Source organism: Melopsittacus undulatus, chromosome Z, assembly GCF_012275295.1.
Source record: "Melopsittacus undulatus isolate bMelUnd1 chromosome Z, bMelUnd1.mat.Z, whole genome shotgun sequence".
Lineage (NCBI taxonomy): Eukaryota > Metazoa > Chordata > Aves > Psittaciformes > Psittaculidae > Melopsittacus > Melopsittacus undulatus.
This window is the reverse complement of record NC_047557.1, coordinates 26,913,125-26,982,607: the sequence shown is the minus strand read 5'-3', so window position 1 is coordinate 26,982,607 and position 69,483 is coordinate 26,913,125. Positions and strand designations below refer to the sequence as shown.

The 69,483-nt window shown below is 43.4% G+C and overlaps 4 protein-coding genes across 12 annotated transcripts; 2 read left to right on the top strand and 2 right to left on the bottom strand.

Annotated features, from left to right (window-relative positions):
* Positions 1–9,304: 9,304 nt before the first annotated feature.
* FOXD1 (forkhead box D1) lies at positions 9,305–12,634 on the bottom strand. The gene has a single exon (XM_034072612.1). The coding sequence runs from the start codon at positions 12,561–12,563 to the stop codon at positions 11,298–11,300; it is 1,266 nt and encodes a 421-aa protein (XP_033928503.1). The 5' UTR covers positions 12,564–12,634; the 3' UTR covers positions 9,305–11,297.
* A 7,608-nt stretch (positions 12,635–20,242) lies between these two features.
* BTF3 (basic transcription factor 3) lies at positions 20,243–28,116 on the top strand. Its single transcript, XM_005155029.2, has 6 exons — positions 20,243–20,388; positions 20,699–20,767; positions 23,587–23,700; positions 23,917–24,118; positions 27,167–27,223; positions 27,747–28,116. Exons 1-6 carry the CDS (start codon positions 20,248–20,250, stop codon positions 27,791–27,793), a joined length of 630 nt encoding a protein of 209 aa, XP_005155086.2. The 5' UTR covers positions 20,243–20,247; the 3' UTR covers positions 27,794–28,116.
* Positions 28,117–30,648: 2,532 nt separating this feature from the next.
* Positions 30,649–59,986, top strand: UTP15 (UTP15 small subunit processome component). 6 transcript variants are annotated; one of them, XM_031054140.2, is made up of 14 exons: positions 30,751–30,774; positions 31,245–31,319; positions 31,890–31,966; positions 51,721–51,813; positions 51,898–52,082; positions 52,721–52,899; positions 53,686–53,811; positions 54,316–54,451; positions 56,077–56,161; positions 57,454–57,603; positions 57,866–57,967; positions 58,164–58,297; positions 58,775–58,833; positions 59,334–59,986. In XM_031054140.2, the coding sequence occupies exons 1-14, from the start codon at positions 30,753–30,755 to the stop codon at positions 59,549–59,551; spliced, it is 1,641 nt and encodes a 546-aa protein (XP_030910000.2). In that variant the 5' UTR covers positions 30,751–30,752; the 3' UTR covers positions 59,552–59,986. The 6 variants fall into 6 exon arrangements, with proteins under 6 accessions (XP_030910002.2, XP_030910003.2, XP_030910001.2 ...); XM_031054142.2 differs by lacking the exon at positions 31,890–31,966 and having other exon boundaries at positions 30,649–30,785; XM_031054143.2 differs by lacking the exon at positions 31,890–31,966 and having other exon boundaries at positions 30,649–30,785; positions 31,245–31,341.
* ANKRA2 (ankyrin repeat family A member 2) lies at positions 39,760–50,770 on the bottom strand. Of its 4 annotated transcripts, XM_005155030.3 has the most exons (9): positions 50,713–50,770; positions 49,533–49,934; positions 47,330–47,488; positions 46,000–46,065; positions 44,540–44,637; positions 44,237–44,362; positions 43,775–43,841; positions 43,601–43,681; positions 39,760–42,560 (listed from the first exon to the last, which is right to left on the bottom strand). In XM_005155030.3, exons 2-9 carry the CDS (start codon positions 49,831–49,833, stop codon positions 42,505–42,507), a joined length of 954 nt encoding a protein of 317 aa, XP_005155087.1. In that variant the 5' UTR covers positions 49,834–49,934; positions 50,713–50,770; the 3' UTR covers positions 39,760–42,504. The 4 variants fall into 4 exon arrangements, with proteins under 4 accessions (XP_005155087.1, XP_030910006.1, XP_030910004.1 ...); XM_031054146.2 differs by having other exon boundaries at positions 43,601–43,841; positions 49,508–49,934; XM_031054144.2 differs by having other exon boundaries at positions 43,601–43,841.
* Positions 59,987–69,483: the final 9,497 nt, after the last annotated feature.

Sequence of the window (69,483 nt, the reverse complement as noted above, 5' to 3'; positions counted from 1 at the left end):
TTTCTCCCGAAAAGACCCATCGGTCCTTTTTTTTAAAAAAAAAAAGTAAATACAAAATAGTAAAATATAATCTGACCCCAACTTTACAGCCCTCAGCTGACACGTGGTGCACTGCAATCACCAAAAAACACGGGGTGAAATCCGCACTGCCAGCTCTCCTTGTACGGCACTGTACAAGGGCGCCGACAGGGCAGCAGCCCCCTCCCCAGGCCCTTGTTTACTGTCACAAGAGGGGTGCCCCCCTCCAGCTGACCGTTGTCTTTGGCACCGGCTGTCCTAGGCTCGTCGTTTGCCCAAGTCATGAGCGCGAGCAGTTTTCAGACACTTTTGGTCAAATCTACCCTGTACATTAAAGCATCTGGGTGTAGCGAGCTGGTGTTGATGAAAAGAGCTTTTTCTTCCAACTGTCCCCTTCAGCACCCATCTTTTATTCCCATTTATGAGGACAAAAATCCCTCTGTCGTGAGGGGAAGAAGCTGCGCCACAGATTTATGAGGTGCTCAGGCTGCCTAGCGCCCTGCTGGAGCTGTTCCCCTCCTCGGGAGCAGGGTGTGCCTCTTCAACCCCAGCTCCGAGCTGCTCTCGGGGGAATACAAACGTGCGTCTATTTATTTGGGTGCTCCGACCTGGAGGCCCAGGGCACCCCAGAGGGAGATTTCCAGCCTCCCTTCCTTCACCTCACTTGGATACTGCCGCTCCTGGTCCCCCTGCAGGCGGTGTTTTGGGGGCAGGAGTCCCCCTCATCAGATGACCTTTCCCCGCCGGTCCTCCGCCCGTTTTTTACCCCGCCGGTGCTTTCCGACCCCGCCTCAGCAACCAGGGCAGCAGGGCAAGGTGATGGCAGCATAGGCCGGCGAGCTGCAAAGCCGAGGCCGAACATAACTCAGCACTTGGGGAGGGAGACTTCGGCCTAGCGCCATTTTTCTAACTCCAGTTTTATAGCTGCTTTATCTCTTTCTCTCCTCTCCACCCCCCTCCCCCTTCTCTGTTTTCGAGATGGGGGCGGGGTGGTGGTGAAGGGAAGTAATTCTGCTGAACAGAAAAGCCAGGCCCGGGCAGAAGTTTCTTTTGACTGCTCAGGATGATCTATCTATCCAGGCCCTCTAATTAGAGGGGGATCCAGGGTGGCATTAGTTTCCAAACATTTTAATCGAGCTTTAAGCAAAGCTCTTTTCAATGGCAGGAGATAAATGTAGCAACTGTTACCGTCCCCGTGAATGGCCACCTCCCATGGCGGGCATTCAGCCTTCTTTTCACAAGCCCTAAGCAGTTTAGTCTATGGACCCAGCAACACTCCACATATCTTCTAATTAGTCTAATTAGAAAGGTGGATTGATAGATGCAAGGAAGACACAGTTAAGTTAGGAAGATGCTCAATGCTGCCAATCTGCTCGCAGGGAGCAACTTGTTCTCTGTGGGAAGAAAAATGAATAAACGAAAAAAAAAACAAAAAAAAACAACAACAAAACAAACAAACAAAAAAACAACAAAAGAAAACGAGAAAGTAAGGAGAAAAAAAAATAGAAAAGAAGGAAGGAAGGAAGAAAGGAAGGAGGGAGGGAGGGAGGGAAGGAAGGAAGGAAGGAAGGAAGGAAGGAAGGAAGGAAGGAAGGAAGGAAGGAAGGAAGGAGGGAGGGAGGGAGGGAGGAAGGAAGGAAGGAAGGAAGGAAGGAAGGAAGGAAGGAAGGAAGGAAGGAAGGAAGGAAGGAAGGAAGGAAGGAAGGAAGGAAGGAAGGAAGGAAGGAAGGAAGGAAGGAAGGAAGGAGGGAGGGAGGGAAGGAAGGAAGGAAGGAAGGAAAGAAGGAAGGAAGGAAGGAAGGAAGGAAGGAAGGAAGGAAGGAAGGAAGAAAGAAAGAAAGAAAGAAAGAAAGAAAGAAAGAAAGAAAGAAAGAAAGAAAGAAAGAAAGAAAGAAAGAAAGAAAGAAAGAAAGAAAGAAAGAAAGAAAGAAGGAAAGAAAGAGAAAAAAGAAAGAAAGAAAGAAAGAGAAGAAAGAAAGAAAGAAAGAAAGAAAGAAAGAAAGAAAGAAAGAAAGAAAGAAAGAAAGAAAGAAAGAAAGAAAGAAGGAAAGAAAGAAAGAAAGAAAGAAAGAAAGAAAGAAAGAAAGAAAGAAAGAAAGAAAGAAAGAAAGAAAGAAAGAAAGAAAGAAAGAAAGAAAGAAAGAAAAAGAGAAAGGAAGAGAGAAAGGAAGAAAGGAAGAAAGAAAGAAAGAAAAAGAGAAAGGAAGAGAGAAAGGAAGAAAGGAAGGAAGAAAGAAAGAAAGAAAGAAAAAGAGAAAGGAAGAGAGAAAGGAAGAAAGGAAGAGAGAAAGGAAGGAAGAGAGAAAGGAAGGAAGAGAGAAAGGAAGAGAGAAAGGAAGAGAGAAAGGAAGGAAGGAAGGAAGGAAGGAAGGAAGGAAGGAAGGAAGGAAGGAAGGAAGGAAGGAAGGAAGGAAGGAAGGAAGGAAGGAAGGAAGGAAGAGAGAAAGGAAGAAAGGAAGAAAGGAAGAGAGAAAGGAAGAGAGAAAGGAAGGAAGAGAGAAAGGAAGGAAGAGAGAAAGGAAGAGAGAAAGGAAGGAAGGAAGGAAGGAAGGAAGGAAGGAAGGAAGGAAGGAAGGAAGGAAGGAAGGAAGGAAGGAAGGAAGGAAGGAAGGAAGGAAGGAAGGAAGGAAGGAAGGAAGGAAGGAAGGAAGGAAGGAAGGAAGGAAGAGAGAAAGGAAGGAAGGAAGGAAGGAAGGAAGGAAGAGAGAAAGGAAGAAAGGAAGAGAGAAAGGAAGAGAGAAAGGAAGAAAGGAAGAGAGAAAGGAAGAGAGAAAGGAAGAAAGGAAGAGAGAAAGGAAGAGAGAAAGGAAGAAAGGAAGAGAGAAAGGAAGAGAGAAAGGAAGAAAGGAAGAGAGAAAGGAAGGAAGGAAGGAAGGAAGGAAGGAAGGAAGGAAGGAAGGAAGGAAGGAAGGAAGGAAGGAAGGAAGGAAGGAAGGAAGGAAGGAAGGAAGGAAGGAAGGAAGGAAGGAAGGAAGGAAGGGAATCCCGGAGACTGACACTAAGGACAAGTCCTGAGGAATACTACTGGCAGGATCTGCTGTTTCTTAATTGAGGGGACACATAAGTGAAGTGCCTTTCCTGGCCGGGTTTGGCTCTTTGCCGTTCCGGGCTGGAAGCGCCCCCCGCTGCACGGCCTCACTCTGGCCCCTCCAGATCGACCCTGGAGCGCGGGACCCCGCGGTCGCACACGCGTGGAGGGGAAGGAAGAGCAGAGGGAAGGCACCAAGAAGCCCCCTCTTTTCCCGGTCCCCACTTCTGCCCTTCGCCTCCCAGAAGGTCACCGGCGAAAGGAGTTGAGTCACGGGGGGACCCCGTCAAGGCTGCGTTTGTGCAGGGGTGCGTGATTGGGGTCTGGTAGGGGTGCAGGGGGGCAGCTGCGGGGCTGGAAAGGGTCTCCGCCCCACATTCCAGCCCACCACAGCCTCCTCGCAGAGAGGATGGTGCGGAGGGAAGCAGCGCGGGTGGCTTGAGGAAGGTTGAACCTTTAACTGGGCGATAAATCAGGGAGAGGAGCACGGAGCAGTGCGCGCAGGTGTCAAAACAGATTAAAGTGGGGGCGGCCGGCACGGCACGGCAGGCAGGACCTCCTCGCCCCCTCCCCCGCTAATCTCACCCTGTTAAGTCTCCTGCCAGCCGACGCGGGGGGCAGGTTCAGGCAAGGACGAGAGATCGCGGGTCCTTTCGGGCCACAGGGAGAAACGGCCGCCCATGGAGGGCATTCAGCCTTCCTTTCACTAGCCCGTGGGGTCCTTTCCTCGCCACGGCCCGGGCGAGCTTGCCCACCGGTGAGCTTTCCCCTTCGCTTTTTTTCAGCCAGGCCGGCAAAAAAAAAAAGCCCACAGGAGGAGCATGGCGGGGATAAAGGCTCCCACCACTCATTTCGGCAATGAGTGGCTGCAAACTGAGACCCACTCCTCCCATCCGCTCTCCTTGCTCCTTGCCCCCATACCTGCCTTTCCCCGCACTTGCTCTCTTTCTCACAGATTGGGATTATGGACCAAATTCTGAACTATTTCAAAGTCAATACTTCGCTCGGGAAAAAAGGAGTAGGGGCTGGAATTAAGACCCAGCCTGTCTAAGTCCCTAATCAAACTGCTGGCAAAAGGGGATTCGTAGACAAAAGGAAACAATGGAAGTCCCGTTAGATCATTTTTCTGGACATTGTTTATGGTCTGGAAGGGATCAATCGTTTCAAAATGTTACCAGTAAAAATGATCCTGTGTGGAATGTAGCTAATCCTTTTAGGTTCCTGTCAACTCTTTCCACTCAAGGAATCCGATTTTTCAAATCAAAGGTGCAGAACTCAGTTGCCGAGGGATTTATAGCGCTGGCACCGGGCTCCCCGCACGCCTCCCCTCCCCCAGCGCCCCACAGTGTCTCCAAAAGCCCCTCGTGGGTGCCGGAGGCAGGACGCGGCTGGGCCCTGGGTTGTCCGGGTCCGGGCGGGTTACCAATCCGGGGCGCCCCCTCAAAGGCAGCTACGGCCTGCTCTGCCGGCGTGCCGCAGCGTACTCAGGGCAGTCGAGGCAGGCCGTCAGCGTACCTGGGCCCGAAGAGGGCCAGGAGCCCCCGGTCCCTTCCGCTGGGCTTCCCGCAGCGCCCCCGGCTCTGTTCCTGCGCAGCGGCTGCGATTTGCGCCTCTCACACGGGCAAACCGTCCGGTCTCGCAGTCGGAGGCGCAGCAGCAGCTCCGGGGCTGGGCTCAAAGGTCTTGTGGGAACGCTGGGTCTGGCTTGCCGGTGTGTTAGCAAGTTGTTGCGGGCTTCCTCTGGGTGGGGAGGAGGTAGGAGGGAAAAGGAGTCTGTTTAAAAGCAGAGACATCCACATCACTTTTCGGTAGCTCCGCTCCTGCGCGTAGGTCTGCCTCACGGCTGGCGGCCGGCACCGGCGCTTCTCCCGAAAACCATATCCCGCTCAGCAGATATCTGAACACGCGGAGAAGAGACATCAGGAGTCGTGCTGAAAGCGATCTAAAGAGATCAATTTCCAAAAGAAGGGCCGCCCTTTGGCTTCTCGTACGGAAGCGGGAAGCAGAGGGGAGGAGGTCTGAGGTTAGGTGTTAGCGGGGCCGTTTGCTGCCGAGTGCTTGCGGGACGGTACGAGGACACACACCCGTGTGCTCTGCCCCACAAGCAGTGCCGTCTGCACGGACATCCAGGGGGCGGGGAGGATGTTTGATAGAAACCACCGAGCGGCCCCCGGCTGGATTTTGTGCAATCAGAGGCAGGCTGGACTCAATAGTATAAATTATTTTCCAGGATCCGTAATTTCCGACCCCATTCACATTCGGGAAAGCCACTCACCTGACATACCTGCCCCCCTCTCTCTGCGCTGGACAATTTTTTCTGTTCAATGGATCCTTTAACCGTGAATTATTGATCCGAAGAGACTGCCTTCTTTTACCCCTCCCTTTGTGCAGCCATATTACAGGTGGAATTATGTATACACATATATTAGAAAGCTATCAGTTTCGTCTATTGGTTGCTGAATGAGCAGAGGTGACAATGTTTATTTTACGAAAAGAAAACCAGACAAAGGCACCTCATTTATCTTGATTGTGTGTACTTAATGTATTTCGTGTATACAGGTCTGCATGTCCCCCGTAACGAAAGCTGAGAATCAAACCCACATCCACCGCGGTAGGAAGAGCCGTATTCTCGTGTTTTATCAGGACTTTACGAAGCGTGGGCATTTGACGAAGCTATCACTGTAGTGCTACAGATGCGCGGGTCTGCGGCAGCACCCTGTCCCGGCTACACGCGCCTGGACATGGGCACGCGTTTTGATGCGTGCAAATGGTTTCCTATTGTGCGAAAGGGAGAGAAATACCTTCGTATTTAACCGTGGATAAGACTTTCCTAGACTTTTTAACGAATTAATGCAACAACTGAAATCTGTATTTATCCTTTTGCTTCCAACATAAATTGTATAATTTATCATCTAAATATGGGGCCCCGCAGACTTCTGCATGCCGTTTTGCTCCATCAACGAAAGGGAAACTTAGAATCAATTCAACAGGTCTCTTGTGGTTTGGAGAAAGGGCAAGTTTAATTATTTTGATTTTTAAAAACCCACAACTTTCCCCGTGAAGTCAGCTCAGCTATATTATTCCTAAAATTGGCCTGACACTGCATTTTTGAAAAGTAAAAATTAAAAAGCCTTTCTCACAGTATAGTCCATACTTTTTTCCCTACGTTCTGGGCAAGCCGAGGCCTAGTGGAGAGTAGGTCTCTCCTCCGAGGGGCAAGCCGCAGCGGGAACACTGTCGCCCATTGCAGCGGCAGCCCGCGGAGCCGGAGCTCTGCACTGAAGGCACATCTCATTACAAAGCGCATCTTCCGCTGGGTTCCCACTGTGATCCCCGCCGAGACACCCCCGGGTGCCTCCCCGGTCCTACGGCCGGGCTTGGCGCAGAGCACGGCAGCTGCAGCTCTGTCCGGCTGTGCAGCCGCGCACATCCAGCAGTACCACCCGCACTGCCGCGGCCTCGCAGCCTTCGCCTCTCTCTCCTCGTCTGTGCCCGTCGGGAGCTGCTCCGAGAGCCGGGCCTGGCGGCGGAGAGGGGGCTGGGGGTCTGCGTGGCCGGCAGTTAGCAGCACCCCTCCGCGAGGGCACCGGCGGCGGGTCACGGCGCTCTTCTGCAAGAGGAAAACAAGAACAAGTGTTTTACCGATCTGGATCTCGCCTGCAGGTCTCCGCCTCCCCAAAAATCGATGGGGACCCATCTGCGCAGGGAGGCAACAAACACATTTGCAGCCGCAGTGTGGATCCGAAAGCAACTCGTTATCGTCTGGCGTGCTGTCTGCCCGCACGCACGTACGTACACACACTTGTGCACAAATCTCTTCTCCGTACCTCTGTCGTGCTTTGCAGTGCAGGAAGGGTCAGCGAGCGGAGACCCCACGGCGTCTGCTCGACGTGGCTCCCATGTTGAGGACTGCGGAGGTTGAAGGACTTGAGGAGAAGGGCAGAGAAGCTCTGCAATCACCTGCGGCAGGTCCCCGGCGGAGGGGGCGAGCGGACACCTACGTACTCGGGAGGCGCCCGGCGGCTGGCACACGGCGGCCAGTCGCCCCCGGTGTGTGCGGCCCGGCGACTGAGAGAGAGAAACTTCACTGAGGATGGGTAAGCCGCTGGTAATAAGCTGAAAAACGGATCTGCTTTGGTTAGCAAGTCCCAGAACAGAGAGCGTCTGGCCACGATCATAATTTCCATTATTTCTGTCAAATACAATATTATCAGAAACTACTGAAGTACTTACTGTAAGTAATGAGGGAAAGTATTACATACGTAGCGGAGCCTCCGGGCCGTGCCAAAAGACTATTAAATCAGATCCACTTTCCAACATACTCCCTGCACAGGCCTCGATCTCGGCAGGAGTGACAGTGCGCTCTGCCCTCGTCACCAGCAAGAGAAGGGCGCAGCCGAGCGCAGGTGAGGCCCTTGCCTCCCCTTTGCCCCTCCAGGCTCGAGGACAGAGCTGGCCCTGAATACCTGAAACCAGCGTTCAAGGATGGAGGGTGCACCGGCCGGCTCCCCGTTTCTCCCGGGGGTGCCTCTCGCTGCACCAGAAAAATAACCAGGAGCGAATGTGTGGCCCGAAGGAGCTGCAAGTAGGGAAGGTTTGGGAGGAGACCAGCTTCAGGCCCGGGGAGCCACTCACGGGGGCCCCAAGGCCCGGCCGGACCCCTGCGGTGCGCTGCCCGCCATAGCCTTCACCAGGGCTCGGGAGACCCGGCGCGATGTCAGGCCCCTCTGCACAAGGTAGTGGGAGCGCTCCGGCGGTAAGGGCATAACGTGCGGACGTGCAAACTAATCATCTTCGACACAGGGAGGGAAGGGGAAACTTCTTTTACAGGGGATGTGGGAAGAAACCTTACGCAGTCCTGCTTGGGACAAACGTTATACAAGATGTTTGAAAAGAAATATTTTTTTTAAACCTAATTAAAAATATATAAATCAAGCAACAGAAACAAAGAAATATGTGGAAGGAAACGTTTCTGGATGGAGACACTGTGTGTGGCATAAAAAGCGATTGAATTCATAAGGGCTTCATTAAATTCCCAATAGATAACATTTGGCTAAATCTATCCCTAGATTAAAACTCTGCATAATAGCACCATAAACTAAGAAGTTTCTTTTTGTGTGGTCCTTCTGGAGGAGCTGATTGAAACATTAGCCCCCTCATAGAGCAATCCCCTCCCAATTCAGTTCCAGCAATTCGTCTCTCAGCCCTTCGGGGATATGATGAGAAAAGGAGACGGGTTAATGAATCCACACTTTGTAGGTGGGAGGAGGAGAAGGAGACAACACCATCCTGTTTGTCCCACCAGATTGTTTATTAGGGCCTAGCCTATTTTGGAGGAATTGTTGGTCCGGGCTCCGTCCCTGCGAGGACTACACGTCCCCTCTGTTCGCCTGGAAAGCCCGGGAGGAGAAGGGGGGGAGAGGAGGTGGAGGCTGGAACGGTGGGGCACAGCTGTCCGTTTGCATGCGAATAGGTCTCAGTGGTCCGGCGGTGCTGCCAGCCCATCAAAGGGCTGCAGGACCGGTGCTCTTTCTAGTGGCACCTGCTCGAGGGCAGCGGCGCGGGTAATCGGGACCGCCGGGCCCTGGGGTCAGAGGCTGGGAGGCTTTCTCGCTAACTCGGAGAAATGAGCGCAATGGCCTTTCCTCAGCATCACAGACCCCTTCCCAGAGTCCTCACCTCAGCGCCTGAACAAAAAAACCCCAAACAAACAACAAAAGAAAAACCTACATCAGGTATCACAGTTAGCTCCTGCCAGGTTCCCCACCAGTTCCCAGGTGAAGGTCTGGGATGCAGACTACCGGCATAAAGCTCGGAAGGAACAAGTGGCCGAGTTTCCGGCATAAAACATGGAAGGAGCAGATTTCCTTGTCATATACTTTCGAGTACGGTTTTCCTCTGACGAGACCCGAGGGAAGGGCGGCGGGCAGGCTCAGACCCCGGGCAGGGCCGGCCTCCGCGCCTGGGAGGTCGCCGGCCTCCCCAGGGTTTGCTGCGAGGAAGCCAAGACAAACAAACACCGGGTCGCCGGAACCTGCTCTTCCCCCCTAACTGTACGGGGACGCCGCAAGGACTCATACGGCTTTTCGCCTCCGGACGCTGCTTCAGCAGCCAGACCGACGGCAAGCAGCACCCCTTCTAGGGAGGCCCGGCACCGCCGCGCTCACGGTTATAGCCGTCTCCTCCCTGCAAAGCCCCCCCCCCCCCCCCCCCCCCCCCCCCCCCCCCCCCCCTCCCTTTTGATTGATTTTAGTCGCATCTCCGAGGGGCTCCGAGGCCGAGCTCGGTACCCCACTCTATCCCGGCGCCGCAGCTCGGTGCATGCGGCCAGGTCCAGGGAAGCGAGTTAACCGGTCCCTAGCGAAGAGGATGCGCCCCACCCCAAGGGTAGGTTTGCGGTACCTCTCGGATCTTTTCCCCTTCACTTTTAGAAATTAATCTTGCCTTCACTTCCTTGTCCTCTAAGGGACCAGGGACAACCAAAGAGGCCCTCCAGCTGCAGACTGAAGATGGGCCTAGCAGAGATGTTGCGACCAGGCTTCCCAGTTACTGAAAACCAGTAATTCAACCCGGATTGCTACAAACTAAACAGAAAAGCATCACTTTTCTATCCGTGATAATATTTAAAATCAAGGCGACGAGGTTTTTCTGTACATAAAATCATGTAACCACACAATCCTCCCCTCCTCACTCCAAAGAGCACTAAAAGGCACCACTCTTTTTTTTTCCTTTTCGCTAAAATTCACATAATTTATCCTTGAATCTACTAAATTGGTATAAATATTCGTACCTGAAAAGCTCCGCCCTGATTTGAAAATTCGCTTTCCGAGTGCACAACAGGCCATCAACGCCTGCTCTTAAACCCTGCGACTCTCTCTTCATGCCTAAAATCCGAATATTTGAAGATGGCTTTTATGTTTAAAAATAATTTTAGACTATGAAATAGGTATCTATCGATCTTTTACAGATTAATACAACAGTTCACGCTCAGAAGAGCTGCCTTCATGGTTTGTTTCATACACTTACACATCCTTACATCGTGCATCTGATCAGCTTGTCACACGAGGATATCCCAACACTCATTTTATATTATGTGTATTGGAAAGTAGAAACCCATGTCCCTGTTATTATCACAGAAACATAAGCGTCTTGGTCAAATCCCTCTGAAGTTCAGTACAAGCCTCTTATTAGCAGTATTTTAATTTAGGCCCCTTGGAAACCAAACTGTGATGCAGTTGTGATTTAAAACACACCCAAAAGTATAAAAAACAGTTTTAAGCCGTCTTTCTAACCCATCACCCCATTGATGCCCTACGGAACCGGGCTTTACTGCCCCGAGAAAGATTTATTTCTATTTATTCTCTCTGCTGTCCATTATTTGTTTATTTATTTGTTTGTTTGTTTGTCTTTCATTCTCCGCTACAGTTAACAATGGTTTGACTACAAAGCTCGTATTCTGATTTGCTTTTTTGCGGTCAAATCCAGTCATAATAAATTGCAAGCTTTACAATTCCTTAGCTATTGTATTATTAATCCCCAAGAAAAATTTCCAATGTCCCAAAGAAGGGAGAAGTATTAAGAAGGGAAGGGTCCGAAGCCAATTGTTTGGCTGGGCTCCTTTGGTCTTTGGGTTTGGTTTTGCACTTTTTTTTTTTTTTTTTGAAAATTAAAAATTTTATTTTTGAAATTGTGTAAAAATTTTACATTAAAATGGTACAATAATACTTGCCAGTAATTTTTTAACAATATTCCTTGTAAAGAATATGCATAAAGTACAAAATAAAAAACTCCATAAGTCTATTATAATACAAAACACAGGTTAAAATAAGAAATGATAATCTTGACTTTCTTCTGTGTAAACATGTTAATCTTTTCTTTTATAAAAGTATATGAGACAAGTGTACTAAAATGAAAAAGTATTGCTTTGCTGTCCTCCCTCAAGCCTTTTTTTTTTCCTGTACATCACTGTTTTCAAGTTCCTAGACCTGAGAATCTCTGAACTTTTAACGGTTTAGAGACGTTATTTATCACCATTATTTTTGATTTTTTAAGGAATAACGAGTAACTTTGCTATAGCGTGACCGCCTGCCCGTGCGGTCCGCCACCGCAGCGGCTCCCTCCCGAGCCCCACCGCGAAATCCCCATGCAAAGCCCGCATTCCCTCCGGGCGGTGTCTGCCGGGCGTCCATCCGAACGGCGGAGAAAGGACATAGATACCCCAGATCCTACCTTCGGAAAGACTCACACACCCTTAACAGTTAGAGATCCGTGCCGCGAAGCCGGGCGCGGCGGGCAGGGCGGCGGCAGGGGGCAGGCCGCCCCCAGCGCTCCCCACCGAGCGGGACAGCCCCGGCGCCGCGGCCGACTGGGAAGCGCAGCTGTTGCCCGCGCCGGGACTGGGACCCTGGGCGGGCCCCGCACCGATGATGCTCTCGATGGAGAAGGGCGAGCGGGCCAGCGCTGCGCCGCTGCCAGGCTTGGCGGCGTGCAGCGAGGCCGCCAGCGCAGGGCCCAGCGGGTGCGCGTAGCCGAAGGGCGTCCGTGCCAGCTCCGCCGCCGGCAGCAAGGACCCCGGCGGTGCGGCCGCGGCGGCTGGGGGCAGCGCCGCTCCGGGACCGCTGCCGGGTGCGGCAGGGGGCTGGCGGGCCGGCGGGGAGGAGTGATGGAAGGTGAAGAGGGCGGAGTGGGGGTGGTAAGGCTGAAGCTGGAGGCCGTAGCCGCAGCCGTAGGGTCCATAGGCGCAGGGCGGCTGCTGCGGGGGCTGGGGAGGGGGCTGCGGGAGGAAGGCAGCGGGATCCACGGCGCGCAGGAGCAGCTCGGGAGCAGGGAGCTGCTGCCGCTTGAAGCGCTTTCGGCGGCGCAGGAAGCTCCCGTTGTCGAACATGTCGGCGGACTCCGGGTCCAGCGTCCAGTAGTTGCCCTTGCCCGGGTTGCCGGGCTCCCTAGGGATCTTGACGAAGCAGTCGTTGAGGGAGAGGTTGTGGCGGATGCTATTCTGCCAGGCGGGGAACTTCTCCCGGTAGTAGGGGAAGCGCCCGCTGATGAACTCGCAGATCTCGCTCAGCGTCAGCCGCTTCTTGGGGCTCTGCAGGATGGCCATAGTGATGAGGGCGATGTAAGAGTAGGGCGGCTTCACCAGGCTGTTCTTGCTGCTGCCGCCGCCTGCCCCACCACCGCTGCCGCTGCCGCCTGCCCCACCGCCGCCCGCCGGTGCTTTCTGTGGGCCGCCCCGCGAGGGGGGCCGAGAGCCGCCGACACCGTCCCCGCCGCCAGCCCCAACTACACCGCCGCAGCCTCCGCCGCTCACGGGCGACCGCGGCAGAAGGGCGTCGTCGTGGAGGTCGCCCACTTCCTCGTCTTCTTCCTCCTCCTCCTCCTCCTCCTCGGCGTAGGAGCGGCGGCGGCGGCTGGGCTGAGGCTCTTCGTCGTCCTCCTCGTCGTCCTCCTCACCCACCACATCGATGTCGGTCTCCTCAGCCAGCGCCGTCGCCTCGGACATCTCCGAGCTCAGGGTCATGGCGCGGCGGCAGGGCAGCGCATTGGTGGCGGCCGGCTCGGTGCGGCGGGCGGGCGGGAGCCTTCCTCGCCGCCGCCAGGCCCCCGCTCTGCTCCGCGAAGAGCCGCCCCGCCGCCGCCGCCGCCACGGGCAGGCGGGCCGCTCCGAGCCGCGCCGGCCCCCAGCGCCGCCGCTGCCGCTCTGCGGGAGCCCTCCCGCCGCCCGCTCGGAGGCGGCGGCTGGTTTGGGTTTTGTTTCGGGGTATTTTTTTGCGGCTGTTTGGGTATCTCTACCGCTATTTCTTCCTCTCCCCTTTTCTGGGGGTATTTTTGATTTTGGGTTTTTTTTTTTTTTTGTTGAAGCCGGGGTTTGGGGGGGAAGGGGTGGCTGTGCTGCAGCGCCTGGAAGTCGATTCCCCCTTCTTTCTCCTCACCTCAGCCCCCAGACATTAATGGATGCGGGGCCGGAGGGAGCGCGCCTAGTCCTGGGAGGAGGAGGGAGGGGAGGAGGCTGGCGAGGAGGGAGGGCACAGGGGGCGGTTTGCCGGGGCTTTGGAAAAGACAGTGAAAAGGCTGGGGCCGAGTCCCAGTTGAGGGCTGCCTTCCTCTCCGCCTTATAGCGAGGGGGCCATCACATGGCTCCCCGCGTCAGAGCGCGGCGGGGAGAGCGATGGCCTCGGATGGTGCCGTGTACCCCTACCGCGCGGGGCGCCTCGCAGCCCTCCCCATGCCCCCGCCCTTGGCCCTGCAGGAGGGGCTCGGGGCGGAGAGCGGCCACCGGGGCCGCCCGTAAGGGAGAAGAGGGGAAATAAAGACATTACCCGGCCCCCCCTGCCCCTCCCTCCCCCCCCCCCCTCGGGTGGATGTAAGAAAAGTTAGAGCCTGTTCCAAAGTGTTGAAGCATCTTCCCAGGAGCGGTCTGGAGGGTGCAGGGAGCTCTGCGTCTTCCTAGGCTTCCCCCAGCGACCGGGTCCTGCTTCCCGTGGGAAGGAGGGGAGTCAAAAAACAAAAATCAGGCCCGGGAGGGAGGTGGTGAGTTAATAAACTTCAGGCTTCTGCCTGCGGGATGATTTAGACACATCCCTCCCTTCCTTCTCACCCTCTAGAGTTTAAGTCACTTAAGAATGAAATCACATATCTCTCGAAGTCGACCTCGCAGGCTAGCTTCCAAAGCACACCGCTAATCTCACGGTTTATTTGTAAGGTTATTGTTTGTAAAGGGAGAGAAGCAGCTCCCTCCACTATGGAAAACACTAACAAAGAATAAGCGTTACCCCTTTCGTATGCAAAGGAAGACAGTTAACCAGCGTTTAAACTGTGAATTCTGCTCTAAGTGTAGGAGGAACACCCCAAAGAAAGCGACACAAAGGACTGCTTTCTAATCAGGTCCACCGTTCCGACTTTCAGGTGATAGCTGCAAGGACAGCAGAACAGTGAGGATGCGAGGTGTGGCAGGGAAAGGACAAAACCAAACTTGAAGAGAAATGCAATCACCGTGATCTTATAGATAAAAGCCTAAAAAATTCCCATCACTCACAGTTCTGTTATGATAACCCACGATGACGATCCGATTGGGATGGGAGGAAGAAGAGGAGAGCATTTCGAACTCCGGTAGAAACCGTGGTGAGAAGGGCAGACTGATGCCTAGCGTCCTCAATGCTCAAATCTCGCTGCCCAAACAACTCCCATACACCGTTTTCTTGAAATACTTTTTCGATATATCGTCCTAATTCAAAGGACCCAAGCCACCCTGTTTCAAACCCAGTTCAACGGATTTACAACATAATCTCTTCTACTATTTCCACATAACCCTATTTACATTTTGTTCACTACTAAATCGCCTGCAGGAGAATACCACCAAATGTTACAAAAAGGGGCTGGGGGGGGAGTGTGTGTGTGGGGGGGGGGGGGGGGTGGGAGGTGTGTGGATGTAGATGAGAGGGAAAAGAAGAAAAAATAAGTCCGAAATTCGCAATGGGACTACTAATTTTTCCTGTAGAAAGATTGATAACATCACTCGAGACTTACATCTCATAGGAAGTAAAATGTCCCTTTGAATTAGTTTCGAGTTCTAGGGCAAGTTACTAAACAGTGGGCATCAAGAGAACTTTTCCTCTCCAAGAGGTTTCTCATCTGTACAAAAAGTTAGTATTTTTCCTTTTAACTCCTTTTTTTTTTTTTTTTTGTTCTTGTTATTCTTGCTCTTCTCCTGGCCTGAAGGTTAGAAATCATCTTAAAAACCAAGCCCCACGGTCTTATAAAGGAAGAACAGTGAAGCTCAAAAATTTATGGGGAAGATCAGCGGTAGCAGCAGAGCAGAAGAGCAGCATCTGCCTGCAACCTCCTGCTAACCTCCAAGCAGGACGCATCGGGTCTCACTGGCCGTGGGACACCGGCGGCTCTGCGGTACGACCGGCACGGGAGGGAGGGCCCCGGCTCGGCTTCTCTTGAACGCGGCCTGCGGAAGGGATGGGGACGCCCTGGCAGACCTGGCCAATCCTGCAAACCCTCGACTCTCGCCGCAGAGGGGGCTGAGGGGCTTGCTTTCTTGGGGGCAGTTGGGCTAGCTCCAATGAAGACAATTGAGACCTGGTGCATCTTCCACTCGCTTCCGTCCCAGCTCGGCAGGTGCCTTCTTAAATAGGCAAGAAACAAAGGAAGGCAGGCTATCAGCGGAGGCACAGACGTAAGGCGGCGTTCGCCTACGTCGGACAACGAGGTCGCGAGGTTTCGCTCCGGTCCTTGTCCCGCAGCGGCTCCGCTCCTCTCCGCGACGATGCTGTGCGCGGACGGGGGATGCCACCTACCGGTAGGGAGCACAGAAGCACATCGGGTAGGCCAGCTCCTGGACGCCGTGTGCCAGAGCAGGGTGCCCAGCGTGACTCGCTCCCCAGACCAGCTCCCGGAAAGGGCAGGGCAGAATCCCCCGCCCGGGTCTGAGCGAGACCCCGAGACAGTAGGGGAAAGCAGCGTTCTGGGAGTACGTGAGAAACTCCCTTCCACGAAAAACGGTATAACTTTTCCGCGTGCCATTGCACCGGGGCTCTGTCACCCTTCTTGGGCCATACACACCCACCCACGAAATGGCCCCTAGGACCTCGGGAGCAGTCGTCCCTGGTTTCCTGCTGCTTGTGAAAAATATAAATATAAAACAGACCTAAACCCACAGTAGCACAGAAACAAGATGTGAAATACAGGTGCACAGATAGGGTTTTATTTTTGTTGTTGTTTGCTTGGGATTTTTTATTGCTTGGGCTTACTGTAATCCATTATAAATTTTAATTATGCACTATACACAACATTCCTGCATACTGATACAGAGCACCCCATATTCTATTGGTGTTGTGCACACATGGGATCAAAGCACTCTGGCAATTGGTACAACCAGTTCTGCTCTGCACCTGATGGCTAAATTTACTTTTATAGTTTTTATTTAAACTTTTCATTTCTACTCTTTTAATCCAGTGTCTATTGCCAAGTGCTAGTGGAGGGATATCTGATTTTCAAAATAGAGAACTGGCCATGACAGCTGGTACAGCGTGGTATTCATCATAAGGACAATTCATGTTTGTTTAGGTTAACATTCGATTTCATGACTCTCCTGATTATTGGAAAACTTTCTAACATCCTCTGAATAAGCTCTGAAGTCTTTGTTGTAGACAAGCTCTGGCAAATAAGAGGGGAGATCCTGTAATTCATCTCTGAGACATTTGGGATATTTTTCATTTAATTCTGTAGTGATGCAAGTAATATTGGCAGGTATGCTTTTTGTTTACTTAGAGATCATTGGGGACAGGCTATACTGTGACTGAAGATAAGAGAAGATTGATTTTTCCACCTTAAACTAGGAAGGAGGTAGATTCCTGCCAGGCTTGAGCAGAAATAACAGCTAGTTGCTGCAGGAGAAGGAAAGCCCTTGACCTGTTCTGCCTCCCCACCCCTGGCCCACTGCACTTGCCTCCTGCTGAACACTAAACTGGGCCAGGAGGCCTACGAAGCCAAAGGCAAAAAGAGAGAATAAATCGCACCTTCAAAGCTGCCAAGATATTTGCCAAGGTGATGCATTGACAGCTACACATCTAACTAATCAAGGTTAAAAATATTTCTGTAATTGTGGCTTAAATGATAAAGTTCTCTTGAATTCTGTGTGTAGGATGTCTACAGGAATAACTTATTTTGAGTCTTATGTCTGCATAAATTTGAGGTACCATCTTCACACACAGCCAGTGAGGAGTACTGTGACTTCTTTCACCTGTTCTCTAGAAAGATTTTAATTTTTAACAAAGATTAACATTAGAGCCTTCCTTGGTGAGCCTTTACCAGTCCAATTAACATGAACTTCCAAGTATTTGGCAAAACCTATTTGAACCATGTTCAGTGAAGGACATTCTTCATGTAGCACTTACTGGACTACTCTCTAGTCGGCCTCTGTGGGGTGTCATAAACAGAGAGGCAACCATCACCCATGAAAAGCCTGTAAGGTGGCTTGAAGCCCAGGTATTTTTTTGGGTTGCTGAGTTTCAGACTTACAGGCATGGTGAGAAAAGGAAATTGTTTGCTGAGGAGTGCTCTCTTCCCTGACACTGAAGCCTATTATAGATTACTCCATATAACTCACCAGCACATGGTACAAGACTACATTATATGAGGTGAAAACAGCACTGCAATTAAGATCAATCTTCCCGTGCTTCCATTCAATGTTTAGATACATTTAGTATCTCTTAAAAAGTTCAGAATTATTCAGTGAGTCCTATGTTTAGACTTTCTAAGATGGTTTCTTTTCCATTTATATTTCTCACCACTTTTGCTTTTGTACCCTATGATGCTACCACTTTCTTCCCCTAAATTGCTAACATATATGCATATTTTTCCAAATAACTTAGCACTTATCCCCTTATGTCCTGGTGCTGAGCACAGCGTTCTTTTGAACAAATGTTTTTTAATGAGATTCTAAATATCACATTTCCTTCACTGTCTGAAAATATATAGTGTTGTTTGTAGTCACTGGCAATCTGGACAAATACTACTTCACTTTTGCCTAATCACTTATGTATGACATGTGACTTGTTTCATGAAAATGACACTAACAACACTTTTCTCAATGTACTCTGCTATTGCTTATGCACTGCCATGTCTTCAGAAGACCTTTTCCACTGGCATTTAGGCAGCAAATGTTGTCATTCTCCTGCCTTTAAACTTCCACATAATTTAGGAGACAATTTTCCTGAGTAACCAATTTAATGGTCTCTTTCCACTCTTACATGCTGCTTCTATGCAGCTAACAAAACTTTGCTTTAGCAATATATATTCTTTGATCATTTTGATCATTCTATGATTCGATCTTAACTTTCAACCTTTTTCAGAACTAAAAAGATGCTTACTGAGCACAAGCTTCATTTCAGTGCTACAGGCTTTGGATCTGTTTCATTTCCTTAGAGAAGTTCTTCAGCTACACAGACTCCAGGTTTAGGTTTATGTTTCCCATTATGCAATTACACAAAAAGAGACAAAGAAAACAAGCCAATACTACTTTAGTGTTCTAAAATACTTTTTCTCTGATGCAAAGTTCATTTTTTTGAAAATCTGTTGTTTGATCCAGGAAACATAACCAAATGTTACAGAGTCCCTTAAACTGCAGTTCTTGAACTGTTTCAGTTGATTCCTGGTACAACTCAGTGATGCGGTTTTTCAACATAATTTGTCTTCACAATCTCACAAGGGAACATGAGATCATACCTACAGTCCGATTAATCCTAGGCTGACAACTGGGTCAGCACTTTCTACAGCTTCTACCTTGGAATGATCTTTCTGCAACTCATTTTCACATCAGTATTTCAGCCTATGAAAATATTTTGCATGTTAGTAATCATTTGGCCTAGTAATCCTGAAATCTTCCTTAGATATTGTTGGCAGACTAATAAATCTGAAGTGGAAATATTTATTGCTTTTACTTTCAAAAGCCCACAGTTATTCAGGTTTGGTTTAGGTTTGGGGTTTTTTGTTTGTTGTTTTTTTTTTTTTTTTATCTTGGCACTATTCTCTTTTGCTGCAGGTACATTGCCAGTTTCATCTTGCAATAAATTTATAAGCTTCATTTTAAGTTCAGAACAAACTCTGTCCTCCCCAAATCCCTCCTTCTCCCAAATTTATTTTGCTCTTTTCCCTCCAATTTAGATACTGGGTTTGCTAGTTCCGATACAGTAATATGGGCTTCCTTCCCCCTTCTTTTCTAAGCAAACCAACTTACTACTCCAAGTTTACAGACAGTGTGGACCAAACTCCTGCAGGTTCCCAGGTTATCCTCTATAGCTGTTTGATCACCCTCTAATTTTCAGCTATGATGTTGTTCTGTTGGGAGGTACAGGCTGCTGCTCAGCAGCACCTCTTGAATCACCACCAGCTGGAATAACTTTGGGTTGATCATTCTCACTAATTACAAAAGTCTCAGTCTTAACAGCAATCACAGTTTTCTGCACAAATTAACACTCAGGTCCAACAAAGTGAAAAGATATGAGAGCAAACACACACATGAAAAGCACTGCCTTGGCAAAGCCGTGGCTCTGGAAATTACTATCATGGGAGCTTTACCATTAATCAGTAGAGAAGGATAAATTAATTATTAACATAGTCTTACAGAAACAAGAACAAAGGTAGTAGTTTATTGATGATATTCCGGAGAATAATGGTTTAAAAGACATTAAAATGCAGGATGAGATGATGACAAGGTTGGTAGTGTTCTACTGATGCCAGGAGGCCAGTTGGGCTTGGTTGCAGTGATGATGGGGGCAGGACCACAGAAAAACATGGATTCCCCTCTCCTGCATCACTTTGCGAGCACTGATAGAAATGCCAGGCCTCTTTCCCCCTAACTCTGCTCCTGCACCTTGCTATGCAGCACAGGTCAGAAGCCAAAGATTGCTAAGCTCTCTGCATACTAAGAACAGGAACCCACACATACGACTTCCCAATAACTAGATTAGTCCGACCAGATTCCTTCTGAGAAAAGAAACTGAAATACATTAGTAAACCTGTGGAGGACTGAAATTGTACAGTGTGAATTACCTCTACCCTGAGGAATATGGTTTACAAATACTCCAAACACAGCAGAAACTGATCAAGTTAGGCCTTGAAGGCTTACATTTGATTCTCAAAAGTCAGATAACACAGGGACAGCACAGGCATGTTAGTTAAGACCTTGGTGATGAAAAGCACTGCTGCAGGAAGAAGGCTCTGAAAAAAACAGTATTCAGTGGCCAGCAGAAAACCTGCTAATGAGACAGAGGATACAGAACCAAAGAACACCTGAGATGAAGGCAAATAAAATTAGCTCAGAATTGCCCTGAGGGCAGTGGTGACAGACAGCCTGCCTCAAACAAAACAGCATCAGAGGGCTGGCTTCGAGCAGGACAGCCACGAAGACAACTGGCCCCAAACCCGCACTTAGAGCCCCTGGGCCAGAGGCAGACAGCAGGGAAGTTTGTACTATGAAAATTAACACGGATAACACAACGCGTACACGCTTTCAAGGAGAGAAAAAAACACCCCAAACCAACCATCCGGCATCGGGGGTGAAGCCGCCCACGGCAGGGGGGAGGGCAGCACGGCGAGGCCGGCCACGCCCACCATCATCTTTCCCAGCCGGACCCTCCTAACACCAACAAGGCTCGGCCCCAGAGGGCGCCCTCTACCGGGCCGGATAATTGCGCATGCGGAGTACAACTCGCAGTATCTTCCTTCCGGCCGCCATCTCGCTTCGGGTAGCCCCGCGTGTAACAGCCGATCTCGCACCTCGCTCGCCGTTCTCCTCTTTTATCCGGCTCCGGCTCCGCCGATTCCGCTCTGGGAAGGTATAAAGGAGGCGGCGGGGGGCGGCTGAGGGCTGCAGGCCGGCTGGGGGGTGGCAGTAGTGGGTGGGGGGAAGGGGAGGTGGTTATGGGCTGGGCTTGAGGGGACCTGAGCCTTCACCCAGCTGGGAGTGGGTCCTTTCCCCGTGCCGCGATGTGGTAAGGTGCCGTAACTTGTGGCTTGGGAGGGTTGGTATGCAGGCTTGTGGTGAGGGGTAGCTGCAGAGCCCTTTGCGCCCCCCTGCCCCACAGCCGAGCCCACCGCTGGCGCCTACTGGCCCGCCAGTCATGGGTGCTCTCGTTGCTTCCACAGATGAAAGAAACCATCATGAACCAGGAGAAACTCGCCAAGCTACAGGCTCAAGTGCGCATCGGTGGCAAGGTAGGAGCCGAGTTCTTACCCGGCCTTCAGGGCCTCGTGTCTTCAGGGCCTAGCATGAGAGATCCTGAAAACCGTGGTGGGAGCAGCACAAATAGATTTCTCTTGTCTGGAAGCTGTGCTCTTGCTGCAGGGATCTCCGGAGTGACTTCTGTAGAAGTTGTGTGGAGTAACTGAATCTCCAGCCGTTTCTTTTCAGCTTTGCTGTAATGTATTGCAGTAGGCTTACAGCCTTTTTGCTTGTATAGGTGTGTATGGGTTGAAATGAGTGGGTTTTACAGTAAATAAGTTTGGGTGTTGTTTTTATAACATATTGTAGAGGTTATGTGCCAGACTCTTGTCTGAAACCTTTAACGTGCCCATGGCTAATTTTCTGCTTTTAGGACGAAGGTAGAAATTCTATGCTTTACATACTCTTGCAGTTGTAGATTAACATGTTTAGAAAACCTCTCTATTTTGTTATGACACTTGAATATATGTAGCTGTGTGACTACTTACAATATAAAAAAAAAAGTATTTTTGATATAGCTGTTTGGTATAAAAATTTTAATTACGGTGTCAGTTTTAAGGTAGGAATTTGTGGGATTCTTTTATACCTGAGGAAGTGTACACACAATATATTAAAATACAAGCTGTTCAACAGAAGTTTTGCTGATGGGAATTCCAGGAACTGTCTTGATTTTTTTTTTTTTCCCTTTAGCTGGAGAGGTAGGCAGCTGTAAACCGGGGCTAATGTAGTAATTAACTTGCCTGCTGATTTTGCATATTCTTTTTATGGGCTGCTGGTTAAGTTGAGAATTTCTGCTTTCTACTCATGATTGTGTGCATGTTACTAGTGTGTGTTTGTTGACTATAGAGGCTTGTAATGTTTGTGTAAGAGCATACTTTCAGATTACAGTTCTTTCAGCTCCCTTGTCAATATAGGTCTTCTAGAGGCATTAGTGAAGTGTAGACCATACTGGTGGTGCTGTCATTCAGTTTTAGAATTGGCGTGTGAAATACTTTGAATGCCTGAACTTTTTTTTTTTAATTTGTTTTATAACTGGAAATTATTAAAGGGATTCTTTGTGGCATTGTCACCATATAAGTTGAGATGGCTGTGCAGGAGTTTTCAGATGGGGAAGGAGTCACTTCTTGTGTGAAAAGGTTGACCATTGTCTTTACTGAAAGATTTTAATGGTGTTGCAAGTCTGCAGATTTTACACATAATCTAAAGATGATATTTAGGTGGAGGGCTGTTGCAATACTTTGTTGTGGGAAGTTTGAGGTTTCTGTGTGGAACATACCTACAGGTAATGCCTTGGCTCTTTTTCAAATCTTTTTAGAGGAGTGGCAGGTGAGTCTACTATTCTGTTGATGGCCTGCTGTACCTATGCATCTCTATTATAGAGGTAGAGAGGTGTGAACAGCATGTCTTGGCATGATCAGAGCAGAAATAGCTTAGTAAAAACTTGTAGTCTTTAGAAGCTTAAATCTGGAGATGAAAGCAAAAGCTGTTAATTTAAATTAAACTCATGTTGTCTGAGGCTTGATGTCTGTTTAATCAAGGTAGGAAGGAGTTACATGTTCCTACTTGGCCTTTGGTTCAGGATATAATTTTGTAAAGTTTATTTGCGAGGTCTTTTGTCCAGATTTGACTTAATGTATGCCTTATGTGGCTCAATTCCTGGGGTAGTTGAGGTACTAAAGCCATTTGTGTTGCTTTAGTGTTTTTCAAGTAGCTGTATGTGTTAATTTGACAGTAGTAGGGAGTGAATATCAAGGTTTCCAGAAACATCACAGAATTTTGGAGCTGTAGTCTTCCAAGTTCTAGTTTCATGCAAATTTGTCATTAACATTCCTCACTGTTTGTAACTGGGTTATGTTAGAGGTGTTAGTGTCCAGCCAGTTTTCTAACTTCTGTCAGTTTTCTCAAAAAGTATTGCAGCTATGCATATGGCCGAACATCAACACTTTCTTTTGTTGCTAGCATGTAGCAGATAGGCAACTGGAGCAGGAAGACATGAATTAGTAGTTACAAAATCTCAAAATGGGGCTTAATTTCACTTAGGTTAGTTTGCTGAAGCTGTGTGATTGTGTAAGGGAGTATAGAAATGATGCCTTGTAATTATTTTTTTGGTAGGTATAAGTGTTTTCAAATATAGAATGTATATTGCCATGGACAAATCTACAGGGGAGCTTAACCTTTGCTTGTTTTACCTTCTAAACATGGGTTGTCTGAAATATTACAAAGTATTTTTTAAAAACACATTTAAAATGCTTTGGTAAGATAAGTGTTCTTCAACTATGTAAGTCAGATGAGAGATCTCGAATAGGAGAACTCAAAATATGAATTTGTTAATAATGTGTTGATAACTACATGGTCTTTGACTACTGCAAGAATTTGTCTATAACTTAAAGATGATAAAATAATGAACTCCAGAAATTACCTACACCCATACATATTCTTCACTGTTATTCCTATGATAACAGACAAAGGTAAACTTGCAATTTTTCTTCCCTAAGGTGCAGCAGAAACCCTATGAGAATTGCTGAATAAACCTTCTCGGGTGCATAGGAAGGACCTAAAAGCTCACTCCTGTGATAGACATGCAAAGCCTGCTTTCTAGCAAGGGAGAGACTGCTGCAGTGCAGTTGGAGGCGTATGGTTGTGTGTACTGTAACACGAAAGTAGAACTTTGTATGTTGAGCTGATTTGTAGATGGATGCAGAGTAGTTATACAGTGCTGATGATTAGAGTATGTGAAGAACTATTAAGTAGTAATTTGTAGCTTGCCCTTTTTTTTTTGCCCCCCTCCCCCTTTTTTTTTTTTTTGGCAAAGGGTACTGCCCGCAGAAAGAAGAAGGTTGTCCACAGAACAGCTGCAGCAGATGACAAAAAACTTCAATTTTCATTGAAGAAACTGGGAGTCAACAATATTTCTGGAATTGAGGAGGTAATTGCTTATGAAAAAATACTATTTTCAGGAATAGAAAAACGTATCAAGATAAGTATTCCTGGTAAATAACAACCTAAACTTGTCTGTAAATTATCAGTAGGTATTTATGAGCTTTACGGACTTCAATTTTATGTTAAATTGAAAATATCTTGCTAAACTGCTTCAAATCCTTTTTTTTTGTTTGTGTGTGTTTTGGTTTTTTTTTTCTTGCAGGTAAACATGTTTACTAACCAAGGAACAGTCATTCACTTCAATAACCCTAAAGTTCAGGCATCTCTGGCTGCTAACACTTTCACTATCACGGGCCATGCTGAAACAAAGCAGCTAACAGAAATGCTTCCTAGCATCTTAAACCAGCTTGGAGCTGACAGTTTGACCAGCCTGAGGAGATTGGCAGAAGCCCTACCCAAGCAGTGTAAGTTGAAACTTGAATACATTTCATGCTGGCAGCTGACATGAGGCTTATTTGTATAGCAGCAGTGAAATTCAGTGCACCCTTGCTGTCTGTAAGCATATTATAAAATACTTACAAAGAAATGGAACTCCTGCATCTTATTTATAGCTCAAATCCAATGATGGGTATAACCAAGTACAGCAGGGGCACCTGTTAGTGTATCTTGCAGCTGGTGTCAGACTGGAAAGCTGTAGGCAGACTTCATTTCATGGTGGTTTACTTCTTGATCTACGATATTGTGGTTCATTAAAGTTCTACCTTGTTCATTAAAGCTAAGTAGATGAGTTGTTCTGGAAGAGTTATGATTTAAGAAAAAATAATTTGTGTGTGTCAGTTTTGACACTTTGAATGGAAACACAAGTAACGAGGAAAGGGACTTGAGAACAGACATCTTGCAACTGCTTTGCTATTTCACAGTCATGGTGAAAGTATTTCTTGCATGGGCTTCTGATTGCTAGGAGGGAATTGCACAGTATTTGTAAGGAAATACATTATAATTTCTGTGTGTAGAGCAGTGTAGAGAACAGGACTGGCGTTAAATGAGATACACCAACTTTCTATTTCATTCTTAAATTAGTAAAACCACAAGTGTTTTTTCTTCCTGAAACTGCTTGAAAAGCAGAGATTTAAGTATGTAGTGTTTAGAAAAGATGCTGCTGCTACAGGGTGATTATTAGGAGTGAAACACAGGCTTGTTGGCACTGGGGACACTCATTGGGTTCTGCATGTACTGTCTTCTTTCTGAAATATCTTAAGCCTGTTCCTTTTAAGGTATTGAACATACTAAACAGAAAATAGAAGTATACTGCTGTGTCCAGTTTCTGGTAGTTCTGAACTTGATTGCTACATTTTTTTCTTCCTGTGCTTTGCTGCCAGCCTGTATTTCCATTCCTAAAGTTTAAGACTTCCCTTCTGTCAACTTCCACTGAAAAAATTCTGCTGGAAGTGCTCTTCATGAGGTGGCCTAAACTGCTGCTATCCACATGGAGCTTAGGCCCTTCCTTCCTAGTGTCATCTTTGTGGTTTTCTTACTGTAGTAGAGCTTGAAATTATACATTTAGAAACAACATAAAATGATCTGCAAAGATCTCTCTTCTCATAACAATGTGGGTTACATCCTGGGTAAGCTAAATCTTGCAATTTAGTTTAGGGAAGCTTGTTTGGAAGTGCTTGCTTTGTATGACCTAGTAAATGGCTGTTCCTTGCCAGTTTGGGTGGCTGCCAGAGTAGTTTCCCAAAACTTTCCATTCAGCGTTGTCTGCTGGATTTGGAAGGCTGATACTAAAAAGTGAAGTGTCTGTGGTGATTGTATTTGCAGTTGTTAAAGTAAACTTAGTCTGATATTGAGTGAGAGACAATGCAGATGGTGTAGAAGGAAACAACAGGGTTGCTTCTAAAATGTGGTATTTGACATTGAGATGCACTTAAACTGTAACAGGTTTCTGCTGTTAAAAAACAAAAGGAGAGTTAATGGCAACATCGTCCCATGCCCTTTCACACCAAAGTTTATGCATTCTTTTGATTTTTGATTCTCTAGAAATCAGGATACAGGTCTAGTATGAATCTATAGGTTGCCTTATGCTTTTCTTGAAAACTGAGAAGGATTAATTAAGATAAAACTGAGGTGATAAAAACTGAGGTGACAAGACAGCTTACGCTTGGTAGTTGTCGTGGTTTAAACCAAGCCCGCACAGCTCATTCACTCACTCTCCTCTTGGTCCCCCAACTCTGGGAGAGTTAGGAAGGAGAATCCAAAGAATGTAGCCACCACGGGTTGAGATAAGCACAGTTTAATAGCTATGGTATAACACAAATCACTACTGCTACTACTACTACAAATAATAATGATAAAGCAAATAACAAGTGAAGAGAATACAACACCTCACCAGTCACTGACCCATAACTCACCCCACCCTGCCCGACCGAGCATTGACCGATACCTCCTCCATCCCCCCAGAGCTCCAGCCCTTCTGGGTTTCTCCCGGTTACCTCCTGGGTATGACGTGCTATGGTATGGAATACCTCTTTGGCTAGCCTGGATCAGGTGTCCTGCTTCTCCTTCCTCCTAGCTTCCCCTCCTCCTCTGGCAGAGCATGAGGCTCAGAAAAGGCCTTGGACAAACCAAACATTTGAGCAGTAACTCAAAACATACTTGCTATCAATCAGCAACCGTTCTCAGCCCGAAAGTCAAAACACAGCACTGCACCAGCTACCAAGAAGGAGAAAAATGACTGCTACTGCTCAAACCAGGACAGTAGTACAGCTGAGAATAGCAATGATAGTGGCATAGGTATTTGGGGACCTGAGGTATCTATTCTTAGTATTATAGTGCTACAGTTTAACAGATGCTCATTGGTCTGCTACAGTAGGCATGGTTAAGTCTCAGTAGCTCTGGCAAACGCAATGGGAGTAGTTAAGAAATAGCAGAGTTGGCAGAGATGTGGCCCAGAACACATCGTTACCTCAACCACATAAGTGTGAATTTGTGCATCCAGTTCCATGTTCCCCTGAGCTTGCCTGGGAACAGTAGTATCTCTAGTTAATGTGTGTCTGCCTGCACCTTCACAGTTACACCTCAGTTTTCCTCAAAGTCCTAAAATACAGGATATTTTATTTTCTTAAAACTTGATTGTGTAAAATGTGCACTCCTGGAGTAATTAATAAATCAAGCTGCTTTTAACAGGAATTGGTAGAATCACGTGTAGCTGAAAATTATTACCATGCAAGGCACTCAGTATACCTAGATAGAAGATTACTAGTGAGCTGGTTTAGCATGCAGCTTCTCATTTTCCTCCTGGGCTGTTTAAGCATTATCAGTAAGGAAATGTGAACCTCCTAGATTAGTTAAATATTATTCAGTAATATATTAGTTAAATATTCAGTCCCGGAACTGAATAAAGTATTGCAGCAGCTCAGCTCAGATTCCTTAATCGTGCTTTCAAAAATACAAAGCTAATAGGATACCTATGGTGAGCTTAACTGATGCTTATTAATTGCATGCTCTTGCAGCTGTGGATGGAAAAGCACCACTTGCTACTGGTGAAGAAGATGATGACGAAGTTCCAGGTAAGAACAAGCATGCAGTGGAGGAAGAGAAAGTGGATTTTCCTGAGAGATAAGTGTAGTGCTTGGGGCAAGGATGTTAAGACTGTCGACCGGTCACTCATTGTCACTGAGTTTCTGTGGGCAGATTATTTCATTGTTTTCAGGCAACATGAGAAATTTGTTGGTTCGAGCTAGCACTTTTTTCCTCTATAGAAGTGATAGTTATGGCAAAGATGATTTTTTAATACTCAGTAAGAAGGGTAGGAAGAAATTACCTTCTCAATATCACTTTGCTCAGTTGTGGTTATAATGAAGTTAAATGATTCTAGAATTGTGCTTTATAATGAATCATGCAAAACTTGGTTGAGGAAGAAGAAAGAATCATAAAGCTCTTAAAAATTGCTTGTTTTTTTGTAAGCTGAAACTTCTCTATGTTGTGAGCACTTGATATGAAGTAGAACTTTGGATGGGGGAAGTAAACCCAAAATATTTGGCAAAGTGAAAATGTGTCAGATTTTAATTGCAGTGTTCTTCTTTTCCCTAGATCTTGTTGAAAACTTCGATGAAGCTTCAAAGAATGAGGCAAACTGAACTAAGCATCACTTTCTAAACAAAGTTAAAACCTGAAAACGCAATATGGAGCTGCTATTTTATATTGTGACTGCTTTGATTTTATTTTTATTTCCTGATGATATCTCAACATCCGTGATATTTGAAAACTCCTTGAACCTGCAGCTCTTTACTTACTGCTTGTACACAATATTATTTTTGTGGCCTGATTGAACAAACCTATGCTTTGAAATAAGTCAGATTGCTAATGAATCTCTGCCTAGACACGATTTTTGAGTAACTTGTATACAAGCTAAATATCATCCTTACTGAATTTTGACATACAATAAAAATATAAAAAGAAACTTTCTGGTGTGGCTTTTTTGTCAGAAAAGCAGGAAAAAAAATTTCCATGATTAGTCAGACAAGGTCTTGCTTTTCTGCAGAATATCCTCCTTTTGCTGTTATACTGGCTTCTAAAACTTTTCCTGTGCATAGTGGAGCATTTTGGACTGAATATATTTGGAATGATGGACCTGTTTGCAGGTCAGTTACGTATGCTCGAAGTCACTTTAATCTACTGAACTTCATAAATAGGTCTGTATTCTAGAAACAGGTGTTGGTGGTTTAGTATAACAAAATGTGCAAGTTGAGTGAGACCTTTGGCCTTAAAGAGTGGCACCTTGGGGGAACCGATGTTAAATCTTCAGTAAGGGTTTAATAGGTACTTGCAGGTTGTAACTAGTGAATTATATAATGCTTTCCTGGTACTTTATTTACCTGAAAAAAATCAGTTACATGCAGGAAATATGGGAAGAGGAAAGCCTTAATCAAGCCTGTATCTAGCATCTATGAATCTATTAACTAATAATTATGTTTGGATGTTTCAGGAATATGTTCTTTCTGTTGCTTTTATATGTTCCAGAGGAAAAGAGAATTCATTTTCTGGGCATGAAAGAGACTTTAAGTTCCAGCCTGACCTTGTCATAGTTGGAGCTCCCAGGGGTAGGGCTAAACTTTGGTGTTAATGATAAATTGGACTGTTTCTGTAACATAAACTATGTTACGGCAGAAGAGTGCTCACCAAGGTTGTCTCTTGAGTAAATACTTCTGGAAGTGGTAATTCATCCTGACCTATGTGAGGTGAAAAATTCAGGTTAAAACTTTGCTGTAGCCATAACAAAGTTCTCCTGTGCCTGGAAAAAGATGCAGCTCTTTGACTTGCCAAGCATGTTTGTGGTGGTGTAGTTACTGTTGGGAAACAGTGGAGGAACTTGTTTGAGCTGTGCATTTCCTGTACTTTGAGGTAAGACACTGATCTGATGTGAGCATGACATGGCTGGAGCCAGGTGCAAGAACTTAGAGTAACAATTTAAGTTTGCAAGTACTTTATCAGTAAATTACACTTTTATCATTTAATTAGTTGAAATAAAAAAGTGCATTCATTGACTTGGGGCAGTAAGGTAGGAAAACTGCAAAAGTGAGTTTTGAAATTAAGATGGTAATTTGAAAGTAATTGCCCTGTAAAAGGCAAGAAAATGAATTCTAGAGAGTTGTTTACCACCTTCTATGACATTTTGAGTCAATAAATGGTGTGCTGGGTTTCTTTTGAGAATCAGTAACTGTATTGCCCATTCTGTGACTCAAATATGTAAGTCCTCAACGATAGTTCCTTTAAGCCACTGTAGAACTTGCTTATGAAGTGCTTCATACCAGTTTCTGTCTCATGAAGTGACTTGGATTCTTGCTTAGGCAGTGTTAGTTTTTCCACCACTTGCAGACATACTTGGTGCTTAAATAATATCCATGGTAAAACTGTCTTTGAAATGCAAAATAATGCTAATACAGTGGTAAGCAGTCATGTCACAGGTCTGTGGAAGTCTCCATGCTAAGTATGCTCCCAGTCAGGAAATACTGGCATATCTCTGCATCCCCAAACTATGACTTGAGGATCAAGATATTATCAAAACGTGTTCTTGATTATAGCAGGTTCTAAGTGGAAGTTTGCAGTAGTCTTCATGTCTGACACTTAAATGCTCAGTTGTGGACTCAATCCTGTGATTATTTTCTCTTAAGGAGTTTGATTATGGTCTTCCTAGGCTGTTGTTAACTGCTAGAAACTCAAAATAGCTGTGTTGATGTTTCTCATTAGATTAAACTTCTATGTAGCCATATGATAATTACACCATTATGGATTCATATCTGTAGTCTTGCTCAAGGAAAATGCCTATGTATCTCCACTCGAAATATCTTGGACAACAGAGAAAACAAAACAGATGCCTGCACTGAAACAAGTGCTTGTTTGAGCTTTTTATTTCTGAAAAGTTACGGGAATATACTGGACCTGTCAGATTGAGCAGCTTGACTCCAATGCAGTAGGGGTTTGAGGTTTTTTTTCACCATTTTTGCAACAGATCTTTATAAATATCTTACTTGTTAATAAGCTTTGAGGGCTTTGCTGTTATTTAAAATGACTGTATGCTAATAAAAAACCCTATCAAAATCTGTTTGGAAAATGGTGGAACTACCTTAATAATATAGTCTGGTGCATTGTCATTAATTAGTCCCAGCTGGTAACAGAACTATTGCAGCCATTCACTTACTGCTCCCTTTCTTTCCCCCCAGCTCCTGGTAGGATTTGGGGAAGAAATACTGGAAGAATGTAAGCCCCATGGGTTGAGATAAGAACAGTCCAGCAACTGAAGGATAATACAACATTACTATTACTAATGATAAGGGAAATAACAAGGGCTGAGAATATAGAACTGAGGGAAGGGGGTGGGGGAACCCCCAGTAAACACAAGTGATGCACAATGCAATAGCTCACCACCCACTGACTGATGACCAGTCTAACCCTAGGAGTGATCTGGGTGATTCCCCCCGCGGATTTATATACTGGGCATGATGTGCTGTGGTATGGAATACCCCTTTGGTTAATTTGGAGCAGGTGTCCTGTCTCTGCTTCCTCCTGGCTTCCTGTGCCCCGCCTCACTGGCAGAGCATGAGAGACTGGGAAGTCTCAGGTAAGATCAAGGTAAGCATTGCTTAGCAACAACTAAGACATCAGTGTGTTATCAATACTGTTCTCAGACTAAAACAAAACAGCACTGCACCAGCTACTAAGGAGAAAAATAACTGTTACAGCTGAACCCAGGACATGCATATAAAAATAAAAAGCTCCATAGTATGGTTTTAAAATAACATTTAAACTCTAGAAGCCATCTTGAATTATTACATGGTGGGTTTTTGTTTTTTTTTTTTTTTTAAGTCTCTTGAGTCTGAGGTTGTGTTTTTAATGGTCTCTGTGAGAACTCCACAGTAGTAATGCATATTTAACATATGTGACTAAGGAAGATGACTAGGGTTTGTTTAAAATGTTCACAGCTCAGTTCCTCAAATACCAAATGGGTACTTGTGTATCTTATGTGGATTTGCTGGTGGTGTGTGAGAAGCTCATGTAGTTTCCACTTCTGTGAAATAATGTGTTTTGCAGGTGGAATGTCATATAGGCACTTCACCTTCCCTGAAGTATCCCTGCTGAAAACTTTGATGTCACATTATGGTACAGGTAGAGTTCATATGAAATGAAGGTAATAGCTTGTATTTGTTGTCAGAGGTCATGGAAGAGCTAAAATTAAGATGTGATCAGAACACCAGCTGGGAAGAAACTGAGTGTTTGTGAATGTTACGGGTGGTGGGAATGAGTTGGGGAAGTTTCCCAGGGAGGTGGGTGGGGTGATTGAGGAGTTGGAGTATGGAATCTGCCTGATTATGCCGTCTGTGAGAGTGGATCTGAACAAGTTATGGAACAAGAGTTAACATTCAGCACAGATAGGAAAGCCTGCAGGGAGGTCTGTGTTGATGATGACTAGATTACAACCTGAAGTGACTGACAAGATAATGTTATATGTAAAGAGAGGGGTTTTTAAAGCTAAAATACTGAGTTAAAGTAGTAAGTTAACAAGTACACAACTAAGTCTTGAGCTTAGATAATAGCTGCAATGTGGCTTCTGTTTTTTCTAAGATGTTATTTATTCATTTTCAGATTTATAGTTTCAGTTGCATTCAGCAATTTGTGAGAGTTGCTGAAAATGTTTGTCACTGGATGTGATAGTTGAAAAATTCTGATCTGTAACAGGTACTGGGCTCTGTGAGGAAGTCCTGTTTTCAGAAAGGGAGCTGACCGTGCAGCTGAGCCAAGCTTACTTAGCTAAGGTAAATAGTCTATAGCGTGAGGGAATACCAGGATTAGCTTGACTGATTGAATTCAATAACTTTAAAGATAGATTAAACATCTAGAAGCATTGAGAATCAGGAGAATAACTACTTTGGTCTAGTCTAATCAATTTTAAGCTGAGGTTTCTTGGTAGCGTTAACTATTTGCAGTCTCAACATGAAAGTCCATACTCTGTTAATATTCTGCTTTGTGGATGGATTATTATTAGAGAGTAATGTTCCTGACTAGAAGGAAGACAGTTTGGCTAATACTATTGCTAGACTGTCTTGCTATAATATGTTGGGCTTTTTGAGAAATAGATTTAACAGATGTAACTTGCATGTTGCCTTTACATTGCAGTGAAGGTATCCTGGCAGTGAAAAAGCTGTTCTGGTACTGTTTGTGTGGTGTGTGGATTAACAATACTTCTTACAAATGAATTACAGCCCAACCTTTTGCATTACTAATGAATCTGAGCAAATCAGAGCAATTCTTGGATAAGTCTTGTAATGGTATAAAGCATTAATGATTGTTTTTATAGCATGTATCTGTTATGTCTTGGGTAGGCAGAAGGCAGTGTTCAAGCCTAACAAGGCAGGATTGGACAATGCCTTGGGCACCATGATCTAGTGTGAGGCATCCTTGCCCACAGTAAGAGGTAGGAATTAGAATCATAGAATCATAAAATAGGGTTGGAAAGGGCCTTAAGATCATCCAGTTCCAACCCCCCTGCCATGGGCAGGGACACCTCACACTAAACCATATCACCCAAAGCTCTGTCAAACCTTTCCTTGAACACCATCAGGGATGGAGCATTGACAGTTTTCCTGGTCAACCCATTCCAGTGCCTCACCACCCTCACAGCAAAGAACTTCTTCCTTATATCCAATCTAAACTTCCTCTAAGTTTCAACCCGTTACCCCTTGTCCTGTCACTACAGTCCCTAATGAAGAGTCCCTCCCCAGCATCCCTATAGGCCTCCTTCAGATACTGGAAGGCTGCTATGAGATCTCCACCTCATAGCAATTAGATGCTCTTAAGGTAGTTTCTAACCCTAAGCATTCTGTGATTTGATGATAAGGCAGAATTCTCAGCATCCTGCTGCTATTCAGATGCTGGGATGGTTGAAGATCAGTTTGATATGTAACACAGTGCTTTTGCTTTTGATATCAAGTAACCAGCAGCTGCAACACTTTTCTGACGCTGCCAGGGATTTGATGTACTGTGCAGGATACTGGCAGATAAGGGTTGAAGTATCTGCTGCACTTGAAATCCCTATTCTGTATTTTTAATGTGTAGTGCTTTGTTTTGGAGGTTTTTTTGAGTACTGGAAAAATGTAGATGTGGGTTGTGCCCTACCCTCCCAATTTTCAGGAGGCACATGAAGCTGAGTTAAAAAGGTCTTTCTCTGGTTAGACAGGTACAGTTTATGGAGTTGCACCTGAGATAATGTCTGGTGGGTTTATGCTGAATATTAAAGATTTAAGTCAGCACTCTCCTGGTTCACAACCAACATGTAACTTGTGGCAAGTGTTTGTACCTGCTTGTTATCCGTGGGTTTAAAATGGTGCTATGAGGTTAAGCAAGATTTAAAGATGCTGAAAGTATCTACTGAAACAGGAGAAATTCTGGGTTTAAGCTGCAGCTCCAGGTATTGTGGCTAGTCCTGCTATGCTTTCATCTTACATCTAGCAACCGCATCAGACAATTGCAGAGATAACTGAGTATGGCCTGGGGGTCAGATCTTCCCTCTGCAGTAGTATTTTGTGGGCTGCTGTTTTGCAATGAGTTCCAAATAACTATGTGTTATAAGGCTGCTGCCATCTTTAAATACCCAACTGAGATCCAGAAGGGCTTCCTTGCACTCTTAACTTGTGACTGTGCAGGACAAAGACAATGTAAACATGGCTGTGTGGGCCAAAATCTGTGCTAGATCTGTGATGTCAGTGTTTGACATAGACATCTGTGGCATCTGGCAGTCACAGTAGAATGGTTTTGGTAATGCATGTGATGACTTCTACCTTGTCTCCTCAGTATTATTGCACCTGCAATACTAAAACCAGGAGCAGTGGTAGCTTCATTAGAGCCACTTACGGTGAGTGACATGGCTGTGATACATAGCAGATGAGTGGGTGGGAACCATGTTTACAGTATTTATGAACAACTATGTGTAAGGACTTCTGCATTTGTGCTGCTTTCTAACATTGCTTGGCTTCACCCCTGCAAGTTAGTCAACTCACGTTTTGTTGTGTTATGGTTGGGAGAGTCATCTGCCCTCACCAGGTATGACTTGTGCATAAGCATATGGTGAGAAGCAGCTACTGTCTCAAGGGTCCTGATCCTGTAAAGGTAATATGATCATGTATGTTTGTAGGATTCATACGTTAATTAAAATCAGATGAAGTGAAAAAATGGAACAGTAGTGGCAGCAGAGTGGCAGGCTTATTTGTTTGATGTGCCTGTTACAAGTTTTTGTCCCTGGGAGAGCTGGTCTATAAAGCAGCAGGGAGGAGTTAATGTAAAAATTGATGTATTTCCCTTCTGGGTGCTTTGCACCACTTAGTGTTAGGAGTCAGAAGATGGTGCAGTTCTTCCTGGTGTTGGGAAGCCCCTAAACAGCATGAAACCAGCATGGCCAGCTGGGGTTTGCCTTTAGCGTATGCTGGGGCAGCATTTGGATAAACAATCCCTGCGTATATCAGCAACATTTCATGCTCCAGTAATTCCTACCTGGGGGTGATAATCTTTAAGATCTTTTTTTTCACATGTGTTTTACTGTTTGTAGAAGCTGGAGTAGCCTACAGGTCTGAGGATTCTCTGAGTCATCTTCTTCCACCAGCACATAAAATTGAGGCTGGCTTAGATGTGACCTCGTGCACATATTACACTGGTGATTAGGCTGACCTCTGTCAGGAGCTGTAGGCTGGCTGGTTTGTCATTCTGCTTTAGTGTCAGCCCTCTCACATTTGTATCATAGACTATCCACTCATGCTATTTGTCCCTCATATTTTACCATTGCCCTATTTTAATTGTGTGTGCTTTGAAAATTAAGTGTTATCATTTGTTTCAAAACCTGGAACTGCTTTTATGTTTGTTTTTTCAATTGTGTCCTATCTTAGTAGCTCTCTAGTTTCACCAGGAAGTACAGTATACTTTAGACAAACTATGTCAGCAGGCTGTACATTGAATTTCAAGGGGGGCTTTAGCTTTTCAAGGGGGGCTTTAGCTTTTCAAGGGGGGCTTTAGCTTTTCAAGGGGGCTTGAGCTTTCAAGGGTACCAGTATGTTTTGTGTGAGGCTGTGGATCTTCTTGAAACCTTCACATTTTATGTGAGCAGAAAATCATAATGATTCCAGACCAAAGGCCTTTTTTGAGACAATGGCAATGCTGTTATGCCTGTGATCTTACCCTGTATTCATGACAGACATTATGCCACAGATGCAGAGTAGCTAGGCAGGCTGTTTTTTGTGATGCAAAAATAATACAACCTAGGCGTAACCTAATGGCTACAAATGCAGGGTACAGGGATTGATAGGATTTAGCCAGAGCTTGCCCATATTTATTTTTCTCCTGTGCTAGAAGCCTGGCTAAATGCTGGCACATCAAATTTGCCTGCAGATTGCACATCATCTTCTGTCCTCTAGTTGACAATAATACAGAGAGTTTAAGTCAAGCTATTGATTGAATGATAGGTCCTCCTGAAATACTTGCTAGTGCTATATAGTGATATATACTATAACTTGTGTGAAAATGATACTTTCTGTAATCTGTATTTTCTATTTATGAAATACAAATGCTGATGTGCTAGAAAGGCTTAGGGCTGTGAAAAGCATGTCATGTGGCTGGTTTTGCCATGATTTGATTTCAGTGTTAAAAACCAGCATATGCAGTTTATTGCTGTAACGAATCAGAACAATACTCCCCAAAATGCAGGTCAAGATTATTCAGAGATTACTTAGTTTCTTTTTGCTGGAAAAGGGTGAGTTGTCAGTGCAGTCCCCCAGCTGTAATCCACCTCGTTGCTGTGCTCAGTTTACAGTTGGGCTCTGCAGCCTTTCCTGCTGATTTTTGTGTGCATGGCTGGCTTCATCACTGCTCATCTGTTGAAGAATGACTGACATGCTTTACAGTCATGTATGCCTATAGAGTTTCTAGCTTAATTTGGTGACAAATCACCCTCAACAGAAAGATCTATTCAGATGTCATTCCTAGGATTAACCCCTCACAATATCTTTGATCTTTAAAGTTCCAAGTGACTGGATTGCTAATTCACACAGTTGTACATTCACTGGCAGACAGAGCAGTGTACTTTCTGAAAGCATTATGTGCTGCACAGCAGGAGATGCATGCAAGCGGAACTGCTGTAACAATACTAATGATGATTATTGTAGTGATGGTCTGTGTTTGCACTGCAGTGATTTACTGTTGTTGTAAAGGAAAAAAAGTCTGGTCTACAATGTTCAGGAAAAACTCTGCTGGAATTCCCCTAACAATCAGCTTCTTGGTGAAAAATGCAGAACAGACTTAAGTCTATCATCCCAGTAAATAGTCTCTTTCTCTTCTTTTCCATCCCTTGTCCTTTACAGTTTCATGATGATACGAAATTGCGTCTGGTTCATGCTAGGGATTAGATACAGGAGTGACTGTGAACTGCTTAGGTGGAAAAGCTACCTGAAATTAGGATAAACTTTCATGGTTGCTCTACTTCTGACAGTTTTTGTTCCAAGTACTGTTCTAACACAGTGGTGGAAAAGTAGTAGTAGTTCTGGCCTTAGTTTACAGCTGTCTCTTCAGGCTGCAAGTTAGGTAGTATCATCAAGGTTTAAAGAAGTGAGCGTCAAGATTGCTTAAAGGTTACTGAAAGAACATAGCACCAAGGGCACAGTAAAGCAGCTTTGGAAATCCAAATTTAATGAATGTTGTAAGTAGAAGTTTGTCTCTGTTGTTTCTTAGCCAAGTAAGAGTAAGGCTGAGGCCAATTTCCATCTCCCTGGGGTTGAGTGACAGTATTCTTTCCTGCAGGAGTACTACTGGGATGTCAGATGCTGGGTTCTCTGAAAAAGTGTCACAAAGGAAGCCTTGTATCATGGCCCTGAGACAGGGTTTGCTCTGGTTCTACAGCTGGGGGCTGTGTGGACCTTGGAAAAGGTGGAGAGCAGAGGTGCTATCTTTGATCTGTTGGCCCCTGCTGTGGACACCAGCTCCCTGTGTGGCATGAGTAGGTGTAGGACACTGTTGTTTGGGGTTTGCTATTGCGCGTGTGTGGTTTTTTATACCAAGGAAAACCCACAGGCAGCTAAAGGGAGATGGGGCTTTACCCTGGGAAGGTTTGGCAGGAGGTTGCTGCTTTCTGTAACTGTCTCAGAAATACAAGTGGGGAATTCAAAGAACAAGACTGATGAACAAAGAAGGCAACAGAGTGGAACCAGTAACAGCCCCAGGGAAAAACAGAAAAGACCAGGGAGAGTGTTACAAAGTGCTCATCAGATTTACATGCTAATAGTAGTGCTAACATTGTACATGATTAACTCCTCACTTGACTGAATTCTGTCTGGATGAAAATGTATAGATTGAAAGTTACACTTCTGTCACCTGACACTCAGGGAACATACAGGTTCTTTTTAGGGATTCTTGGCAGAATGGTAACAGCACTAAGTTATAGTAACAATTAAAGCTGTTTTGTTTTTTTTTGTTGTTTGTTTTTTTCCTTAAGATACTATGATTAGTATAGCACAGAATTTATTATTAGAATGGTACAGGATTTCTGCAAGCAGAATCAATGTAGTACCTCTAAGTAGCATAATACAGAATCTATAACACAATTTAATTTACAATTTCTAATTACCTGGACCATCTGAAGATCAGATATTAATACCTGGTTTGCTGTATCAAATATAGCAATCATAATCTAGATTCAAATCATACAAAAGAATGAGTCACTCCCTCAGTCCCTGGGGAAAGCAGAAGACACAATGGAGGTGTCCTGGGCAGGTCCTAGTCTGACTCCCTGTCCAGCAGCAGCTCTGGTCCATGTTCCCCATTAGGCCTTGTAAGTGTGTTTTATTTTACAGGCAGTGCTCTGGTGCTGTTACCGTCCTTGTTCTGTGTCAGGGTCATCAACACCACCAGGCTGTCTGGGTGCCTGGGACCTTCAAGGACAGTAAGGACATGGGTAATCAGCCTCGTGCCCAGGAACTGAGTCTGGTAGGAAGGGGAAGGAGAAATCTGTTTCCTTTGTCTACTTGGTGCACAGGACCTTCAGGGCCTAAAAATGATGGGAAAGGGAATGAATACATGATGTGGTTGACCCCAGAGGATGGCCGCTTCTCTCATAAAATGGCACTAGTTATACTAATGTCAGTTATGCTAACCACATTGAGTAGGGTTTGGGAGCAATGTGTACTGGTCACAGTTCCTTTGAGAATCAGTTTGCGGACAGTATCTTAACTTCTTTTGATCAAATATTAACAATCTGGTTATTCTTCACTGCCTCTGTTGGTTCAGTTTCTATCTTGGTCACTGCTCAAATGAGAGAAAGCAGAAATTCTTTGAGCAATTACAAAGTGGATGTGTAAAACAGACCTGCTTGCTTCTTCAGCTTTATTTCCCTGCAATACAGATAAAGCCTGTCTGTCTTGTACTGTAAGGTTTCTGAGCAGTTGCAGCCAGAATGTTAAATCTGACAAATGTCATACCCACTGCATTGCAGTGTTTGTTGTGTACTTGCCCTGTTAAATAGACCAGAACACCCTGCAAAGTCAAATGTGAATGAATGAGACAAAGACTTTGTGCAGCTCTGAAGCATTTGTCTGTTATTACTACATGAAACTGCTAGGCAATCTGCTTTGTAAGGCGGAGTTTATGACATTTGTGATTACATGCTGCACACTAAAAAAGAGTTAACTGGGAAAAGCAACTTATTTGCTAACACTCTGAAATACAGTATGCTGGCATTTAATATCAAATGTAAAATACTGACACTTCTGTAAGAAATAATACTGGCAAGAGCTTTTGGTAGACTGTTCAGAGGGAATCAACTTGGTTAAGATTTTGACTGCCTCTGGTCTTTGGGATGCCATGGCAAGGAATCACTGCTGCCTTCAGACCCATGGCTGTGTTTCAAAGGTAACTCCTAGTGTCATCTCCCTGCCATGAAAGGCTACAGAGATGGTTCACTAAAACAAAATCAGCAGGCTGGTGTTTCAGAACAGTTACCAGTGCTGAATCAGGGGCTTTACATTTTTTACCACTATAAACAAAGAAAACTGAATACTGAGAAGTATTTACACCACAAAAAAACAAATTAATTGTTGTGCCTTAGAGAAACATGAAGTACGTGGAGTGAAGCATGCTGTTAATATTGCATAACCAAGTTGTCTGGGCTTTTTTGACAGTGATTTTTTCCAGTGTGTAAAGCTTTTTCTTTGCATTGATTTTCCCCCTCTGCTCCTGGTTTACTAACTCTAAGTCTTCCTCAGGGTGTCTGAATCATAGCTTATGAAATACTGCTTGCTGTTCCCTGCAGGGCCCTCACAAAGAGCCACAGAAAACTTCAGTTCCAAGTTCATTGCCTTAGCATACTGTCATGCTATAGAAAGGGTTCTTATGGCAGTGAATGGCTTCTGAAAGATGATCATCTTCACCTCTGTGCTCACTTTTGTGGGATGTGTGGTGATGACTATCTGACAATCGCTTGAAATTCTACAGCAAAAGGATGGAAGAAAATTTACATTTTGCTGTCTTAATCAATGTTCCTCTATTTCAATATCTCCCTGTATGACACATTATCAGGCAATAGTTAAGAATTAGTTTATTTCCTATATATTAACTCAGTGCGTATTGAAGTGCAAGACAAAATACAAAGCAGATACCGAAGGTTCATCATTAGAACAAGTATTTTCCTGTAACACAAACAATATACAAAAAGCAAAGTCTGGTACTTATGCACACTTGTATAGCATGTCCATACACAAAGTGTCTCAAAAAATAATCAGAAATAGGTTATGATGTTTCCAGAAAAGACGGTTTGCATTATTTTTGCATTGCTTTTTTACATCAGCCATTAAATCTCAGTGTTTATAATAAGCAATTTTTACAGTAATGGCTACTTAATGTTATTTAAAAATTACTTGTAGGAAGACACATTTTTCTAGATTTTAATTACGAAACTATTTCCCTACCTTGCTTTCCAGGCATGCTGGATTTACTGTTTCTTTCACCTGATTTAATCATGCACGATACAGTAAAACTGTTGTAAAACTCTACATAAAAAATACAAGTGTTAAAAGTCTGGGAGAGAGAGAATACTCAAATGCAGCAAGGATTTCATCAGCATCAGCAGGGTCAATTACATTTTCCTGCTTCACCTCCCTTCACCTTAGGTTCATTACATTTCAATTTTCAGCTTCATGAAAGAAATGGATCTCTGAATTTTCTCTCACACAGCCTTTCAGAGGTTAAGTTTGGCCCAATTTACACCTTCTATACACCACTGATGTTTCAGTAGAGTTACAGAGAAATTTGGCCAGAAATTCAGGTTTAATCCGTGCAGGTTTGGATTTTTTTTTCTTATGTTTTCTCCTATTGCATATCTAGTCACTTTGAAGTAACAAAGTTAATGTTTTTAGTTATTTTTCTGGCCCTGGCTCAGAAGAACTCGGCTGGATGATGCCCCAGCCTTCCAGCATCCTTGGTCAGGATCACAGTGCACGTACTTTCAACAGTACTGATTTCCTCTGTGTATGGAATATTTTCAAATAGAAACATTACATGGAGCAAGGAAGAAAGGCGGGGGCTAGGAGTGCATGGATGTGCCCGGATGCTAGACCTCTAGTGGACACAATGGAGAAATGCTTATGAAAACATGAGAACTCTCTACAGAGGTCTGTATGTACACTCAGGGAAAAAGCTTCTGAGAAGTCTCTTACAGAAGTTTATCTATTATTTGTCCAAAACTATCACATGTCCCATTACTCAGTGCAGGGGACTCAGAAAATCAGTGCACATTGCCTAATTTTTCAACTAATCTCAAAATCACGCTGTTCTACTTGAACAGCTGTCGGGACATCCTGCCAAAGCAGGGGATGAGAGGCTGGATAGCAGCCCTGCAGAGAGAGTTCTGTGGGTTTGCATTGATGGCAAGTTGACTGTGAGATAACAGTGTGCCCTGCAGCCAGAAGGGCCAACCATGTCCTGGGGTACATCAAGAACAGTATAGCTGGCTGGTCAAGGGAGGTGACTGATTGTCCCACCCCAGAATGCATCAGTGTGGCTCCGCCTTGAGTACTCTGTGCAGTTTTGGATACCTCAGCATAAGAATGACATCAAGCCATAATGGCTTGTCCAGATGTGACTGACCAAGATCGTGAAAGGCCTTGAGGGTAAGACTTCTGGGGAGCAGCTGAGGTTACTTGGTTTGCTCAGCTTGGAGAAGACTGAGGGGTAACTTCATCACAGCCTACGACTGCATCAAGGGGTGGCAGTTGAGGGGGAAGTGCTGATCTCTCTCTGGTGACCAAACGGAATGAAGCTGTGTCAGAAAGTTCAGTTTGGACATTAGGAGAAGGTTCCTCAGGCAGATGGTAGTTGGTCGCTGGAATAAGCTCCCAGGGAAGCAGTCATGGCACCATGTTTGTCAGAGTTCAAGGGCCGCCTGGGTGATGTTCTTAGTCATACAGTTTAGTTTTAGGTAGTCCTGTGAGGTGCAGGGAATTAGACTCAATGATCCTTATGGGTCCCTTCCATCTTGAGATATCCTATGATTCTATGATCCAAAGGAGCACACTTTGGCTGAAGAAGGCTGGAATGCAGTAGGATTTGGCTTTTCTTCCTATACAGCTGATGGCTGCTTTCAGCCACTGCAGGGAGGGTATTTAGGAGCTAGGAATTCTGCACTTGTAATTTGGCTTCATTTTATCAGACAAGTTTCTACCTAGGATGCTCTAGCCTAGCTGTTTCAGGACTACAAAAGGAAGGGACATGGGAAAAAATCTGGTAGAAATTAAACTACCATCACCAAAGCCCTTCAATTTACTACCAAATTAAAAATCAGATAAAGCCAAAAGCTTATGCAGTAGTATTAGCTGGTGATCTTGAAAACAATCACATCTGGTGCATATTTTATTATTGGTAATACTAAAGATGTGTATCTTCTGTGGTGACACACCTCAATTACCTAAACAAATTTTGTCCTGGGAACATGTATCAATGATACGAAATATAACACGTCACAGTGCCACCCACTGCACTCAGTGTAAACATTTAGATGGTCAAAACTGGTTATATTTACAAATATTTTCATGCACAACTAACTTTTTCTTTTAAAATTATATAAAATATTTTTAAGAAAAGGATGACATTGCATGAGTTTATGAACAACAATGAAAGACGACGAAGAATATTAAAAAGCTTAACTAAAACCAGCAAATGGCTGAACTGAAGTAAAGTTAAAAACAACTAACCCTTGTCACTAATTATAGAGCTAAAAAGCAGTACAAATGTCCAAGCCAAGAACTGACACCAGCAAAAAAGCCAACCATTATTCCTTGATATTTTGAAGTAGCTTTAATAAATGAGACTCAATAACCTGTTGAACTAAAGCAGAGAAAAAGATCAAGTTAATCAGTGTTCAATGTTTTCTCACGTTTTTAGAGCTCTACTATTTTTTCCTGGTAGATGCCAGCTTGTCCTGTACAATCGCTTAATAAAAGCCAAACAGGAATAAATTCACTGTGGGAAGAGAGTCTGCATCCCTTCAGAAAATAAAAGCCTCATATATTGCAAAACCAATACACACAGTAAGGTAGATGATAGGGCTTTGAGCTGATGATCTGTTCTCTAGTTTGAAAAGGCTGATAGTATATGGAAAACAAATTTTTAAGCCTACAAATGGAAAGTGGGCAAAAATGCTTATTAAAAACTACTTCTGTAGAATGTTTTGAGACTGAACTCTTGAAGTAGTCCTCTATCTAGACATTAATAATGTTACTGCCACCCTATAAGTACAGGGCCCTGGTTGGAGAAGCTATACATGCAGTGTTGGGCTTATTTCAGGATGCAGTTAATTTCTGTAATGGCTGGCATTTCACAGCTTTCAAAATGAGGGCAGCATGAGGAAAAAACAATGCAGAATCCCTTCTTTGCTTATTTCTTTCTACAGACAAGTCAGGTAGCCTAATTCACTGATCCTGGCTGTTAGTGTTTGTCTCCAAGAAAAACTGGAGCTACTTTGACAGAGAAAGAAGGTTTTGCAAGCTATATCACATCATGCCAATCAACAAAGTACCAGGGTGAACAGGTCAGGAGGGCTGTGGGTCTCTTATCACTGTCTAGTGCAACATACACCCTTTTGTATAGGGTAGGGGAGCAGCTAAGGGCTGCATCAGCCCTGCACATCATTATCTGTGTCCACAGATGCAGGCCCAGGTCAGTGACATTTTCTTACTAGGTACTTGGCTTTCTGAGACAGGGACAAAAATTCCTACCCATTTTGCACTGATACATTTAGGTGTAATAAGACTTGTAGGATAGGGATTTTCTAACAGCTGCAAAACTTCTATCAGATCATTGCAGAAGCTACATAAACAAGGAGCAGTAAAAACCAAAATCAAAGAATTTACATTTGCAATACTCACCACTCCGATAGCCCAAGGCTACAGCCAAATCCATGGAATTATAGCCAGCATCTGTTTCAATAGTTGGATCAGCACCACTTTCTATGTAAAACAGGAAAAGAAACTCATACTTCTGACGAGAACAGGCAGTACTCAGTATTATTATTGATAATAAAGTTGTGACAGTCTGCTTACCAAGGAGAATTTTTACACATTTCACATGGTTCCCATGTACTGCATACAGTAGAGGTGTGCCTCCATTCTGCGAATGTAAATAAAAGCCTTAGAAACTTAATGATTGAGCAGTCTGCAAGTCTGCAATTGTAATTCATTAACACACCAGTATACTTCTATGTATCTGTAAGAAACTTAATAGGTTTTATAAAAATGAGATGCTGTTTTGGAACTTCGATTTATTTTTTGTCTACTGTTTAGACTGCACGCTCACTCTTCTAGAAGGACTCAGTGTTAGTCTCATTCTCTTTTTGCCAACAAGTCAGAGCTAGTATGGCCGACTTCTCTTATCCTGTAAAAGTTTTGAAACTCTCAGGTATTTTAGAAGAGGTAGAATAATTTTAAAATCTGAAACAGTGCTATGCCCTGGTCCAAATTTCTGACCAAAGCACCCTCTGACATAAATCAGAGCTAGAGTCTTACCCAGTCATACTCATTGACATCAACTCCACAGTCGAGCAGCATTTTGACAATATCCGTGTATCCTTTACTGCAAGCCAGTGAGAGGGCACTTTCTCGTCCCTTCCCCAAAATCTGAGGATCTGCACCCTGAAATAATAACAACAGCAACAACAAACCAAATTAATCACACTTTTTTTAAATGTGAGGTTTTACACAGAACTTAACTGAAACTTTTAAGTGTATAGCAGCATTGAAAAAAATATCAGAAGGCAAACTGAACTAAAAAGTAAATGAATTTAAAACAAGGTGGGTTTATTTCCTTACATTTTGGAGAAGAAATTCCACTATTGCTATCTGCCCATGAGCTGCAGCCCACATCAGAGGTGTAAATCCTTCTTCATCCTTATGATTGATAACATTTTCTGTGTAAAGATAAATATGTAATTTAGTAATCCCTTTCACTAATGCACAGTAGAAGCTCGTGAAATGCATAGATGTATTCACGGTGAATGGACTTAGGTATCAGTATAGCCTAAAAGTCATTCTTACCTTAATTTTAAACACAAAATTCTATTGCGATGGTGGTGCAAATATCTTTGTCCAAGAAAGAAAAAACATTCAACTGAGCAAAGCAGAATTTAAGAATTTGGTTTATTAATTTTTTAAGCTCTATAAATCAAGCTCTGTTTCTACTCAGAAATGTTACAAATTGTTGGTAATCTGTGCTTTATCTTTGGAAAAAAGGGCTGTTTGAAAAATGAAGATGGACAGTCTGTATTACACTGCAGAAAGTGGTGTTTGTTTTTTGTTTGGTTTTTTTTTAACAGAGTGAGCCACAAAGTCTTGTAAAGAATTATCTTGTAAAGCAATATAGATACTGTATCTCCATTCCCTCCAGAGTTTATGCAAACAATAGGGTGTTTTTTGGAAACAATTAAGGTCTACTTCTAGTGCAGCTGAAAGCAGGAAAAAGAAAATATTTTAACATTTGGCTGGCTGAAATAGTTGAGTTGGAACTTGTAAAAAATATTTAAGTACTTAAAAAATCCAATGTTTATCACAGCACTAGACTATGCATTTTTTACTGATACTCCAGAATCAATTTGTTTGCTATATACATTACAAAGTATATAGACTCAGAGACTCAATATTTGCTTTCCAGCAAACATTTCAACAAAGATGCACTGAAAGCATGGCTGATTACTACTAGTATAATAATATTCTATTAACAATATATTTCCTTATACTATTAACAGGATATTACTCAATTCAATATGCTATGCATTGTGGACACACAAATGTCACACTGAAAACTATCACCCAACTCAGACTGAGCAGCACTATTATATCGTGGGTGTTAGCCATGGTTTAATTACCATCATACAGCTCTATACATTGATTGATTAAATAAAATTGGAAAGCCATGGTTTTAAATTACAAAGATAATAACAATTAAAAAGTAACAACTCTTCTGATAGAACAGATTCTCCCCTCTCATTTATATGGATTACATATATAGCTGGGGAGCAGGTGGAGTAACGGATTTGCCTACAACTCCTATTAATGCTAATGTTTCACTTAAAACCCAAATCATAGGAAACAGTGAATAAGACAGATGCGAAACAAAAGTCTATATCTGCAAAGAACAGATACGTGAAATATCCTTCAATTTGTTCCAGAATTGAAGATTATTTTTTTTAATGTTTTCTGGGGAAGAGTTAAGCACAAGAGGGTATAAACGCACCAAAGAAAAAAGGAAGATATTTACTCTCCTTCTGTCTCACCTTGTTCAATACGTGTGGCCAGATACAACATCTCTCCCTGAGCAGCCAGCTGATGAACTGATAAAGCTGAAAAAAAGGAAGCAAAATCATGTGTCACACATACCAATTTTCATTCTGCTCTGTTTGGAATTTGGCTTAAGCAGTACAGAACATGGGTTTGAGAATGTAGATAGGTTTCACATTATACTCTGAACTAGAATCACTATCTTAAAAAGTTTTCAAAACGTTCCACAGGTTTAGGTAAATTTTTAACCAAGGTAGAAATTGTACTAAAAAGCAGAAGATACTTCCCACACTGACTCTTTACAAGGCAACATGCTCCCTGATGCTGGCCAGCAATCCAAGATCATATTAAGAACATTTATGAATCAAAATAAGCATCTTTTGTTAAATTGAGGTTGTGTAGTTTTAAAATGACATCTAAGAGATTACATGTCAGGAGACCTGTCACACTGCTCAGTGAGCCTGTGGCACGACTCTTACTCACTACAGTATGGAATACATCAGGCAATAAAACTATTACAAGGCATGATATCTGCATCTACATCTACAGGGGAAAAAAAGGATTGTGGGCTTGTTTTAAACTTATCAAAGCTGGTCTTCAATACCAAGAAGTTGCAGAGGTAGTCAGGAGGGAATATATAATAAATTATCCACATTATATAACAACAAAATTAGCTAACAAGTACATAATACATACTGTTCATTGTCTTTATCCTATTCACTATATGAAACATTAAAGTTATACTTTTTTTCAGAAAGACTGTGTATTTTGTTCACGTTCATGTTGCAGCTCCAGATTAATTTTTCCAATGCAAGCAGCTTTTTTTCTACCATTGAATTTATAATATATGGATGGAATAATTTATAAATGAATTACGTAGAATTAATTTATAAAGAAAATACTTACCAATTAACAAAACTCCATAAATTGTACTGCCTTTCAAGATATGTGGCAATCATGACATTTGCAGTATGAGTTCGTAGCACTTACCAATCACCTAATTTTAATAAATTTTACAAGATGTGCAGGTTCTGAAAACAAGAAGCACATTGGCTTAAAGCTCAGAAAGGATCAGAAAAATCTTTACCTATTTTTTTTTAACTCAAGAATTGGTTTCTTTCTGGAAAATGCACTTCAGATATGAATTCAAAACAGCAGGTGGATTACTATTTCGCAGTTGGAACCATGTGAAATTAGACAAGAATATCTCGATGTTTTCTCCTTATATATATATTTATTAAAACACCAAAGGAAAAAAATAGAAAAATATGTCAGCCATCTAACACTCAGTTCACAAAATAATTAACAGTAAGTCAGGATACTTACAGTTTACAAGCAGAGGTGTAGTAGAAACTTCATTTCCCCTGTGTTTGTTAGTTAGGGTAGTTGATTGTTTTATTGGTGAGAAATGCTTAGTAGTTGATGGAGTATAAACATGTCTTACTTGGATACCAGGGGACGGAGAAGTGTGGCTGTTGCATTCAGCTACATTGAACAGAGAAAACAGAGAGGATTTCAACACTAGTAAGAGTATTAAAAGCAAACCACAGATTTTAAGTCAAACTAGAAGGCACCAGTGTCACAAGATCTTTAAAACCCATGTTAAGTAAGCTTTGTGACATGTGCTTTTCCACTGTGTACTGTCAAACAGCTGTTTTCATTTCTAGCATAAAACAATGCTGCTACCCACGTGTTCAGTATTCAGTACAGCATAATGTCACACAAATTGGTGTCTAAATGACGTTAAGCCTTCATCTAGATTTTCAACAGTGCCTGGCATGGATTTATCAGATACAAGAGCCCCACACAGCCTACTACATCCTTATTAATGCTCTCCAGTGCAATAACATTATGCAGCTTCAGTCAGTCATGCAGTCAGGTAACTGCTCAGATCATCCCTTTGCCTACTTCCCAAGACTACCTTCACTAATTTTCTTCTCCAGGACTTTTTACACTTCTGCTACATAAATCTGTAACTGCATTATGAATGCCTTATTAATACTTATCCAGCAGGAAGAGAGATATTCCACAGTAACTTTCATAAAATGCAACAGCAAGTTACCACTTAGAATGTGGGAAGTTATGCAGCGCTGATATGTTCATCTGTACTAATTTTCCCAGCTTCCTATTAGAATCTAATGGCATTTCATTACAGAATACATATATTATCTTGGCTTCTGCTTTTCAAAAGTAACTACTAGCTTTGAGAAGTAGCTGAGGAGCCAAGTAATTTTTAAGAAGCTAACTGATTAAATACTGGAAATATGCATTGAAAGATTAAACTCCATTACTGGCTAAATCGACATCAGTGTGCAATAGTAATTAATGACTCAAAAGTGCTTAACAGGCACACTGAACTCATACTACAGAGAAACTCACGATTAAAAACCCAAGTGCAAATTCAGGGAGACAACCAATTACAATTAGAGAGTAACTGAATAAAAATGAAATTACATTTTGTTTGCTAATCAAATTGCTACAGCTGACTTGATCAAACTCAGAGACCTACCAGGGATTTTTGACCTGTGGTACCTGGATCTGCAGGACTACTTCTAAGGGGTTCACAAATATTACCTAAGAAAAAACACCCTACTGCTGATGGGTCTAAATCTGCTGCTCAGGTCTGCAGCTCCACTAGTAAGCACTTAGGGCCTGCAAATCAAAAAAGTTTGAAAATTACAATGGCTACAATGAACTGCAGCCAACAATACTAATCAGAGAAACCATAAAATTTTACAATAGGCCCGTGTTTGTATGTATTGTAGAAAACAAGTCAAATTCAACCTCATGAAAAGATACATCACTGAGAGTCTGAAACATGACAGCAAGAACTAGAAATCTCAGCTGTTAAGGAGAAATAGACGGAAGTCCTTATCCTGTTCTCTTATCAACATGTTCAGCCATGAAAAAGCACGGATCAGTTCTGATGAAGCTGACAAGCAATGGCTGGAGATCCAGCTGCAGCAATCCAGAACTGGAGTAACACTCACTTTCAAGTAGTGTGAAGCTGCACTGGCAAGCCAATCCCTGCAACAACTACAGCCTTTGTACATCCATATTAATAAAACAAAATCAATGGTATGAGCTATGCTATTTTGTCATCAGTACCACTGAAAGGATAAACATGCTGCAGTAAGCTACTGCAGTTGAAATGATCATATAGTGCTTTCAGTAGTGTTTTGCAGATACATGCACTCAACAACATGTAGCATGTGGTAGAACATGATGCACAAAAGAAGTAAACTTGTTTTTGTGATCTGCATCAGCTCTTATTAAATTAAATCAGAGACTTTTTTGTGCCACTACTTTTTCAATTAAAAAAACACAACTACAATATTTAAAAAATAATATAAAAGAAATTAATTCTACAATAATTCATTAAGTATATAATAAAAATAGATGGGTAAGAAATTCTAGACAACTATTATTGATTAACACAGGTATAAAGCAGAGGCTTTTTTGTTTTAAAAATAGCAGTTTAACAGGATGACACAGTCCACATACAACAATTTGTACCATAAAGTTCAACCTTTAAATAAGACAGATGCCACTTCAAGGTCAGAGTTAACTTGATCTTGAATATTTTTACTGTCCTCTTCATTCAAGGATTTCACAAATCGTGAGCAGACATTCATATCAAATCTATTGGGCAAAATGAATTTCATTCCCATGGTAACACTCTGAGCTGGGCCTTCTTCTGTGCTAGAGTCAAGCTGATGCTCCACTTTGATGTCCGGCATGGGTGGAAGGCTGTAGCTAGTAGCACATTCTTCCACAATTAACTGGGCTGCAACGTCTAAGTTTGTTGAAGATGCCATGGCCCCAGTCATGTGAAAGTTTTATGCAAAATGTTTCTTCATGGTTTCTAGCCACTAGCAGTTCCAGCCAATGAAGCTGTACCTAGAGATCCGAATGTCTAAATAACCTGAAACTGGAAACATTTAACAGGTTAACAACACTCTGGTAAAGCAATGTATAAAAATATACCAAGCTTGGCTTCACTGAAGCTGATGGAATCTGGTTCTGATAGTTGAAACGGTGGTGAAATATCAATTCTACTGCTGTCACAAGCAGTACGGCTTGGGGGTATGGGTTTAAATGGAGGGACCAAACCATCCATTCAAATTTGATCACGTGGATATTTAAGCCAAAGTCCATAATGAAGCCACTAGGAGCTCCATCTAAGTAATGTTTCATAGTATTAGTCTGGTTGCAACAAAAAAAACCCTACCACAAGTAACCACATTTATACCAAGACAGGAGAACATGACTTTGTTTCCTAAAAACATCAGACCTGAAGGAAAATTTACAGTGACTTTATGCCATTTTATGATTCTTAAGCCTTTCCATAACATGAGTAAAACAAATGGCTTCTACCCTATGCGTAGGAAAACAACTCCATCTATGTCGGTGACAAAGAACACCCCAGTTCACCCTGAGAGCACCCGGGCAGCTCCGCGGCCTGGCAGCACCATGCTCTTCTTCTGCCCGCCCTCTGCCAGCCCCGGCACGAAGGGCCCGAAGGAGGGCTGCAGCGGTACAGAGGCCGTAGCCAAGGGTGCTACGGAGAACCCGCCGGGACGGGACGGGGCGGGGCGGGGCGGGGCGGGGCGGGGCGGGGCAGGGCAGGGCAGGGCAGGGCAGGGCAGGGCAGGGCAGGGCAGGGCAGGGCAGGGCAGAGCAGTTCGGGCCCCACGGCATCACCTCACCTCGGCACCACCACCTCTGTCGCTGACAGAGAGGCGGACGTGACGCCGTACAGCCCAGCCGCGGTGGCGATTGGCTAGGTGAGAGTCGCTTTTTGATGACGTACGACGCACACGTTTGGGGTGTCTTGCTCGGTGACAGGCGTGGGCTGCGCCATCGCGGCAGGGCGAGGGGTTAGCGTGGGCCTAGTTCCCTGTGGGGCCCCGGTCTCTCCCGCTCCCGGAGAGCTATGGCCTTGTACAAACCGGTGGTGGTTCAGACCTGCCCCAGGCTCGGGGAGAGGATCACGCAGGACACGGTGTACTGGGAGGGGTACAAGGTAGGAGGCAGCCCTCAGCGGCGCTGGGACGGCGGGCTGGTCGTGTTCCGCTGCTGCTGGCGCTGGGTCTGTGCCCGGCCTTGCTCGGCTCTTGATTAGAAGCGGTTCCTTAATACGGTGTTAAAGCTTCTAAACGGCTTCCTATGCAGCGAGCCTGACCTTTGCCCAAAATTGGCCCAGCAGGCCTGCTTTTTGTCCTAAAATATATTTTCCTGCTGCTTTCGTGCTATTAATAAAGTTTTTAATCTTGTGTGAGTGAATAAAGGTTATTTTTCCCCCTCGGAATACGTAATTAATGTGTTAGTTGTAATGCGCGAATTGAAAAAAAAGTAACCTGAGAGAAGAGAAACTCCGTAGGGTGGTGAGACACTGGAATGGCTTGCCCAGGGAAGTTGTGAATGCCCCATCCCTGGCAGTGTTCAAGGCCAGGTTGTGGACGAAGTGTTGCATGACATGGTTTAGTGTGAGGTGTCCCTGCCCATGGCAGGGGGGTTGGAACTAGATGATCTTAATGTCCTTTCCAACCCTAATTATTCTATGATTCTGTGATTCCATAGGGTTGTATTTAAAATTGATTTGGGTCTGAGTGGAGTTTGGAGCTCTCTGTAGGCAGAATAAGTTTTGTTTTGCTGTTTAAATTTTTGATGGTGTACTTGTATGTATTTAATGATCTTCATTGCAATTATTTTAGGCACCTATTCAGATAAAGGAGTTTGGTGCAGTAAATAAAATTGACTTCTCACCAGTTCCTCCACGTAACTATGCTGTCACAGCTTCCTCAAGGGTAAGTGGCTTCTCTGAGGTTTTCACATTCTTGTCTTTCAGTTGGTATCATGTGTGCAAACTTAATGTCTTCCTGTTGTACCAGATCCACATTTATGGTCGTTACTCTCATGAACCAATCAAAACATTTTCTCGCTTCAAAGATGCTGCTTATTGTGGCACATACAGAGATGATGGCAATCTGCTTGTTGCTGGCAGCGATGAAGGTATCATTCGCCTCTTTGACATCAGTGGAAAGGCACCGCTGAGACAATTTGATGGTCATACTAAGTAAGACAATGTTGGGTTTTCCTATATGTGCGTAGCTTGTTTGCTGTGTTTGCATATGTTTCTTTTGCATTTTGTTGTAAATCTGAATAATACTGGTCTGTGTTGCTTGTTACTGTTTCTTGTATATATTACTGAAAAGTAGATTTTTAAATTGAATTAAAAAGTGGAGTAACTTTTAAGTTCCAAATCTGAATTGAGTACCTGGAAGAATAAATTTATTTTCTAATTTAGGTAGTTGTCTGTTAATATGTTGTATAGATACAGTCTTGTGATTCTGTGGCACTGATAAGCACACTTATTTTTTAATATTTTTTTAATAAAAGATAGTGATAGTACACAGACAGCTTAAGTAGTAAATGCAGAACTTACAGCTTTTGAATGGACATCTAGTAGACCTATAAAACTTTTAAGGCTAATCATATGAATGCTTAAGTAAGCATTAACTCAGCATGACTCTTTTCTGGCTGGAAATACAAAAACTAAAGTGTAACTAACCTCTAAAGTGAGGCTTTATAACTTCCAACATGAGGACTTTGCATGTTTAAGTTAGAATACATAAGTAAACTCTTCAGACAGACTGACTCTTCTGGAAACAAGTATATATTTTAACTTTGGATATTGTGGACTTTGGTTTCTAGACCTGTTCATGTAGTGGGTTTCCTGTCTGATAAATACCGAATATTCTCTGGTGGTGATGACTATTCATCAAAGCTGTGGGATATTCCAAGTGGTACAGAAATAGTCTCATACAGAGAACATACTGACTACGTGAGGTGCGGCTGTGCAAGTAAAGTGAATGCAGATGTCTTTGTAACAGGTTTGATTTTATTTTTTCAATACGCTTCTTCTGTACTGAATCGAATTAAAATGCACACATAGTTTTTGGTACAGTAGGATCTTGCTTACTATATTTTAAACATGGAGGATCTGGCTTCCTGCCTGGTGCCTCCTTTGCTGTTACCTTTATGCATGCTTTTTGAACTTGACACTGATGTTTGTAGAGAAACTCAGAATTTCCCTAATTTTTAACATATGTTTGCTTTAGCCTGTTAGAGTTAACAGAGCAGTTGTGGCTGGCCTTTGAAAGTTTTTAGAAAATTCTGTGAATATATACTTTAGTTGCAGTTGACTGAAGGTTTCCAGAGGAGGACACTGGTTCTGTTGTAGTTTGTACAGACCAAAACTCACAAACTCAAAAACGAAAGGTCACATGAGTTATTTGAAACTACTTGCTAGCAGTAGCTTTCTGTTAATGTGCGGTAAATTCCTAGAAAAAAGGTGGTATTCCTTACTTCAGGAAGCACGTGAGACTAAGTTTCATCAGGTTGCCTAAATTTGTTGTTGCAGGTACACTTGATGAAGGAAAATAAAATTAAGACTTAAATTACTTTTAAGGCCTGACGTATTGCTGGGTCTAGAATTAGAAGATGTATGTTGCCTGAAGGCTGTAAATTAACCAAGATAAACTAAAAGGTGTTCTAAGTGCATGGTTTAGAACTGTTTCTGTTTGGCAGGAGCTCCTTTAGATTATAGTACATGGTTGTTTTAGTTCATGAAGTAATTGAAATGATGAAACTGAAGCTAATAATGGTGTTGTTTGCAGGTTCCTATGATCACACTGTGAAGCTGTTTGATGCCCGAACAAAAAGTAGTATCATAACAATAGAACATGGTCAGCCTGTGGAGAGTGTGCTTCTGTTCCCTTCGGGTGGGCTTCTAGTATCTGCAGGTACTTAGCAAAATCAGATTTCTTTTCTGTGGTCCTGATGTACTTGAGCTGCTTCCTTCTAGTCTTTTCATTTAGTAGTGAGGTGGTAAGTGACTTAACAGCTGGATTTCTCAAAGATTTTTAGGAATCCATTGATCTGGAGGGTGAAAGTAGGGGTCTTTTTGTCTCTCATTAGATATTCTTGTAGTTGACCCAAAAAAATCCACAAAACCCCCTGCTGTTTTTAATGTCAAGGTACAGACTTTAATTAACCCAGTGCTAAAGTAAAGGAACTTTAGGTACGTTTGGTAAGAAGTACACTGAATCATTCAGCTGCAGGATGGCCTGTAAAATAGATGCTTATAATGTGTCTTGCCCCAGGAGGTAGTCATAATGGGTGGGGGTGATGAGTAGGTACAGAAAACAAGGTGTTACAAAGGAGACACTATAACTGTGTGAAAAGTTCTCCAAAAAAGTAGAAATATGTATGTATGTCAAACTGTTTTGTATGTTTCCTTCTCACAGGAGGTCGATATGTCAAAGTTTGGGATGTGCTAAAAGGTGGACAATTACTAGTATCTCTTAAAAATCACCATAAAACTGTAACTTGTTTATGCCTGAACAGCTCTGGACAAAGGTTATTGTCAGGATCTTTGGACAGGTTAGTGTATTTTGCGGCAATTTAAGTTCTTTAGGATCATTGTGGTTTAAGCCCAGCCAGTAACTTAGCACCACACAGCTGATTGCTCACTCCCTCCTTTTCTACCCCACCTCTGGGCAGGAAGGGGAAGAGAATTGATAGAATGTAAACCCAACTGGTTGAGATAAGAACAGTCCAATAACTATAGTATAATACAAAACTACTGCTACTACTAATAATGATAAGGGAAATAACAAGGGGAAAGAATATAAAACTAAAAAGGAAAGGGGAGAAAAAACAATAAATACAAGTAAAATTGCTCACCACCCATCGACTGATAACAAGCCCGACCGAGCAGCGATCTGGGCCTTCTGGGTGACTCCCTCCAGTTTATATACTGGCCATGACGTGCTGTGGTATGGAATACCCTTTTGGCTAGTTTGGGTCAGGTGTACTGTCTCTGCTTCTTCCTGGCTTCTTGTGCCCCTCCTCACTGTCAGAGCATGAAACTGAAAGTCCTTGATCAGAGTGAGCATTACTTAGCAGCAACTAAAACATTGGTGTGTTACCAGCATCGTTCTCAGATTAAATCTGAAACACAGCAGTGCACCAGCTAATAGGAAGGAGAAAAATAACTGTTAAAGCTAAACCCAGGACAAGGACTTCGTTTTTTATTTTAAAATTGTTATACATCAAGTGTGAATGTGTGTATGATTTTTTTGACTTAAGCACTTGTAACTATTATATAAAGATATAACTTAATTGAAAACCTGTGTTGGGGCCAAGGTACATACTGCAGTATACATTAACCTTTTCCTCATACTAACTTGAATGTCAGTAAGGGTTGCATGTGCCATTTGGGAATCTGTATGTGGAACTTCTGAATAACCATTCCTTTTTTTTAGTCTCTAAAGTGACCTTTGCAGTCTCTGTAAAGTACCTTTCTTAACTTTAATACAGTGTAAATAACTGAAAGGGTGTTACTCTTCATCTTTAAAGAGCCTGGGTTTTGTGTCTCTGTGCTGTTGCTTCTTGTATCCAAAGTGCATAGCTGAAATATCTTCGCTTTTTTGTTTGTGTGGGTTGAGTTGCTGGGCACTGGTGTTCAATCTGTTGTCTCTGAGACATTAGAAATATGAAGTGGTCTGAAATGTCAGTGGTCTGTTTTCTTGCTCCTTTCCTCCCTTCTGTACTTTCTAGACTTCCTCAGGCTTTATTGATTACAAAACATAAGCTGAAGGATCCCACTAGCTGTGCAGCTGTTTGTCATTCAGTGCTCGCAACACTAAAGTTAACTTAAGTAAACTTAAGAACAAATTTCAAGAAATACTATCTTAATGTTTCCTGTTAAGTGTTGCTGAAGTCAGATAGTCACTGCATCTGTTTTAAATTTCTTATGCTCTTGCCCCATTTTCATCTTTTTTGGGTAAGGGTCATCTTTTCTTGACTTTTGTTTGTCTTTTAACGGAACCGTTCTGTTGCAGGAGAGGTAATAACTAAGAAGCACAGTGGTAATCTGAAGACTGCTTTGTATAAATACTCAGTTTTCTTAAATGATGTATAGAACTTGAGAGTGATGAAGTTCCTGCAAAGTGTCTACAGTAAGACATTACTAATCAGGTTTTAATCATTACTCTTCTATATAGGCATGTGAAGATTTACAGTACTACTTCCTACAAAGTAGTCCACAGTTTTAGCTATGCAGCACCCATCCTCAGCCTTGCTCTGTCGGTAAGTACATTAGAAATTTTTCTAGGCAGGGTAATTACTGATACCTTTTACATCACTGAAGTAATTAGTTTTTGCTGTTTGGCGTTTCAGAAGAATGGTGTGTGTGCAAACGAAGATGACTGAATATATTCCTCCTAAGTAAAAAAAAAATGCATTACAAGGTTTTAAATGTAATATATTCAGACATCAGATGTTACTTGATCAGATCTGCACAAAATCGTGTCTTTATCAAGGATAATATACATCATAGGGAAAGTTTCAGTCTTTAAGTCCTTTGACTTTAAGGAGGTTGTACTAATCTTCTGCCTTTCAAAAACCTTGTGTGGCACTGATAAAAGAAAAAAGGTAGTTCATAGTTCATTTGTTGAGAAATGTAGAATAGGGCAAACTTGTCTTTAAAGTTATTGGCGTCAGATTAGTTCGAAGAAGAAAAGAGGAGAGTGTGTGAGGTATACACATAAACAAAATTCTTTGCCAATGCATGTGTCTTACTGTTCTTGGAAAAAGAAAACAGACTCTCATTTCTCTGGAGCATTTCAGTTCCAATGGGTAAGTGACTTGCTGGTCAGATATTTGGAGGCTTGCACCACTTTTTAAAACAATGGTGTTGTCATGTGATTGCCCTCTTCTGTCTCCTCTGACAGACATGTAAAAGTGACTGTGAGGTATCTTTTTTTTTTTTTTTTAGCAGCAGTTGAGCATTCAGCTAATGTTTAATGTTTACATAGAATTACCTGTTAATAGTAACAGGTCAGATCTCACTTTTATATGTGAAGTCAGTGTTCTTCTTCAGTGTATCATTTAAGATTATGACCTTTAGCCTCAAATACATGAAATCTTTGTTATTTAGGTGAAATTTATACCAGTGACTGGTATTTTGGTCAATTCTCCCCTATTTTTCAGAATCTTGCTATTCCAAAATAGCTTTCTCATGGTTGGTGTTCATGTCTGCTGTATGACATATAATAGCTGAAGGCAGTTGTACACCACTGAAGAAAACCACATAAGGATGTTAATGCATATTTGACCTTGCTTAATGAGTCCATCTAGGTATTTGTTAAAGGGTTATTATATGGATAATGTTGCTTACCATTAAAACCTTGAAGCTGTCCCTGTTTTGAGCAAGGTATTTGACCACATGGGACCTCGTGGAGGTGGCTTCCAACTTCACTTACTCTGTAATACGGTGATTAGAACCTTGTTATGAAACATAAAAATTTAAAGACCTGCATGGTAGAGGATGCATCATTAAATAAAACCATGTTTCTAACTCTGTGATTTCATCATTTTAGCCTGAGGATGAAACCATAGTTGTAGGCATGACCAATGGGGTGCTAAATATTAAGCACAGAAAACCTGAAGAAGGGAAAGAAAAGTCTCAGAAGAAGAGGCAACCAGCATATAGAACCTATATGAAAGGAAAAACTTACATGCCAAAACAGGTACAGAGTGGTGAGAAAATGTGTACTGAAACAGTCCTCAAAAATATGTTTGGTGTGGTTTTTTTTGTTGTGGGGTTTTTTGTGTGGGTTTTTTTGTTTTGTTGATTTTGTGGGGTTTTTTGTTTTGTTTGTTTTTGTTTTGGTGAGCTAAGTTGAAAGGGAGGAGAAGGGAAGATACAAAGCCATAAAGGCTTGTTCATGGTGGTACATCTAATCCATTGTGTGAATATCTCTCATTCTGAACTCATTTTTTCAATTCTAGGAAGATTTCTCTGTCAGTAAACCTGTAAGACGTGCTTTGAGGAAATATGACAAGCTGCTGAAGAGCTTTGATTCTTCCAAAGCCCTTGATGCGGTACTGGAGGTATGGCGTGGGTTTTTTTCATCTGAATTGTGTGCTGTCATCTGACATGGATTTTTTCTGTATGTAAATTTTATTTCAGTATCTCAGTAGAAAGGATTCAAACTTGTGTGGCTTCTGTTTTTCTTTTGCTGGTATCAACCCTTTTTTGGGTGTAAAGATGTTGCTTTGGTATTAAATTCTTCTTATATCTGCCCAGCCATCCATCAGGCTTCATACTCCTGAGGTAACGGTTGCAGTCATGCAGGAACTACATCGTAGAGGAACCCTGAGGAGTGCGCTTGCAGGCCGAGATGAGAAGCAAATTAATCTCCTACTTACCTTTGTGGCAAGGTATTATTTTAACCCAAGTTCTTTTTGCCTGTTTTGAGACCTGTATTTCTTGACAGCTTTTGCAACAGAGTCTTGGCAGGTCATGGGTGGTACATTGGTACACTTGAAATCTCACATGCCTTCTGCTTTCTAATACTAAGGTCTGGGATAGTACTGAAGTTGTTAGCACAAAACTATTTTGCTGATAGTATGAGAGAATGTATTTTCCTTCTGTGCCAGACATTCCACCTTTGGTCTGTTATTTTCTGTGCCTCAATGAAACTTGTGACTTCACATATCTGAGGCTTTTGCCAGTCTTCCGGCTCCCACCGCCTACCTGAAAGGAATCGTTTTTTGACTCACTTCTCTGGCTGTTTTGTAATGTCTTTTCATGAATCAGAGAGTGTCTCTATGCCTGTATGAGAAACCAGTTTGTTGTTTGGAGAAGGAGTGCAATTGGGAAAACCATTAAAATGGGGATGTCTTCTAATTTTGCAGGCGTGTGATTGAGCCTAGATTTACTTCTATACTGGTGACTGTTGCAGATATGATCACTGGTAAGTACAGCACAGAAAAGATTCTCAAAGTTGTATAGCTAGCTTGGAGATAAGGTAAAAAGTGTTACATCTTTAAGAAAACAAACTTTTATTGCTTTGTTTATAAGTATGATCCAAAAAGGTGTATTGGCAGATAACTTTGATATTTGGGTATTTGACAGGTGACACTGTCAGTATCTGACTTGCACTGGCTGCAGGAAGCTCCTCGTGGTCTCTTAAGTATCTTTGATATCTCATATTTCTACACTTACATAGTTCAGGTGAATTCCACTTCTCCAGTGAGGTAAAAATAGTATTTGAAGTCATAAAACTTCATGTTAGTATGATTTACTGTAAGTACATACCAATAATTAGTACTGTTTTCAGAACGCTGTTGAACTTGCCTTATTTGTCGACAATGTTGGACTTGTGTGAAGCCTTGTAAATGCATCTCTAACTAGCTAATATGATTTTCATGTTTCCATAGATACATGAATTCTTAAATGATTTTTTCTTTACAGACATTTATCAGCCTGTGCTTGGGCAGTCAGCGATTGTGGATAGACAGTTCTTGAGACTTCAAGAAGCCATAGGAAAAGAGATTGACTATCAAGGGGAACTACTAGAAGTTTTGGGAATGATGGATACACTGTTTGCTAGTTTTGCTGAGAAGGAAGTTACTTGTCTAGAAGAGAACAGAAGTAATAGTCCTACAGAGATCATTGAAACAGATGAATGACAACTGTCATGACAAATTTTCACAATAATAATGTGGACTTGAAATACATGTCCTGTTCTCCTGATAATTTTTTATCAGTGATTTTCTGAAAAAGCTCCTTTATGTTGAAGTTCTGTCTTCCAAATTGTGTTTCTGAGTAGGCTTCATTACTGAAGACAGAGAAAGAAGAATGTTTTCAGGATTTTCCTTGCAGTTTTTTCCAAACAATTAAATTTTAAAGTTTTATTCCAAAGTTGTATAACTTTGAAAGAATGTTTTATGCATCCAGTACTAAGTCGTTATTTGACTTAGAGAAATAGTCAACAATTTTAATTTTTTATTTACTGGAAAATAATAAGATTTGTTTAATTCTAATGTGCCATTGTCCTTATTTAAGGTTAATATCCCGTATCACATACATGGATATAGGAATAAAACCACATATGCATTTGATAAAACTTGACTTCATTGTGTTTTCTTCACCTGCTTCGTCTCTGACTTAAATGAATCCATAGAAAACAGAAGAATGACTAAAGAAAACGAGTGCAGTTGTTAGTTTTATTAGTTTAATTTTTTAAGTAGTGCATATGCATTTGTGTTATAATTCTCTAGAAAGTACGTAATTATTGTTTCTAAAGGGAAATTAATTCACATTAGTTTAATGTAGTGAGTAAACTGTACACCAGTGAGAAAATCTTCAGTTAAGTAAAAAAGCTGAACTTTTGTGTAATTCTATCACTTTAAATGAACAGTAGATGCAATTGAAGTCTGTTGTTATCAGTATGTATTTGAATGCTGGGGTATTAATTTATTTTAACTTCAAGCAGTGATGGGGAATGATGGTATGCTTTGGGAAGGCAGGTGTGCCAAGGCTTCTCAACACATGTAGGATGACAGTAGGGTGGAACTTTAGCCTGTTTTCTTGACTTGTATTTCCCCCCCAGAATTTATGTGAAAAATCATAGGGATTTCCTGCAAAAGGATTTTCTTAAAGTTGGCTCAATGCTCTCATGGAGATCAGTGATAGGTGGTCTCCCTTGGGGGGGGTCTGTACTGGGACCAATATTGTTTAGTATAATGATCAATGGAAAAGACAGTGGGATTGAGCACACCACAGCAAGTCTGCAGATGACACTAGGTTAAAGTGGTGTTTTTGACATGCCTCAGGGATAGAATGACATCTAGAAAGACCTGGACAAGTGTGAGAAAGTGGGCCCATGTAAACCTCATGAAGTTCAGTGGACCCAAGTGTAAGATCCTGCACGATGGTCAGGGCAATCCCTGGTATCAACACAGACGAAGGGATTGATAGGAGGCTTGCAGAGAAGGACTTACAGGCTGGTGAGTGAAAAACAGGATGTGACCCAGAGGTCTGCTTGCAGCCCAGAAAGCCAATCACGTCCTGGGCTGCATCAAAAGAAGTGTGACCAGCAGGTTGAGGGAGGTGAGTCTCCTCCTCTACTCCACTTTTGTGGGATCTCACCTGCAGTACTGCATTCAGCTCTAAGGCCCCCAACATAAGAAGGATGTGGATCTGTTAGAGTGAGTCCAGAGGAGGGCCACAAAGACGATGAGAGTGCTGGAGCACCTCTCCTATGGAGGCTGTCATCAAAGAGAGTTGTTTCAATTCTGTTACTGTCTCAAGGTCTGTGTGCACTCCAGCACTTCTCAGATGAAATAGGTTCCTACTTACAGAGTTGTTACTTTAATTAGAATCATAGAATAATTAGGGTTGGAAAGGACCTTAAGATCATCTGGTTCCAACCCCCCCGCCATGGGTAGGAATACCTCACACTAAACCATGCCACCCAAGGCTCTGTCCAGTCTGGCCTTGAACACGGGCAGGGATGGAGCATTCACAACTTCCCTGAGCAACCCATTCCAGTGCCTCACCACCCTTACAGTAAGAATTTCTTCCTTATATGTAATCTAAACTTCCTCTGTTGAAGTTTTAACCTGTTACCCCTTGTCCTGTCACTACAGTCCCTAATGAATAGTCCCTCACCAGCATCCCTACAGGCCCCCTATAGCAATGTAGATACTGGAAGGCTGCTATGAGGTCTCCACGCAGCCTTCTCTTCTCCAGGCTGAACAGCCCCAACTTTCTCAGCCTGTCTTCATACAGGAGGTGCTCCAGTCCCCTGATCATCCTCGTGGCCCTCCTCTGGACTTGTTCCAACAGTTCCGTGTCCTTTTTATGTTGAGGACACCAGAACTGCACACAATACTCCAAGTGAGGTCTGACGAAAGCAGAGTAGAGGGGCAGGATCACCTCCTTTGACGTGCTGGTCACGCTCCTTTTGATGCAGCCCAGGATACGGCTGGCTTTCTGGGCTGTGAGTGCACACTGCTGGCTCATGTTCATTTTCTCATTGACCAGCACCCCCAAGTCCTTCTCTGCAGGGCTGCTCTGAATCTCTTCTCTGCCCAACCTGTAGCTGTGCCTGGGATTGCTCTGACGCAGGTGCAGGACCTTGCACTTGTCATGGTTAAACTTCATGAGGTTGGCATCAGCCCACCTCACAAGCATGTCAAGGTCCCTCTGGATGGCATTCCTTCCCTCCCGCGTATCAACGGAACCACACAGCTTGGTGTCATCGGCAAACTTGCTGAGGGCACACTCAATCCCACTGTCCATGTTGATGATAAAGATTTTGAACAAGACTGGTCCCAACACTGATCCCTGAGGGACACCACTCGTTACTGGTCTCCAGCTGGACATTGAACCATTGACCACAACTTTCTGCATGCGGCCATCCAGCCAGTTCTTTATCCATTGAATGGTCCACCTATCAAATTGATGTCTCTCCAATTTAGAGACAAGGGTGCCACGTGGGACAGTGTCAAACGCATTGCACAAGTCCAGGTAGATGACATCAACTGCTCTAGCCCTGTCCATCAGTTCCATAGCCCCATCATAGAAGACCACTAAATTGGTCAGGCAGGATTTTCCCCTAGTGAAGCCATGCTGGCTGTCACCAAGCACCTTGTTGTTTTTCATGTGCCCTAGCATGCCTTCCAGGAGAATCTGCTCCCAGATTTTGCCAGGCACAGAGGTGAGACTGACTGGTCTGTAATTCTCCGGGTCATCCATTTTCCCCTTCTTGAAAATGGGGGTTATATTTCCCTTCACCTGACTGCCATGATTTTTCAAATATGATGGCCAGTGGCTTTGCAACTTCATTCTCCAGCTCCTTCAGGACCTGCGGATGGATTTCATCAGGTCCCATGGACTTTTGTACATTCAGGTTCTTAAGATGGTCTCGAACCAGATCCTGTCTTACAGTGGGCCCAAGGTCTAGGTTTTCACAGTCCCTGCGTCTGCCTTCCAAGACTTGGGTGGTGTGGTCAGAGCCTTTGCCAGTGAAGTGCGAGGCAAAGAAGCCATTCAGAACCTCAGCCTTCTCCAAGTCCTGTGTAGCCAGTTCTCCTGATAGCTTCTGGAGGGGGCCCACATTGTCCCTAGTCTGTCTTTTATTTGCAATGTACCTATCGAATCCCTTCCTGTTATCCTTAACATCCCTAGACAAGTTTAGCTCTAACTGGGCCTTAGCTTTCCTAACCTGGTTCCTAACTTCCCTCACAACATCCTTGTATTCATCCCAGGCCACCTGTCCTTGCTTCCGCCTTTTATAAGCCTCTTTTTTCCTGTGAATTTTTCTCAGCAGCTCCTTATCCATCCAAGGAGGTCTCCTGGCCCTCCTGCTGCACTTCCTTCTAGTGGGGATGCAACACTCCTGAGCTTGTAGCAGGTGATCCTTGAATATCAACCGACAGTCTTGGGCCCCCCTGCCCTCTAGGGCTGTATCCCATGGAACCTTGTTAAGTAGGTTCCTGAAGAGGCCAAAGTCTGCTCTCTTGATGTCCTGGGCAGTGAGCTTGCTGCACACTCCTCACTGTCCTGAGGATCTTGAATTTGAGCATCTCATGATCACTGCATCCAAGGCTGCCCTGGAGCATCACATTTCAAACCAGCCTTTCCCTGTTGGTGAGCATAAGGTCAAGCAGGGCACCTCTCCTCATCGGCTCCTCTATTACTTGCAGAAGAAAGTTGTCTTCCACACAATCGAGGAACCTCCTGGATTACTTGTGCCAGGCTGTACCATTGCTCCAACAGATGTCAGAGTGGTTGAAGTTGCCCATGAGAACAGGGGCCTGTGAGTGTGAGGCTTTTCCTATCTTTCTGTAGAGTTCTTCATCCACAGAGTCCTCTTGATCTGGCGGTCTGTAACAGATCCCCACAGTAATGTCTCCCATCACTGTTCTCCCTTTAACCCTGCTCCACTAACTCTCTGTTAACTGATCACCTGTCCCCAGAGAGAGTTCCATATTCTCCAGCCTATCCCTAACAGAAGCAGCAACTCCCCCTCACTGCCTGCTGGGCCTGTCTTTTCTAAAAACCCTGTAACCTTCCATCCCAACACTCCAGTCATAGGAGCCATCCCACCATGTTTCTGTGATGCCTGTTATATCGTACCCCCGTAGACATGCACACATGTCTAATTCCTCTTGTTTGTTCCCCATGCCTATCTCTAACATATATAGCAGCTCTCCCTCCCCACCTGCTGGGCCTGTCTCCATTACTGTTGGAATTTTGGGATTGAGACAACAGAAATCACTTCATCTGCTTCAACAGTAAGTGGAAACATCACACACCAAAAATGTGAAGTTTTGATGCAGAATAGGTTTCTTGATGCTTTCTAATCATTTAATCTTCTGCCAAGGATTTCTGCTTTAGGTTTGACATCTCATGAGTTGTGAAAAAGTGGCTTGTGTTAGGAAAAAATTTGGGCACTTTAAAGCAGGCTTGAGACATCCCTTACTCAAAACAAGCAAACATAGAAATAAAACATAGCTCTTCATAAATTCAAAAGAAATTTTCTGACCCTGTCCAGTTGGAGCAACCTCCTTATACTGCAGAAGTCCATCTGGATGGTGAACTTGGCATTGCTGTTGCCAGCAATTTTACATTGTTAGTCTTCAGACTTTCAGGTTTCTGAATTTAAAAGTGAACAAAATAGGTTTGTAATGACTTTAACAATGCTTGTCCAACATAAGCATATCTTGCCAAATATTTGATTTTGATTTGCATGTGTACTTGACCTCTGAGTTTGTGTGAAGGTTACAGTTACAATACTGAAATGAAATGTTTTCAGGTTTTTCTGGATAACTGCAGTCCTACCTTTCACAGTTCCGTGGTTGGTACCTGTAATCTTAACTACTGAAATACTGCAGAACACACAAGTTGGAAGTTTTTTTAAAAAAACATTACATTTTATAGGATGCTGCAGTTTATGACTTAAAATACAAGTTTTGTAGCGACAAAGCAAATTTTCAGTGAAGATCATTTTCCATTTGATAAACAGGCAAAAATAAAGAAACACCCCAAGGCCCCCACACCTCCATAGTTTGCAATGCTTGTTTATTCACAATCACCTTTAAAAGAGAAGGAAAAGGCATACAGGAAATGTCAAAACACTGTATTGTAAAAAGTTGTGAGTGTAAATTGTGATTTTAATCCTTATCTACATAGCTATTTGTTGTAGCTACAATGATTTATTCTGGTGGAAGATGACTTAAAGTGTCTCGTCTTTTTTTTTCATGCCTTCAATGAGAGTTTGCTTTCTGGATCTTATTGTACCATGACTTCTTACACCACCTTTGGTCTTCAGGCAAGGATTATTTAATCAGTTTTCTTTCCTTAGTAAACGTTTATTAAGACTGTAATTTCAGAAGTTCACTTGGAAAAGTTTCTTCAAACTGTGTCACTTTGGGGGCAAGGGGTCTGAAGCATGTCTGTGTTTTTAGTTTTCCTTTGATACTCAAATGTGGTCTAGAAAAATTCACTTGTCGTATTGCATGTGTGGTCCCAACACACACAAAAACTTACCTAAATACTTGTTCACAGGCTGGACATGCAAGAGATGGTTTCCTCTAGAACTGAGTTCTAAGTATTTTAGAATAACCCGTGTTGGAAATCATACAAATTAAATGACAACTCTTAACTAGTTACTGAAATAACTCTTCCAATTAGGAAATTTTGGAATTTAAATCCTGAGGGTCTACAGCTGCTGCAGATACACTTATGCTTGTCTTCTTTTCTTAGATAATATGCAGTTGGGTAGCTTACTATATTTAGTTGTGACTATAATAACTGAAGTAAAGCAATCCTTTGGTATGTTTCCAGTAAAGTATGCTCAGGCTAGATGTAGAGGAAAGTGCTGTAGGATGGTTGCAAGCTACCCCTAACCAGGCTGCACCCCATCAACCTGCACCTCTTATTTTAATTCCTCACAAATTTAGCTTTCCGAAGTCCTGATCACACCTAGCCAGTGGATGTATTACCTTTTCAACCTATGTCGGGATCAGAGCACTTTGCAGCATGAAACACGCCTGGAGTGACTGGGCAGCAGTGTGATCTGGGCGTCTTGCATGGGCAGCTCCCCGCTGGGTGCTGGGATGGAGGCGTAGCCCCCGGCGGCTGTGCCAGAGCTCCTCGGTCCCGCCGCAGGGCTCGGGTCCCGTCGCGCTGCGGCCGGGAGAGGGCAGCGCGCCCCTCCGAAAGGCGCCGAGAGCAGATGCTCCCCCTCCCGGGGCCGGAGCGCCGTCGGGGCCGCACAAAGCTGCCCGCGAAGGTCCTGCCTTCTTCCCACATTCCTCGGCCTCGTCGAGGAAGCGCCGCTGCCGGTGCGGAGGGCTGCCACCCGCGGCTGCCTCGGTCTCCGCTGGTGACGGGCTGCCCTCGGAGCTGCTCCCCGGGAGCCAGCACCGGCCTCCCGCTGCGCAGGGACATCTCTGCTCCGCTTTGTTCCCTCGCCCAGCTGCTGCCGGGGCCCAGGGGCGGTGCATCCGAGGGGCTGGCAGCTCCCCGCCGGGCTCCCTCCCGCAGGCACGGCCCCGGCGGCTGCCCGTCAGCGCCTCCTGCTCCCCAGCAGCGCTGAGGAGGCACCGGGACACTCTGCATAGGTAAGGCAACCGCTGCCCGCGGGCTGGAGCGGGGAGCCCAGTCCACGGCACCTGCTGAGCGGCAGCTCCCTATGCCGCTGGGCGGGTGGGTGCCGGTGCGCCGGGCGGGGGCGGAGGGTTGCCTTCTCCCTTCCGCAGTGACCGACGTCCAGCCCCGGGTTGCTGCGACGACGGCGGCGTTAACGTTGTTCTGCCGGCTGAGCCGCGGTTCGGGCTCCGCGGTGCGCGATCGGGCTCCGCTGGTGTCCTGGGAAAACGTTTCCCATGGGCTGTCAGTTGCCTTCTAAGTCCTCAAAGTTGGAAGACGGAGGACTTTTTTAACTTATTTTTTAGATATGTATTATATATAAAAATATATATGTATATATGTATATTCTTGTTTGTTCATTATTTTGCTGTAAGAGCCACTCGTTTTTTCTGTTCTCATCCCGAAATAGACATGTATTTGAATTTAATCATGATTGTTTGCCTTTTTCAGCTGGAGCAAAGTAAATTTTTTACTTACTTGCTTTAACTTGTTTAACAACTGAAAAACGTAAAGAAAATTACAACTTTTCTGATAGCAGAATTCTGAGAAACAACTTTCAGAGCAGTTCTTGGTAATGTTTTGTTAGGACAGTGGTTTATGCAGTTTAGGATTGTGCCAGTTTTCAACCTGCTCCATGATTCTTACACAGAAAAAAAGTCTCCAAAATCCGTCTCAGTTTTCATGGACTTACTCCTGCCTCTGTATTTGGTCCTATACAAAAATTGTGTTAGTTATTCTTGTAAGTCATTATAAGGCACATGGATGTGATAGAAAGCCTTAACGTGTAATAACAAGTTTTTTCTTTTGTAGAGATAGTTTGCTCTCTCCTCACTTTGTGGGAATGTATTTCAGGAGTCATTTGAATAAGGGAGGTTTTCCACATAGGTGGAAAAAATGAGCTCCATTCTGTGACCCCTTGTGTCCTGAAGAATTAACAGGACAAAATCTGGTGAAAAGATTTGAATACTTAAGTGCTTTTCTTTTTCCAAGGGGGTATTTGAATATCAAGTGCAAGAAAGTGTTCGTGTAGATGCATCTTAATAATAACCTAACAGGAAACTCATCTGGCCTTCTAAGTTGACTTGTGAAATAGACATTTCTGCCAACATTTTGTTACGTAATATCAGGGAGGAGTATTCCTTTTCTGGATCTGAAACTGCTGCTGTTACTCAGGAGAAGTTCCCATTGTCTCCCCTGAGAATAGCTCCTTTGTGGGGCAGTTTCAGAAGGGTATGGTGTCTGAAATGGTCTGACATTCTTTCGATCTGAATAACACATTGAAGCAGAATTTGCATCAGGATATAGGAAGGATAGCCTATGACTAATACAGTGACTCAGAAGATCCAGTTCCAATTTTTGGCTTTGCCAGCCAAAAAACAGCTCTCTTCATGGACAAACATCAGTCAGCAGGCACCTGCACAGCTCAGTTTACCATTTATAGATGGGGGATGTGGTAATCTCAGGCCGGGAACATATATTCTCTGTACCTTCTACAATTGTTTTAGGTTCTAAGGCACTCCCTAGAAGTGCAAGCAGGATTTGTGTTATTATGCATGTTTTGCCCAAGCATTGAAGCTAAGTTTCAGTCTTCGTTTACACCAGGAGTTTCTGTACCTTCTGACTGCAACACTCCTTTTTTCTCTTCTCTATTAGCTTGAATTACTAATGTATTAGTTACATCTGCAGCACCTTCTCACCCCCTGTCTCAGGACTGCTTTTAGGATTGTTCTCAATGTTGTCTGCTTCAAAATCAACAGAATTCTCAAAATTCTCAACAGATTTTCCTGCTGATTTGTTGAGCTGTGTGGGTTCTGTCTTTCAGGCTTAGCATTATTAAGACAAGCAGGTACCGCCAAACTACAGTAATAATTAGAAGACGGCTGTAAGGTGGAATGGTGCCCGAACTGGGGAGTAGTAAATTCTAAAAGTCATTAAAAATGCATTATTAGAAAGCTACTATCTTGGTCAAAGCAGACATTAAAAGGAGTAAGAGAGGTGAGACAGGTGTCTGGCAAGGGTACCAAACAGATTTAATTTTGTTTTGGTGACATTACATATACATTTGATTTTCTTTTTGTCTTTCAGTAGTGTGTAACCCATGTTTCACATCTCTAGGGTGTCCAAAATCTAGAGCCCTGTTTTATTTTTAGTTGAAATGAAAATGCTACATTAAGAATATTAATAGAGGAATGCATAAAGAGTACATTTTGCCAAATTCTGGAACAGACTTCTGTTTAAGAGGCAATTTTCTAGAGTTGTTTTTGCATTTTAAAAAAGGTATTTTTAAAAGGCTAAAAACTGTGACACTTTTTTGGAGACTCTTCAAATATCCTCCCTGCTTAGGAGCACAAAATGGCTGTGGCTTTAACAAATTAAAGAAATACAACAGCCACAAATTGGGCAATGTGTTTTGGAAGAAGATTTAAGCTTTTTTTCGTCTCAAAATGTTGAAAAAAAGCTTTTTTTAAAAGGTGTTTAGCTGCATTTCTTCACTTGCTTCAGGAACAGCTAATACCTAGTGAAGTAATCAACACTAGTGCAAGCCTCTTCATTATAAATTTAATAGGCAAGGGTTTATTTTACCTGTCAGTTTGAATACTGTTAGAAGGCAGTAAATGAATGTGCTTCCAAAGCTGCTAGCATTGCTGAGGGTTTTGGTTTGCCCCCTCCCTATCCCCCAGGCTCTACATGTTCAGGAGAGCCACATGTAAAAATGAAAGATCAGAAACCTTGGCTGCAACAGGTTAAAATGCTGACTTTGGGAACCTAGTATTTATTACAGGTGTATTTTCAGCTTGCTACATTTTCCCTTTCATTTAAGTCTTCCAAGGTTTTTTAATCCTGTCCAGAGCAAGGATCTGCAGGTAAAAGAACGTTCTGTACCACCTTCAGCCTGATCCCTGTGTAGTGCAGTTCCTGGTGCTTGGGGAGTTGTGAGTGAGCTAGGTGTACCTATGTA

What these genes read in the sequence shown, in the direction of transcription:
- UTP15 (XM_031054140.2), top strand. Translation starts at nt 30,753, where the DNA reads ATGAGAGACTGGGAAGTCTCAG. An exon ending in GAGAGACTGGGAAGTCTCAG is followed by an intron (nt 30,775 to 31,244) that starts GTAAGATCAAGG and finishes TGTGTTTTGCAG; the next exon opens with GTGGAATGTCATATAGGCAC. An exon ending in TGCAGATGTCTTTGTAACAG is followed by an intron (nt 52,900 to 53,685) that starts GTTTGATTTTAT and finishes TGTTGTTTGCAG; the next exon opens with GTTCCTATGATCACACTGTG.
- ANKRA2 (XM_031054144.2), bottom strand. Translation starts at nt 49,833, where the DNA reads ATGACTGGGGCCATGGCATCTTCAACAAACTTAGACGTTGCAGCCCAG. An exon ending in GGCATCTGTCTTATTTAAAG is followed by an intron (nt 47,489 to 49,532) that starts GTTGAACTTTAT and finishes TGTTCAATGTAG; the next exon opens with CTGAATGCAACAGCCACACT. An exon ending in AGCCTTGGGCTATCGGAGTG is followed by an intron (nt 42,561 to 43,600) that starts GTGAGTATTGCA and finishes TCTCTGCTTTAG; the next exon opens with TTCAACAGGTTATTGAGTCT.
- FOXD1 (XM_034072612.1), bottom strand. Translation starts at nt 12,563, where the DNA reads ATGACCCTGAGCTCGGAGATGTCCGAGGCGACGGCGCTGGCTGAGGAG.
- BTF3 (XM_005155029.2), top strand. Translation starts at nt 20,248, where the DNA reads ATGCGGAGTACAACTCGCAGTATCTTCCTTCCGGCCGCCATCTCGCTT. An exon ending in AGAAGCCCTACCCAAGCAGT is followed by an intron (nt 24,119 to 27,166) that starts GTAAGTTGAAAC and finishes ATGCTCTTGCAG; the next exon opens with CTGTGGATGGAAAAGCACCA. An exon ending in AGATGATGACGAAGTTCCAG is followed by an intron (nt 27,224 to 27,746) that starts GTAAGAACAAGC and finishes TCTTTTCCCTAG; the next exon opens with ATCTTGTTGAAAACTTCGAT.